This window comes from Punica granatum, chromosome 4, assembly GCF_007655135.1.
Source record: "Punica granatum isolate Tunisia-2019 chromosome 4, ASM765513v2, whole genome shotgun sequence".
In the NCBI taxonomy this organism is placed as follows: Eukaryota; Viridiplantae; Streptophyta; class Magnoliopsida; order Myrtales; family Lythraceae; genus Punica; species Punica granatum.
In genome coordinates, this window is record NC_045130.1 from 35,245,565 (window position 1) to 35,308,602 (window position 63,038).

A 63,038-nucleotide genomic window follows, 5' to 3' on the forward strand; every position below is an offset into this window, starting at 1 on the left:
CGCACGTTTCTAATCAGGAAAGCATACATTTTTTTTTCTTCCGCCCTTCCCATGCTAATTTTGCATGGTCGTTGACTTGACACTGACAGAATTTAATTTTAAAATGTTCACGTCCAATCTAGCTAACATGGAATTTAAAGAGTTAGGCACACAAATGACTGAATCCCTACTAATGAGATGAAGTGAGTATATTCAATTATATAGGCACTGTACATGACTATTAAAGGAAGGTATATAAATGTGTATTGATACATGCCTAAAGTATAACAAGTATAGATGAAAACTTATGATTTAGTATCATCCTCTAGTAGAATTGAACCCCATGTCTCGTGTTTTTCGGAGCATATTAGTTAGGCTTTGGCTGTTTTTCCTCCGATCACGTCCCATTTTCTCATCGTTAATACTAGGCAACCAGTTTAATTATCAGCTCAAATCTTCCGGATCTTAATACATATATATATAATTGGTTATCTAAAAACTCTTATTATAGCGAGTCAATGCTTATTTACCTTAAATAAGGTCTCGAGTTTGAGCAATGTAAATGGAGAAAATTTCTACTAAAAGAGTTTTACTCCTTAGTAGACTGATCCAGTTCGAACTAAATTAGTCGGAATCCATTACGCACAGTTCAGCATACGAGGGTTCACACCAAAAAAAAAAATCTCTCCATTCGAGACCAGTATGTTCACAAATGGACTGCTTACACTTAGAATTGTGCACTTATGTTATGTGTATATGTATAAGTTTATATTGTATGCACCGTGGAAGATAAAGGTACAGGCACATGTCGCAGTTGGCAACATCAGCAGCACATGTTGTCGGCCATCTGGATCTTCAAACCAGTTTGAGGGAGAAGATCCAGCTTAATTATCGAACCTTAATTAATTGCGTCATGTGCCAATTTATTTAATCAAGCTTTAAATGGTCACAGAAGCTACTTAATATATTCTTGCGATCAATGCTTAATCGCTCATCCAACCCCAATACTATGGGCTTGGCTGAGATTAATTAAAGAATATACCACAAAAGGTTGTACTTTTGATAGATCATTTGACATGCTAAATGGGAGAAAAAGAATAAAGGAAGGAATTCCGTAACATCGACATGATCAAGTAGCTAGTACTTCAGTCGTATATACTGTTTTTGGTTCGTAATTAAGTATATATGCTTACTTGAAAAGCTTAGTGACCATACGCCTAGTGTCGATCTCAATGCGGCATGGGACTATATATTGGAGGACAAACAATGTAGTTACAGTACATTGTCTAGTTCGGAGCACGCACATCGCACCAAACTAGATGCAACACGTGATATGATGTATGAATATATGTACCCCGATTGATTGGGAAACTACGAGATATATTTTCAATTAAATGTGCTCTTGTAGTATACTCAGGGCACATATGAGTTTATCATTATGTCACAGCTCATTAGGATGGTACTAGGACTTTAATGCTGAACCCCACCCCTAAACTAATGGCTGATAATAGCTAGACAATCGAATGTGTGCTTGAGGCCGGGAGGTTCTCGTATTATAAGATGACCTTCTTGGATCGATCTTAGATTTTAATGAAATCAGCTGATTTGATTTGAAGCGTGTAGAAGTAAGATGACCTGCTCGGATCGGTTCGAGAATGGATTAGATCTGAATCATGCACAGAGCAGAACAGGAAAAGGGTCCAACATAACGATGTCTTTTGTGAAAATCTGAACTCATGATATCAATTGAAATGAGGATAAGTTTAATGGTGGGCACATATCAATCTAGAAGATCCAATTTAGGAGATTTTAATAATTAAATTTCAGATGAGAATAGATCGATTGGACAGGAAGAATTGAGGTAAGGGGAGACCTATAGTGTGTGACAACCTGTTTAAATGTTGGCCGACCCTACAAAAGAAGTGGGAAGCTGCGTTGCAAGGGGGGCCATGTCGAGCTGCGCTAGCTGATCGATTGACAAATCTGTTTTCAATAAATTTCAGCAATCAAACAAAGAGAACGGGTCGGCCCGGCATTAATGCCGGGGTCCTCCGATTAAAAAGAAAGATTGTCAACACCTGTATGTCCTTTATAAACTTCTCAACTTGCACGTAACCCCTCAGATTATATATCATTAGAGCTCCTATTGTCAGTTGTTTCTGATCATTTGATCTCCGAGAGGAGATCTCCTAGTTAGGTTTGTGTACATGTCTAGCTATCGATTGACCGTTATATCCTGATCGATATAAATCGCTCTGAGCTTATGACGAGTCCGTCCACTTTGAGTCACCTGCGTACCATACATGTACATGGACTTAGAGGCACGTCCGTGTCCTTTTGTTAGAGATGCATGGTAGAGTAAAAACATGCCGCTAGCGATACCTGCGATATCAAAACTTTATGTATGGCTTATCAGTAAAATCGAGAAAGTACTGAGTAGGTAACCAAGAATGGAATGTTTGCCTTTTTCCTTGACTTCATCCGACGAAAAGAAATTCTTATTATACCAATATCAGTTGATTTAGATTATTTAACATAATTTTTCTTTTTAATTAATAGTTTCAATTCGAGTCTTGTAAATGGAGAAAATATACTATTAGAAAGTTTTATCCCTCGGTGGGCCAATCTGGTTCGATTTTGGGTTAATCGGGGACATTATGCTTCAGTATATTAGCTGGTGCGCACCGAAGGAGGAAAAGGAAAAGGAAATCTTATCAATATTGAATAGAACATTTCTAGATGACGACTTAGTAGTTCAAGCATTTGGGCATTCGCCAGTCTGTGATTGATTATTAGGTGACCGTCATGGCCAGAGGACGTGTCTATTCCAGAGGACGTGTCTATTGGTCTATCAGAAATGAAGGAATTGCTTCACGATCAAATTCAATCATAATTTTTTTCCAGTTATCAGCATATCAATATTATTGTGAGGAAATATCTTATACGTGTTTTTCTTATTTAATGAAAGAAAGCGTAATATAAGACGTATGCCTGCATCGGCAAATGGAATAATGCCATGAATGTGATTAATTGCCATAAGATGAGGGAGTTCAACTCAGTTCCTTGTCAATGGGATCACGACATGACACAGACATGAGCAATTTCGAGCCAACTGGCCATTAATGATTGATTCATAAATGAGTTTCCTCGAGTTAACATTTTCATTAGGACTGTCAGCATCAAATGGGAAGATTCAATTTAGAATTTTGGTTACATGTATGGCTAATTTGACAAGAGATGAGATATGATATGGACTTCCAAATTAAAACCATCTAGTGCTTTTGAATTAGGGTTGGTACGTAATCTATTATCAACGTGCTCAACTTTGCCAGCTCAGCTCCTCAATTATTACGTACAAACATATTCAACAAAGGTGAATCGCTATCACACCAAGGGAGATGTGCGCATATTTTGATAGCAACAATTATAATATATCTTTTTTTTAACGAAAATATGGGTTTTAGGGTTTTAAATGTGAAAGGTACAGTTATAATTTACATTTTTTTTATTACAAGGGAGGTTTACGAGTTTAGTACGATGAAATATAAATCCTAATAGGTAATAAAGAGGTACAGATAGTTCCACCAAGTATCTAACCTGAAATTTCTCGATCAATGACGTGCGCTACTACGCTACACTCTCTTCTGATAATAACTTTACTCATCCTTAATTCGACGATTTTCTAATGGAATTCTGACAGAATCCTCCGTCAGAAACAACGCTTGTTCTTGTAGTATTTCTTTGTAAAATCATTTTCCTGTGGTAAATGTATGTAATATATGAGCTATCTGTTACTAGGGAGAGAGCTTAGCAAATCCATTTGCAAATACAGCACTTCCTCCTTTCAACATTTATATAGAAATATTATGAATTTTATTTTGGTTTAGTATAAGTCCAACAAATTCAAAGCATAAGCAATTAAACTCTCAACTTACTTTTTTAATTCCTTCAATAAATTTTGGAAAAAAAACAAAAAAAATCATTGTGGTTTGGGATTGGGACAAATGCATGTTCTTTTATTTGAGATAATTAGCCTCCCTGTGGTTTACTCCGTTAGACGTAGGGGCTTACAATGTTAATTTTTTTTCATTTTCAGTCCTCAATCTTTAACCTTTTAATCATTTTGGTTCTAAATCTTTTTCTTTTATCATTCATATTCTCAACTTTTCATTTTGTTTCATTTTAGTCCTATAAAGAAAATCGAAAGAGAAGGGGGGTCGGGGTTGCCAATTGGCGACCCCGACCCCTCCACCGAGATCTCCGATACCTGCAGAGGACATCAGCCACCTCAGTGGAGGCGTCAGTTCCACCGATTGGCGACCCCAACCCCGAATCAACCAAGGACTCCGAGTCGGAGGTCTCCAGTCGATTCGGGATTGGGGCGGCCAATCGATGACCCCGACCCCTCCATCGAGATCGCCGGTACCCACGGAGGACGCCGTCGACCTCAGTGGAGGGGTTGGGGCAGCCCAGCTACCTCTATGGAAGGGTCGGGGTTGCCGATTGGTGGCCCCGACCCCTCCTTCCCTTTCGATTTTCTTTATAGGATTAAAATGAAATAAAATGAAAAGTTAAGGATAAAAATGATAAAAGAAAAAGATTTAGAACCAAAATGATTAAAATATTAAAGATTGAGGACTGAAAATGAAAAAAAAAATTAACGCCGTAACCCCTATGTCTAACGGAGCAAACCACATAGGGGCTAATTGTCCTAAACAAAACAACATGGTGTAATTTATTCCGACCCTAAACTGCAAGGTTGTCTTTTCCCATAAATTTTTTGTTTTATACCCAACTCCTTTAAAGACATGTAAGTTTGGCTAGGATTACTAAACCGGTGTCATAGGACGCGTAATTCAGGCCAATGATTTCCCTCATCAAAGATAAATAATTTCAGAATTGGAGTCTTTTCAAAGGTTTCATCCTGATTAATAGAGAAAGCCACCAATGTTTTCCGCAAAAGCCATCAATGTTTTCCGCAAGACATAGATAAATATAATGAACCACATATACATTAAGAAATGTATTAATGTTGCCCCTTCGGTGCGCACCCCGGTATTCAAAAGCCTAATGAACTCTGACTAATTCAGATCGGGAGATCAAATATTAAATGTTAATTTTCCTCCCAACAAATGCACGTCTCAAAGTAAAACTTGTGTTCTTTTCTTTACGGGAGTTTAAATTGCTTACCATTCAACTAATATTTTATTGATATTAATGTTATCTTTTACTTTACATTAACAAATGTTCTTTTTAATAATACAAAGGCAAAAGATTTGATTTGCTTTTGGTATAAGCCATCACATAAGTCATCCAATAAGCCGTAAAGCATATATTTGTATAATAGACAAGTTGTAGCATATGTATGACCATTATTTTCTTTTTTAAGTAACATCTGATAGGTAGAAAGTTGAATAAACCCTTATTAATTTATGTTCGACCCACATTAACACCCTAAAAAATAAGACTATTTTAATCATGATTTTTCTTCATTTATAGAATTCGAATATGAGAATTTAGTTAAGAGAATAAATACAGAATCACTTAAACCAATCTATTTATATTGGTATATGGCCATCATTTTTAACGTTCTGTTAAAGGGAAAATATCATCGATTAGTGTGATCAATTAAGCACACCGGTTTTTGCCTAATTAGCTGTTGTCCTCCCTTTTCTTTTCTAAGCAAAATAATTGAGAAAAGAACAAAAAAAATGATGGCTTGCGTGACATTATCAAAAGGATCACTAATCATGATCTGTGACTGATATAAGCAAAAGTATAACAAAGAAAAATATAAATTTAACTTGAAATAATGTGGACAGACAAATCATGCCGGAAATGATGCTAATGTTGAGAACATTGATGGCGTTCTAATTGGGGCAAAAGAAGAGATGCCAGACAATTTCGCCATATTTTTTTTTATTATCCTATCTCAACACGTGATGAGAATGCATCAATAAGGTGGTAGTAGTAAACAGTTAAACGTGCTTATTAGCAAGAGTAGCGATCATAAGTATAAATAATGATGTATTATCACATTGATTCTTTTAATCATGTCATTGTACGAATAAAAGGATCATTTAAATCACTAGAAGTGTAGTAGTTGGTAAACAACATTTCGTATGCACTGGAAGCACTTTCGGGACGAAAATAAGAAAACAATTATTCAAGTATTAGTATCGGTAGATCAATAAATTAGGAACACCTTGTAGTCTCACCCAAAATTAAATTAACTATAATTTCAAATTTTTTCAAATTCGATTGTTTTGTTCTGTCAAATGGCATTAGTATGATTTTGATAACTTACCAATTCAAGTCATCATGTAATTTGGGCAAGAAAGGCCCAAAAAGAGAAGGATTTAAAACTAATAAAAAAAATATTAGTTCTTTCTATCAAAAATTCAATTTTTTTTGTGAATAAGGATCATTTAAAACTACAATATGATATGCGGTAGGTAAATTGTACTATTACTAGTTGTCTTAATACACATTGGAAGCAATTTAAGAGGTTAACTCGGCACCTATGCAAGAATTAAGAGCTTGTAAACTAGAGATATCTTGTGATTTTATCATTAAAAAAAGTAAAGATAAATTAAAATTTTCTCCTATTTGCTTATTATGATTTGTCAAATGGCATTATTATGGATTTCGACAATTTGACAAATCAAGTCACAGCATATGAAAAAGGGCAAGAAAGGCCCACAAAGAGAAAATGTATATATTACACACACATATATATATATATGGATGTGTGTATATATATATGTAATGACGAATTTTTGAGGGTCCTTTATATCTTCTGAAAAGTTCCTGAAAAACAAGAGAAAGATGATAAAATTTTAAACTGGAACAGATCTCATAATGGTTTTCTTCCATTTGGGAGGGAAATATGTCTGCATTATTTTAGAATCAAACCCACCATCATGATTCTTGATTTTCAAAGCAAAAGGAAAAAAGGGGAATCCCAAAAAAAAAAAAGAGAAAGAAAGGGAATCAATATATGGAAAATTCTCCTCCCTCCGAAAATGATTCCTCCAATTCTACCGAACTATGAGTTGCCAAAAAACTGCCCATAAAGTTGTTTCAAATTACTTTTCAGGCCATTGTCTCTATTCGGAGGTTGCTTTCGCAGAATTTTCGCATGAAATAGCATTGCTCTTAATATATAATTTCATCCTTGAGAGGAAAAAATTAAAAAGAAAAAAGAAAAAAACCAATAAGTCAGTACTCTGACACATTAATTCCATGTGCTTATCAGATGTGCCTAATTATAAAATCTAATAAGAACTAATTGTACTGGGTTTATACGGACAAAAGAGATCACAAGGGCAAGTTTTAACTACTTAACTTAGGTTCTCCGACTTTCCGACCTGTTATGGTATGACAAGAGAAGGTTCGCTCTCGAGATAATGTGCAATGTTTGATGCAGCTAACACATTGATCTATTTACCACTCGATGAAACGTGAGCTTGACGTGCATTAGACGGTTATGTTTTTGTTATTGGCATTGAAGTGTATGGACCATTTGCTCAAGATCACCAAGCAACTTGCGCATGTAGAAATAGTCAAGACATAGTTACCCATCAAACAATGCACCAATGATTGACATTTCCATAGTCATGTATCGACATAGTAGCTGATGTCTTTTTTTTAAATTTTTTTTTTAATAATCGAGAAAGACTCCCTACACCTAAATTGATTTTTAGGAATATGAAACAGCTAAAAACATATACAACACCGCGTCACTACACGTTACTCACGTGAAGGCACATTGTATCAACTGAAGGCGTACTAAATGAAATTAAGACATGTTCCATCAGTTTGCCTGTCTCTTTAATGGCTCACATTTATTGCAGAACAACAACAAAGTAACTGATAAATCAATTTAGACCCAGTATGGTATAATCCTATATAGAACATACATACATATATACAGTGGTGGAGCCAGCATAATAGCGGGGGCAATTGCCCCCCAACTTTAAATTTTTTAAAATTTTATTTCAAAAGCATGTTTATTGTAACATTTTTACCCCCTTACCCTCCCTGAACTTTGAATTTTTAAAAGTTTACCCCAAAATTATATTTATTATAATATTTTTGCCCTCTAGACAGAAATCTTGGCTTCCGTCTAGTGTATATATATATATATATATTTATTTATTTTTTCCTTGAGGAAGGCAATATATAAAGCAGAGCTGTGAGGCAACTTTTTCAACATAGAGCCTCCCCTGCTTTTGTTCTTCCTTTAATTGAAACGAACTGTCCTGAAGAGGAAAGGACCCGACTCAACTCGAGATGGGCTTCCTCTTCAAGATCCTGCTCCTCGCTCTGCTCCTCGTCCACTCGAAAGCAGACCCCGACATCCTCAACTTCTCGAACTTCAGCAGCGGCATTACCACGCCTGGCAGCAGCATCGACAACTCGACCGATCCGGGGCAGGCTCGGCAGCTCGCCGGGCGCTGCAACTACTTCCGTGGGAAGTGGGTGTACGATCCCTCGTACCCTCTGTACAACTTTAGGAGCTGTCCCTTCATCGATCCCCAGTTCAACTGCAAGAAGTACGGCCGTCCCGACTCCGCGTACCTCAAGTACCGGTGGCAGCCCTTCGCCTGCAGCCTTCCCAGGTAAGACAAATAAGCCTTTTAAGAATAAAATTCCTAGTCACTCTTTCCCATTTTTATCGGGTTAAAATTTCTGACTCCGTCCCTGGTCCGCTGAACCCGAATGTTGCAGGTTCAATGGGGTGAGCTTCCTCGAGAGATGGCGCGGGAAGAAGATAATGTTCGTCGGGGACTCGCTAAGCCAGAACATGTGGGAGTCCTTGTCCTGCATGATCCACGCCTGGGTGCCCAATGCCAGGGCTTCCCTGATCCGGAGAGACGGCCTCTCTTCCCTCACTTTCCAGGTAAGCTCTGCTGGTTCTCGAATTCCTTTTATTTCCCAATTCTCCTATGCTTCGTGTTTGTTTCCGGAAAACATTCGTGGTAGTAAAGGAAGTTCGGCATTGAAATGCCTTGGTCCCGAGTCCAGCATAGACACCAACTGGCAACTCCATTTACGGAAAAGGAAATTAAAGTCCCTCAGGTTTAGTGCAGCTAGTACAGTCGTGCGCGACGTAGAATACGACAATAAGTTCCTTCAGACTATAGGTGATTTCTACGCGTAACGTAGTCGCAGTTGCTCGAACTGAGTCGGAGTCGGACCTCGACCGAGCCGAATTTCGATTCCGGACTTCTTGATTTTGAAATGGCAAAAGGGACTCTTTCCATTTTGCTGCCGGGGCAATGATTTATGTTTGCGGGGGCAGGCGAGGTCTTGCCGTGTTAGGATCCCCTGCTTTTGGGGAAGGCAGAGCTGTCAAATCTGAGACCCAAATCCTCATTTCCATTTTCCAATCTCTTTCAAATTGAATCCCGACAGAAACAAATATAAAGAACAGACTCGGTTGCATTTAATTTTAGAATTGAGTAGAGTTAAGTTTTAATTTTAATTAATTTGTAATGATTGTATTGTTGAACTATGAGAAAAAAGTATGAAAAAGTAATGAATAGTTAAGAGAAAGTAACGATTGTGTTATTGAACGTGAAAAAAGTAATAAATAATTTAAAAAATTTAATATTAAAAATTAAAAAATTTAAAAAAATAAAAATTAATAATTATATTATTAAATTAAAAATAAGTGAAATAGAGTTAAAATTTTTTTAAAAAATTAAACAGGCTCGCATTTCCATTTTTCAAATCTCTTTCAAAATGGATCCTGCAGTGTAGGTAGAATCGATCACATAGAGAGCTTCTTACCATCTGTATTGCATCGCACTTCGAGATTTTTTAAGATTTATCATTTTAAGAAAAGGAAATGGTCGGATCCATGTTCACATGGATCCCGCAACAGGTGAAGCTGTTTCAAATTTTTTTTTAAAAAATTTTTGAGGGATATATATGGCGTGAGTAATCACACTGTGTGTTTACCAAAATGAAACAAAGGGCGCATTAAAAGAGGAGCGTGATTGGTGCTCTTCCCCCGCCTTTCTACTCTACTGGATTCTTTTGTCAGTTGTCAGCCATTTTCCCTTTTTTCTTTCGCTTTTCAAATTAATTTGCCAACCAAATTACGAGATACGGTACAGTAGGAAAATTACACTGTCAGTAGACAAACTCGCCTCAAATATATGAATTTATAATTCACTGAAAGTATTTTATGGATAGCTAATATTGGAAGGCTTTTTATTTTTTTTATATTCCTTTTTTCCAATAGTTTTTTTTATTTGAAGTGAATATTTTGAATTTTGATAACGGTTTTTATCCTAAATGGTTTATGATTTATGTGTTTTGTCAAATTTATCCCACACTTTTTTTTGTCAGTTATATTCCATAACTTACATTTTGTTTCAAATTTATCCTGTCGTTATATCTCTGTCAATGTTTAACGATTTTGCTACAGTAACCCTTTTCATCCGGGATATATTTGAGAAAAAATTAAAATCATATGATAAATTTGGGATAAAATTGAAATTATGAGATAGATTTTGAGCTTACTAACGTTTCATTAACTGACAATAAAAACGGTGGAATAGATTTCGAGCAAAATGTAAACTATGGAATATATCTGACAAAAAAAATATGATAAATTTGACAAAACGTGTAAATTAAGGATTATTTGACTTAAAAACCTCTTTTGATAAAATTTCCCCAAGTAGAGCGGGGGAAAATTCCATCACCGTATATTTACACAACTCGACGGCTCTATGTCTCGACTTTTTTTCCTAAGTTTTTCTTTTACCTTAGCTCAATTCGTCTGACGTGTTTTCTTTCTTGAGGATAGTCCATTTCACGCTTTTATTGCACGTGCCAAGATATATTTGAAATTACTTAGACTTGCTTCGGCCGGACCTAGGTAGGTTCTAATCTAATGTAGGCTGGTCGGTTCCGGGATCAAACTGATCTAGGTAGAGGGACACTGAGGTGGTTCCAACCTCGCTCGGTGATGTAGGACAATGACTAAACCGTCGTTGAGGTCGGCACTTGGCGCAGTGGCAGTCTCAATAGCCACAATTGTTTTTATCTCAACTACTTGAAACTAAAACCAATTTGTTCTATGAAAATGTGATTATGTTCAATCGATCAAATTGTTAGCGGACACTTATAAAAGCTCGTATTTTTCTTTAGAAAATTTAGTTAAAGAACCAAACCTTATATTTTATTACATGTTTTAATTTTGGAAGTGGCTCTTCAGTCACAAGCTTAATTCAATTTGATTCACCGACATTGACGGGCAGATATTTATCTGCACGTACGGTCTACATTGCTCCATTGAAAAGTACCAGGTCCATGCCCCCAAAAAAGGGGAAAAAGGAGGGAAAAAAGGAGGGAAAAAGAAATGGACCACAAATTTTATTGAAGTAAAAAATAAATATATATTTTCTTATAACTATTTTTATATTTTTTTAATAAACATTATACTTGCTTTTTTTTTAAATAATACTTTATAACTTGCATTTAAACGTCTAGGAGGGCGTCTTCGAATGTGTTTTATGGGAACCTCACTGTTCGTCGCTTTGATAGATACTACGCTTGTGTTTAGGAAAAGTTACGGTCCTTTAATTTTACAATTTAATTTTAAGATTTTAATTATATTCACTATATAATAAAAATTAATAACATAATTATTTTTTTTAAAATTTTTTTAACCATTCAATTCAATTTTTAATAATAAATTTTTTCAACTATTCATTACTTTTTTCGCAATTCAATAATACGATCATTACTTTTTTTTAATTATTTATTATTTTTTCGTACTTTTTCTCATAATTCAACATCATAATCATTACAAACTAATTAAAATCAAAACTAAACTCAACTCTACTCTAAAATCAAATACACTATTATCATAGACTCGATTTAAACCGGCAGGATTCGCTACTTTTGATTGAGTGCGTATTTGCGAAAAGCTCCCGATATACTACGGAATATATACGCGCGAAATGATATCTCTAGGAATTCATTGGTTTCTCCCTACTCTTTTGTTCCGGCAGGATTACGGTGTGATGATAATGCTGTACCGGACCCCATTCCTGGTGGATGTCGTGAACGAAAGAGCAGGTCGTGTCCTGAAGCTCGACTCCATCAACAATGGTAAAGCCTGGAAGGGAATGGACATGCTGATCTTCAACACGTGGCACTGGTGGACCCACAGCGGCCGAACCCAACCGTACGATCTCATCTTACCCCGATAGCATCATTAATTTGATCCCAAATGGTTTGTCCGATTACAGATGGGTGGTCGAACAAGGATGGGATTGAACTGTTAAATTCCGAATGTTGGGCAGGTGGGACTATATGCAGGAAGGGAACAGATACTACAAGGACATAAACCGGCTTGTTGCATACTATAAGGGCCTGACCACTTGGGCGCGGTGGGTGAACCTCAATGTCGACCCGACCAAGACCAAGGTCTTCTTCCAGGGGATCTCTCCCACCCATTATGAGTAAGCCTTCGATGTCCTTCTCGTATCCTTTCCTACACATCAAACATTCCGGTTGAGTAGAATCAACTAGTGGTTGTTAAGCTTACAAGTAGTTCCCGAATCCAAAAATATGGTCGAGAGTTCGACCTGCTATAAAGTTAGGTCCTCCCGGGGCCAAATCTCGAACAGAATGTCACTTCCGATCAGTAGTAGCAGAGGTGCATGCAGCCCGGGATCACCTAACCATGCTGTCGTTCCGGATTCTCATGTAGATTATGAAGAAAGGTCATCTAACTTGGCTTGCATTTGCTTGGAACAGGGGCAAGGATTGGAGGATGCCATCCAAATCTTGCCAAGGCGAGAGCCAGCCCTACTTCGGTTTCAGGTATCCTGCAGGGACCCCGATACCGTGGGTGGTCGTGAACAAAGTCCTGAGTCGGATCAAAAAGCCGGTCTACTGGCTGGACATCACGGCCCTATCCCAGTACCGGAAGGACGCACACCCTTCAGCTTACAGTGGAGAGCACAGAGGAAACGATTGCAGCCACTGGTGCCTCCCCGGATTGCCCGATACTTGGAACGAGCTCCTCTACGCGGCGATTTTCAGCTGATGAAAGGCCAGACATAGGATTTGATTTGTCTGTGTAGTTAGGTTCTTAATCTTATGTTCTCATTTCATTTTTCTTTCTCCATAGGATCAATTAGTTCCCATTTCAATTGGTGATTTTTAAATGGGCAAATAAGAGGGTTAATGGCTCCAATTTGTATATTCTTCCATTGGTTTGAGGCTGTAAAATTGCCTTGAGATGTATTTGTAGGCGCTCATGCCCTTGAATTGAAATGCCTACACAATGCATATTAGGAGATGATTTTTCGGTTGGTTAGGTAATACTCACACAAAAGCTATGATCCCTTGTGCTCGATATCCCACACGATGTTTCACGACTTACGTCCTAAATGCTATAGTTCCCGTCAAATATATAGAATGAGGACTCCATAATTTCGGGAGAAGTCATGATACGTAACATATCGAAAAGGTGGAGGGAGCTGAGTGGGCAGAACGACTGGGCATCCCTCTTGCAACCGCTCGATCTCGACCTCCGGAGGTACATAATCCATTACGGCGAGTTGGCCCAAGCGACCTATGATACGTTCAACAGCCAGAGGGCCTCAAAGTACGAGGGCAACAGCCGGTACAGGGAGAAGGATCTCTTCTCTAAAGTCGGGTTGTACACGGCCAACCCTTTTAGGTACAACATCACGAAATTCTTGTATGCCATGTCGGGAATCGAAGTCCCGGAGGCATTCATAGTGAAGCCGCTGTCGGCGGAGGCATGGGACAAGGAGTCCAATTGGATGGGGTTCGTGGCGGTGGCAACCGATGGAGGGAGGGATGTGCTTGGGAGGAGGGACATTGTGATATCTTGGAGAGGGACTATTCAGGTCTCGGAGTGGGAAAGCGATTTCAATTTCCCATTGGTACCTGCAACTAAGATTCTCGGAGACCTGGGCGACCCTATGGTTCATGCCGGGTGGCTCTCCATCTATACCTCCGCCGATCCTGAATCGGTCTATAATAAGATGAGCGCCCGACAACAGGTACGTCTGCGAGTATTCTCAACTGGGGAAGTACATTTGCCTCTGAGTTACTTTCTTTCGCTGTGTAAAGGTTCTGGATGAGGTGCAGAGGTTGCTGGAAGAATTCAAGGACGAGGAAATCAGCATCACCATAACTGGCCACAGCCTGGGTGCAGCACTCGGGACTCTAAACGCGGTCGACATTGTCACAAACGGTTTAAACAAGAATAAGGCCCAACCAGGCGCTCAGCCCTGTCCAGTGACGGCCTTCCTATTCGCGAGCCCTCATGTCGGGGACACAGGATTCCGCACGGTCTTCCAGTCCCAAGAGAATCTGCACCTTCTGCGGGTCAGGAATGTCCCAGACGTCATCCCCACGTATCCCATGGTCAGGTACACGGATGTTGGGGAGGAACTCCAGCTTGACAACCGCAGGTCACCTTATCTGAAGAGCCCGGGGAATGTAGAGACCTGGCACAATCTGGAGGGCTACCTGCACGGAGTAGCCGGGACACATGGTGCCAAAGGAAAGTTCTGCCTTGAAGTTAAGCGGGATATCTCACTCGTGAACAAGAGCTCAGACATGCTCAAGGACAAGTTCATGGTCCCAAATTCATGGTGGTGCATGAGGAACAAGGGCATGGTCCAACAGAAGGACAGGTCATGGAAGCTCGATGATCATGATGTCTGACAATAGCTTAAGAGTAAGAAATACAAGTGCGAGACCAATTTCACCAAGCACAACTTTTTGTTATCAAGGGACTTGCTACTTCATGAAATTTTGGATTACAAATCTTCTGTATACAGCAAAAGAATGCTGAATCTAAGAGCAGCAGCAGAAGCATTATCGACTAAATCGGAACAGGCAGCGCAGTTAGCACCAAATCTACACGTGCTACACAAAGAAAACACTCTAATCTAATGTTTTCAACGTCAACTACCCCAAATATTATACAAATTTCCCCCCAACAGAAGAGGACAGACTTTAACTACAACGGCCAGAAACAGGCACCAGTGATGAGCCACAGAGATATCGTTAACAAAGATATCCTTAGTATGCCAACCACAACGAGCCTGCCACAATCCTTTGGCCATTTGTTGCCTACTCTAAATTGCTGATATCTGCCACACTGAAAGGAAAGAACACAAATTAGCACAAGTAAAAGGGACTAGTTGTGATAATCTCGTAAACCACACCACTATACAGCATACGAATTTGAAGGTTTCATAAGCTATCACTATTATGGACATAGCAATCAGCGTGAAAACCTAATTGCGGAGCCCTTTGGGACTACTTCAGAATCAGTAATATAAACTTACTATCATGGGGGGCATAATGCTATACACTGTGCAGTCAAGTGAACAATCTTTTCTAAAATAAGCAATCACAAACCAGAAATCTATACACAGACAACCAAAATGAATACATGAAAATCAACTAACAATTTCGCTGACAATGAACGGTTTGTCAAGCGCCAAAGCTATCATATACCTCTCAAACCCGGATTCACACGGCACATCGAAGAACAACCAAGCGACTGAGGCAACATCATCAGAAGGAATTCTATACTTTCATTCTCACAGAAGTGGCAGTCATATATGCTGATGAAGAGTTTCAAATGGCAATTTTGGGTATGTCTGCCACATGATTACTTTAACACAAAGTAATAACAACTGCACTCTCACTTGTGCAATTTAGTATCGAAAGGGTAGACACAGAGGTGCCAACCCATGCTTAGAGAGAGCACATGCAAGTGCCTCTGTCTGCAACCACACCCCCCAACCAAAAGTAGAAATCCAAACCTGTACCTCTCTTTACTTTCCAAGATGAATAGCTTGAACCATTAAAATCAACCAAATAAAAAACAAGAGAAGCCTAAACCCCCAGTTTTATACAAAATCAGTCCGTGACACAACATAACGAGGGGCACTGCATCTGGTCCGATAACCTGATTCAGATCATCATAGGAAGCTCAGTGTGTGAATTCTGAATCAGGACTTAATTGCCAACTCAATCTAACAGAATTGCTCTTCCATGGAGAGCCTGATTTTTTCTCCTTCCCTCCCAATATCAGTCACATAAATTTCATGTACATTACATCTAACATTGACTTCATTATCCTATCCGGGATCCAAATAAGACCAGCCTATTTCATTATCACTGTCAAATTCTCATCCCATCAGAGCAACCATCAAATTGAGCATGCAAGCACCAGTAAGAATCTCATGTCCAAAAACACATTGTTGAATAAAACACAGTAGAATGCAGAATTGCAAGAAATAAGCAACCAATGGAAATTACACAAGCAATTTCATCTTAATATTGGAACATCAGAAGACATGCTACCTGAACTAAGCAAAGCTCAAGTCCTTGGTGAATGCTCAGCATCGGAATCTGAACCTGAAGAGCTGTCGCTGTCAGAATCTGCGATATTACAGAGAAAATGGATTTAGGCAATTCAATCATGATGTTATAAATGATCCAACATAAATGACAAACTGCTGACTTAGGAGCTTCTATTAGTAAATCATGATAAAGTAAGTCAAGTTACCACTAGTAGAAGAGCCTGAATCACTGCTAGAGCTGTTTGAACTGCTTGACCTACTTGAGTTAGCCCCTTGTTTATCCACTTGGACAGGGGATGAAGAAGAAACGATCTTTTGACCTGCTTCCAACAACAAAAGTTTCCATATAATCACATTCTGAAAATCCAATACTGAATGCATCAAATGTAATAATTCAAGAACTGTACCTGCATCGGTTTCTTTTGGCACCTCCGTGGCAGGTGGGGCCATATCCTGGGGAACAACATAGTGCATCAACAACCCATTTTAATACAGAACAAACTTGAAGGGAAAGATTGTTCAAATTTTAAATTTTACCTTATCAGGAGCATTCTGCTGCGCTTGTAATCTGGCTTGCATGGCTAGCTCAGCTTTCCGTTTGTTCTTGCTCAAACTCTTCTTGTAATTGGTGACAAACCGATCAAGCTCCCACAGAGTCTCGGTATCAACGCTATCAATGTCCACCTCAATTTCATCGTCTTGCTGGCACAGTGCAGAATTTCTCTTCCGTATAATCTGCACTATATTATCCAGCTTATCAGACGGCAAATTCTGGAGATTCGTGCTCAGCTTCTGCTTCTCATCAAAAGTCATCTCTCTCTTATACGGATCCTTTGCCTTGGGCTTTTTAGGTGCCGGAGTCCGTCCAGAAGGTGTAATGCTAATAGGTTTTGGCCTGAGATCAGAAGGATACGTCATAGATTCGGACCTATCCAATACCCTCCTCACATCAAGAGGAGGTTGGAGGTACGGAGGGGCCCTTCTCGGTATTGGTGTAGGAATACCCATGTCATAATCGAACCCAATCCTCAGTTCTCGGAGATAGTCAGATTCTATTCTCACCCATCTTTCGTCAAATATTTTCAACAGAGTTGTAGCCATAAAATGAACATCTTGCCCTTTGGGATTGTAAGTCATTGCATTGTGAAATGTAAGCCTCACATCCTCTGCGAATTCCTTCGGGGTCCGGTAAATGTTCGCATTTAGTCTCGCCTTTACAGTGCCCAAGTCCATAGGATGTTTGATTATACTGTAATAATCATGCAAACCAAGACCCTCCACATCAACAGGGGTATTGAACACCCATCCATATTGATGCTTCATCAATTTCTCAAGCAGAGAGCTACAGCTCTTGAAAAACTTTGCTCCCATCCCAGGCCCACCTCTAGGATCTCCTCCTTTCTTCTTCCCATTTGCTTTTGACTTCTTATTACTCTCTGCTGGTGGAAACTTATCCTTGGCAAGCAAAAACTCAGAATTTCTATAGAACTGGTTCGCCTTCGGAGTTCTCTTCTCTTTCTCTACGCTTTCAGTTAGGCCTTGACTGTTCTCTAGGACAGACACACTCAACTGATTCAGAGGCCTGGTCTCACGAGGAGGAGGAGGAAGAGGAGGAGGAGGAACACTGACTGGAGCCACCTCCGAATGAGCCCTCGAAGCACCGTTATCAACTGCATCATGTTCAATAACATGCGAATGACTGAACCCAACAATCTGCCCCTCTTTCTCCTCAATCCTTTTCACCCAAGTCCTTACTGTGTTGAGCTCACCCTGAAGCCTCTTCCGCAGCTCTCGCATCTCTTGCTTCGACTGAGAAGATAAATTTATCCTAAATTTGCCATCCAATCCCGTCTTTTCCACCAAGCCATTGCCCAATGGAGGCTCTCGGATGGTTGGGGCTGCAGGCTGTTGCTGGTTGAGGCTGCAGCCATCAGGGGCAGGCTCAGGCTGGGGAACCGGCGGTTGCAGAGTTGAATTGGCAACCGCAATTTGGGAAACTGGTGGTTGTGGAGTGAAATTGGCATCATCCGCTTGAGAAACCAACGGTGGTGGCGGCGTTGAGATGGCACCCTCAGGCTGAGAAACTGGTGGTTGCTGCGTCAAATTAGCATCTTCATGTTCAGAAACCGGCAGTGGCTCCGACGAATTAGCAACCTCAGGCTGGGAATTTGGCGGTTGCAGTGCCAAATTAGCATCCTCGGATGGGGGAATCGGCCGCGGTTGCAGTGCCAAATTAGCATCCGCGGTCAGGGGGATCGGCAGTTCCGGAGTCAAATTAGTATCCTGTGGCGGGGGAACTGTCGGTTCCGGTGCCGGATTAGCCCCCTCAGAAGTTACAGTTTGCGAAGGAACTTCCTTAGAGCCGCCGCTGTTGTTCTCGTTGTCGACGTTATTTTCATTTGCCTTGCTAGGGTTTGAAGCAGGAGTGTCCTCTGCAGCGACGGTAGCGGTGGCGGTGGCGGTGGCGGTGGGGGTTGTGCTGGTCAGAGCAGCCTTTCTTGGACCCTTGAAAGCTTTCCTCGCGTAAACCTTGTTCTCCGAGTATCTCTGTATCTCTCTAGCTCCATCCTCACCCCCTACTGGAGGCCCCGAAGCCATACATGAAACTCGCAGAACCCTAACAGCCCCCTCTCCCAGACCCAATCCGGGCTCCCAATCAGTCCGACCTAGGGTTTCCCCGTCGAGAACACGACAAGGTAAAACCCTAAAAACCTCCGACGACGAGGAGAGCCAAAATCACAAGGGTTTTACAACTCAGGCCAGCCACGAACATGAAAGAGCTAATTAGGGTTTCGGAAATCGATTACCTCTCTCCTCCTCGGCTCGGCCTCGATCGATCGATCGGATCTTCGTCCTCTCTCGCTCTCTCTCCCCCTCTCTCCCTTCCACTCGCGACGGATCTTTCTCTCTCTTCTGCGCGAACTTTCTCTCTCTAGAACGCGCTCTCTTTCTCTTTCTCTCCCTACCCCTATCCTTATCTGACACGTGGACGGCTAAGGATCGGCCGTGCGCCTCAGTGGAGTCAAACAAGCGTTTCGGGTGCACCAAAGAGCCGTGCACTCGAAGGCTTTATTATGTCAGTCCGCAGCTAACCCTCGCCTTTGGAACGTTGGGCTCGTCGCGCGTTCCGGTCACGTGCCAATGGCGGGCCGGTCACCGGCGCGTGTAGGGTCGGCGAGCGTGGTGGAGGGAAATGGGCGCGGAGGCCCTTAAATTGGAAAGTCCTTCTCCCTCAGCGGGAAAAGGTGGCGCGTGATCAGTGCGCCATTGAAACAGAGGAAAATGACTGTGGCGCGTGGGTGAAGTAGCACGGCACGCGCGAACATCGGTTGGGATTTGGACCGATTCTTTTGAGGGCCCATTAAGCCCATGAATAAGCCCATAAGAAACGATTCGTGGGCGGCCCATTAGAAAGTGAAAAGAAATTTGTCCATCGTATCATATCCCCAATCTAAAAATTCTTCCAACGATCATGGAATTGGAGATTATCAATCTACTCTCCAATTTATCCTTAAAATGTATATTGGAATTTTCGGGAAGCATCAGTGAAAGAACTGGTTAGATTGGTATGGTAATATAGTGGGGAAGATCGGTCGGTTTTGGGGTCGAGCCACACAATAATTGACAATTTTCATCTTGTCTTTTTTTGGTACAATGGAGGCCAAAAGCCTAGAGAGGATGGGAGGGATAGGAAGCTACGGATAGAATTGAACTCAAAATCTCATTTGTATACCAAAATAAGAGCATTCCGTCTGCATTTGCATCAGATAATGTATTGATCGTTTTAGCAGGTAAAGCTGAACTAATCACTTTCCAATTCGTTTTAGCAGGTAAAGCCGAACTAATCACTTTCTAATTCGTTTTAGCAAGCAAAGAGGAACTAGTCACTTTCTAATATATTGTTTCGCGGTTGAGTTGAGTTGCGTGAATCATGTTGTTACCTGCCAGCTAGATGGACATAATTAATTGAATGTTGTTAATACTTGGCTCTAAGCATGGTCGTTAAATTACATCAGCATTCAAATACTTGCCTTTTATTTTGGGTAGAAATTCAAGTGTTTGCCATTTACAATTTTTTTTTTCCTTTCTTCATTTTTGGTGTGCACCTTATTATCCGGAAACTCAACGGGTCTCGACTAATTTAGTAAAGAAGTAGAACTATTCCAATAATCATGAATTTTTCCATTCATAAGAGTCGACTCCGAGACTTTATTTAAGGAGAACAAGTGCCCAATCAGTTTAACCGAATTCATGTTGGTTGACAAGCCTATTATTTGGGAGAATTTGGTTAATTTCACATGCTATTAGAGTTGCAAACAACACGCGAACTAATACTATAGTTTCATTCTCTCTGTGTATATATAGGCGTATTCAATTTCTATGGTTGGATTTGGATATAACATATAAAAACATGAGATATATGTGTGTGTGTAAGGGAAGATACTCCCAAAATACAAAACCAATATGCAAATGCACAACCTTCAGGATAAAAAAAAGATGAACATGCTACAACTAATAACTGGAATTATGCAATAGCATCCGTTTACATCTCAAGCATCACTCTCATAGACATAATGACCGGACGAGTATGTATATTAATCATAAAACACAAACATGGCGAAAAAGGCCTCTCCAATTTATTCATGTGAGCTAGGAAAAGAAAAGAGGATTATTGTCAAGGAGATGAAACCGTATATATAGCTAGCAGTCAACGGAAATGTAGAATGCTAGAGTCTTTTATTGCTTATTTGGATTGTGGGTTATGACGGGTTATGAAACGGTGGGTTATGGAGGGATATCTCTGTATAACCATCTCTAATCCATCCCTCCATATCCCGCTATAATTTATATAGAAACTCTTCATAACTTTTCATGACTCATCCATTTATAATTTGCCTTAACCCACAATCCAAACAATTACTTAGAAATGATGATGAGGATCCGGGCCTCCCGGTGCAACTCGACCAAGACTGGTTGCCCTGTTGCGATAACTCCCAAAGTGGCTGACAATCTGACTCATCTTCTGCCTAGCATTCCTATCTGCATGACGTCTCATCACATTAACCGCGTTCCCTGCCACGCCGGTAGGAAACTGGCCCTGAAGGATGCGTCCTTGGGCAGTTGCTATGAGAACGAGGAACGCGGCTATAATTAGTAGCAGTCGCCCCGTGAATAAACGAGGAGGAAAGGACAACCGATATTGGGCCATAGGAATTGTGAACTATGCAAGGATTACAAGAGAATAACTGATCAAATCGAGCAATGTAATCGAGAAGTGAATAGATTTTTGGGGTTTAATTATAGTCACGAGGGTACATGATGGAAATACGATCAATTTATAAGGGCTGGGGGGGTGATTGAAAATTGGAAGAGCATTGGATGATCACTAGGAGACAAATTACAATGGGGAAGGCTTTAATTCATGGGAGAAAGGACAAAAGACTTTCCTCTGACGCGCATAGATTTCCCGTCTAATCCATTCGATGCCTTTTCTCCTAATTTTGTATTGTAGTTGTCTTCCATTTTCTTGATTTCTTTCATTGGCTTCCAATCGATGTGTGGTTCCATCGTCATCCCAATTCCAGGTCACCATGCCCGTCGTTTTCGATCTATTCCGTCCATATCAGAAAAAGTAATTAAACCAGTGACATCGCAGCTAAGTTCGTGGAAATTTTAATTTAAACAAATGAAACTACGAGGTGGTTTGAGGATTTCAAGTCAATCTATTGTGAAAAGTTACCGTTAAAAAGACGCACATATGAATTCTTAACAAAACAAACACAACTTCTCTTACATATAACCGGTTAGTTACTCTTTCAAAATGGTACTTTCACTATTAATTAACAAATTCATCATCCGAATCAATGACAAAAGGTTAGCTGCAATTTGGCTCATTCATAAATGTAAGGACTTTTCTATCCCATATATGCCTTAGACAAACCAATCTCCACTTAGACAATCCATTTAACATCTACTGATTAGTGGACTTACCATTATAGAGTATTGCAAAAGATTCTATTGTCAAAATTAGGGGTAAAAATATGTGTCGTGTCGTGTTTAAACAGGTCGTGCCTATACGGGTTCGTATCAAAAAGCTCTAAACCCGAACATGACACGTTTAATAAACGTGTCAAAATTTTCAAACACGAACATGACACGTTTAATAAACGTGTCAAAATTTTCAAACACGAACATGACACGTTTAATTATGGGTTGACACAGATACGATACATCTAACCCGTTTAACTAAGCGTGTCTAAATGTGTATGTATATTTACCTACACGATATGACACTATTACCTTTAGGTACATATTATACCTACAAGATATAACAATATTAACTTTAATTACACGTCACTATACAATTGACATGATGTTTAACACTATAAATATGTGATTTATATAAACAAATTTAGATGATTTTAGTGTACTTTCTTCTATATATTGATACAATATGTGAAACAAATTTATTAATACGATAACACATAATATAAACTAATATAATCGTGTGTCTAAATGGATTACAAGGGTTAAAACCCAATTAAACAAGTTTATTTATCATGTCTAAATGGGTTTGACCAGTTTAGACACGAAACACATTTAGCCTGAACCTAAATCCGCCTAACTCCGTGCCGTATCAATGTCGAGTTATCGTATCGTATCAAATATTACCCACCCTAGTCAAAATCATATGGGTCTCTGTGCCCCATTGCCGTATGACGTAATTTTCTTTTTATGTATTTGGGCTTCTATCCCATTCACCCAAAAAGTCATCACTCTTCTGTCAACGTTGGTTGTTTCAAGTGATTTTGTATTTATTTTCTTTAAATAATCTCTTAGATTGATTTTTGTGAATGTGAAAAACCCATAATTGGGAGAATTTTACCTTTTAATCCACAAACCCAGCTCGAATTGGATTAGTCGAGATCCATTGGACCTCCATATATATGATACACACCAAAAAATCTTATATCGATGGAACCAACAATTTACAAGCCTCTAGTTAATTATCCATATTTATAATCTATAACTAATATAAAATTACGTAGCTCAACAAATTTTTCTCAACATTTTCATAATTTCACTTTTATCCTTTTATTAATTCTTAATAAATTGATGCTTAAGGTTCATTTTGAACGACTATCATTGATTACGGTTATCCCAAATTGAAACATTGAAATTTGTTTTGGTAATCATTTTTAATGAATTAGTGATGCTAAAAGTTCATCTCAATCCACCGTCATCTTTTAGAGTTATCCAAAACCAAAATACCCAAATTTTCTTAGGTAATCATTCTAAATACATTAGTCGATATTTCATTTAAATACGTTATATAACGATTATTAAATAAGAAATTACAAATACCTTTGTAATGTATCATTAAATTTTTTTCAGTCTTTTTTCTTTCCATTTCTTATTTTAAGGATCCAATTTTAATTAAAGAAGAGAAATAACTCTCACAATTTACTAATAGATGAGTTTGTCAACCATTGAATATGCCAAAATTTCCTACCACTAACTACTTTTAAGAGTACTTTCTGTCATATTATACTTATTTATGCATATCAATAATTTAATATATTTTCATTATTAGTGGATCTACATGTGCGTTGCATGTGAAATTTTTTTTGATCAAGTTGTAATACATGCTCCTAAAATGTTACAATAAGAAAATTAATTTAAAATTCATAAGAAAAATAAAAAAATATAACATTTCAAATTATCTCATTAGTTTATTTCAGTTTACAAAATTATAAACATAAAATTCCTTAATAATAAATCTATATTTTATTTAAACAAACAATAATTGCGTCACCAAACACTAAAAACTGTTTGACAAGCATGAAGATTATCTTTTCTACAAAAAGTTATGACATTAATAATAAATTAAACCTTTATAACCGTAAGTAGTAATAAGTTATGTTGCATAAAAACAAGTTATAAATAATAAGTAAATCAAAACAAATTTATAGACGTTGGACTTATATAATTTTTAATCGTTCCTCTTTATGTAAAGTTAAATGGTTAACATAATAGGTAAGTATTTAATCTACGTTGTGTATACATTATTGTTGCACTTTTAAACAAATAGTCAATCAAAATGAAGAAATTTTTTTTATTCTAATATTCAGATAGAAAGAAAAATCGCATTCAGATTTTTATGGGACAAAAAATGTTTTGACAGACTTGATATTGGGATTCTTTTTCCTTCTTTTTTTTGAGAACTACTTGATATTGAAATTGAACGTAATGGATGCTATAAATTCAAAATAACTTAAAAATAAGTAGGAAAAAAGGACTAATCCTAAGATTAATTAACAATTACAGGTAACCTATTTTGTGTTAATACATGAAATTTTAAATTATTTTTTATTTTGTTAATTTGATGTCTTTGTGAAAAAGATAAATAGATGAATGAGAATATATAAAAGTTTAAAAAATATACATAGATAACAAATACATACGAAATACCAGTTTGAAATTGTATAACTTCAAAATGCCATAAAATTTCAAAGTATGAAATAAATTAACTAATATGATAGAGTCGCTGAAAAAGCAAAAAAAAAAATCAAGATAATCAAGAGTAAAAGGATTGAAAAATTGTCAAGCCAAATGGGAGAAAAGAGATTTAAAAAATAAATTTTAAGACAATTAAATTAACATAAAAATTTATGCTAATTTAAATTAATACTTTATGCTCATTTATATTAACACTATTTTGCATTGAAATTATATGCAATTTTTAGTTTTTTTTCCTCTATTTTTCATTTTGACATTACAGAGGAACAGGTTTGGTCATTTTTTTTTTTTACTTTTTTCTTAAAAAAAAAGGCCGATGCTTTAGCCCAACGTTTTTCAAAAGATAGGGAAAAGTAGGCATATGGCGACGCTTTAGCTTGACATTTTTGAAAATGTTGGGAAAAGTTGGCATGTGGCTATTCTTTAGATAGACGTTTTTCAAAATGTTACCTAAAACGGATCTATGCCGACGTTTTCTAAAGAGTTGGGAAAAACCCCTTCCAGTTGATTTATCTCGACGCTTTGCAAAGCGTCAGGACAAAAACGTCAACTAAAGTTGACTTTGCTGTAGGGTGATATCAATGTCAAAAAAGTATAGATGAATACAAATATAAAAAGTGTCACTATACGTAGATAACAATACAATGTACAAATATGATTTTAAAAAAGGAATTTCATTTATATCTAATCTATTTTTGGCTCGGCTAAGTGGGATAGCTAAGTCAGATTACATGACTTACTAAAATAAATGGGAGAACATATACAAAAGTATATATAAAATTGACACAAAAGTTGATTTTAAAATGTTGTGATAAAATTGACACAAAAGTAAAATGCTGTACTATGACATACATTTTTCCCTATATAATTAGTGTGGGAGAAAAAGAAAACTAAGAAGGGCAAAAGAGAAATCGCACTAAAGCTGAGAATGTATGGATAGTAATAATGTGTTTGGTTTTAGAGTTGAGTTGGGTTGAGTTTTGATTTTAATTGAGTTGTAATGATTGTATTGTTGAATTATGAGAAAAAGTGTGAAAAAGTAACGAATAATTAAGAGAATTTAGTATTAAAAATTGAATTGAGTATAATGGAATTGTATGTAAGTTTATGTATGGGACCCACTTTTTAACTTTGAAGAATTGATTTTTGTTGTGTAGCGAGTAGAGTTAAAATTAGAGTTAAAATTTTAAAATCTAATTACGAAACCAAACGGAGTATGTCTTCCATTTACAGGAGTTTCCCAAAGATATTTTTTTCGGCAATAGCAAAATATATTTAGATTTGTTTTTTGATGATATTAATAAAGAAAAAGTCATTTATTTGATCCAAATCTTTAACTTTCTTTCAATTTGTGTCCTAAATTATCATTTTTGTTCTATCATCTTCAAGGTTACAAGTTTATGCACTTTAGACGGTGACCCATGTATACTGCCGTCTAACATGAAAATAAACTTATATAAAATCTGTTTGTTTGCTAGCTTTCGGCATTAATTTCGTCATTACAAAACCTGTTTGTTTTCTATTCTTTTAATCTCAAATACATCATGCGATCCTTCATGAAAATAATAATATAATAAAATAATCAAGGCCACGGTTTATTTGTTATGTATTGACAGAGAAGAGGGAGGGAGAGAAAAAGGTGGGAGAGTAGGTAGTTTTTGTGTAAGTTCACAATTATACTCTTAATCTAACAGTAGTTGTAACATAAAATATAAGAGTAAAAATGGAAACTGAAAATAGACGAAGGAATTCTTTCTATAGGTTGAAGACAAAAAATTATTTTTCATAACAAAAGATAAATAAATAAATATATAGATGGGTGAAAACAACTTAATTAAAAAAGGAGAGGGGTTGGTGCCAGTTGGAAGTGGTGACCACTCAAGAGGAACTCTGGTTTTTCCATTTGAACTTCTTGTTGATCTTTGATCGATAATATTGTAGCATCTTCCTAACATACTTTGCTTCTAAAATTGCATAGAATTGTATACTTTTATGAGATCCCTTTCATGGGCATATTGCCGAGAATTCATTTAGCTTCTTTTCATGACTATGTTTCACTTGAGAGGTTTCAAAGCTTGAAACAAAGATTCATAAATTATATTTCATCTTCCTCTCTCTATTTTCAAAACGGAGTACTCTCAGACATGTATGTATTTTGACAGTTGTTCGTTGATTAATCAATATGGGAAACCTGATCAAATGGGACAAAGGCTCGACACTCACTGAGAAATGGGAAACTGGGGAAGAGATGGAAAAACATGTTGATGGTACTCTATGTGTCGTACTTCGTCATTCCTCTGCTCCTTCCAAATGCCCACTCGGGAAAAATATTGAGGGGTAATAAACAATCAAGCAAGCCATGTAGCCAAAAAAAAGGAGAAGGTAAAGAAGAGGACACACCTTTTCGAGTGGAGAATTATCATCAAAGGCGTGAAGAGTACTTTCTTTCCCTTAATGTCCCCCAAATACCAAAAAGTTGTCGAGAAATCAACTAATACAATATTACATATGGGATATGACATCACTTCTCAGTTTTACAACCGCAAAGTATAAGAATCTCTCTTAAGACTTTTTTCAAAAAAACTACTTTGGGGAAGAATTTGAGATAAGAAGGGGAATCGACTGCTTTTCTTCTTTTATTTTCATGTCTCTTGAAAAATTACAAGATATAAAAATAAAAACAAACAAAACTCTTCGAGTAGCTATGCCCATTAGGGCAAGAAGACATCCTTTCATGGAACAATAATGTTCTATAAAAACAAAATAACAAAATTATTCATATTTAATCCATCTATAATTATTAAATTGAATATTTATATATGGGGGCGATTAACGATTATTTCAGATTTTCTTTCGAAAAGCAACTTTAACAGTTTAATTCTCCATTTATAATGAACAATTATATATTAGTTCGTTTGTTATAAACTCTTTGAAACCTTTCGTGTTTTCAATGTGGTACAGGGACTCTCTTTCATAAGTCACAATTTACTCGTAATTCTCATAACTCATACCCAAGTATATGTGATAGAAATTATACCAGGACAGAGTGAGGTAAAGGTACATAGAATCGAGGATTGTAATTCTATAAATAAGAGTGAATTGGTGCTTGAGCGTGAACCAAGGGACACCAAAATATAAAATTGTAAGAGAGAGTGTACGACCAAAAGTCACGAGTCGAAAAAGTATAAGAAAAAGTCACGAGAGTAGATGGGTATTTTTGAAATAATGAAAATTGGAGAAATTTCTCGTACTTTTATATATATTATAGATTAATTGTAAGTTTTAAATTGAATAAAATTATTAGGTAAAATACTTCAAAATAAGAAAAAATCAAAAGGTGCTTATATGATTCTTGTATTTATATAACTGATATTTATTTAAAATTATGAATAAAATAGTATGAAAAATTACGTAAACATGTTAGTAATTCTTGTCAAATATACTAAGAAAAAAATTTGTTTATTCGTTTTCCTTTCATTTTCCGGAGGATTTTATTAGGGAATATCGATAGGAAAACTTTTGCAATTTTTCTTCTCGCTTTTTGCAAAGAGAAAACTAAATACAAATCAGACCACTAATTAGCAATTAGACTTAAAAGACGGTAAATTTCATATATGGAGAATGAAAATTTCATATTCATACTTTTGTTTTCTTATACTTTTACGCTATAGATACTTTCGATAATGTGCACCGGACCCAGGGCGAGCTGATGAGGGCGGTCCAATTGGAAAAGGCCGCCTTTAGATTGCTCGCGGCTAACATTACTCCAGATTAGTCTTTCTTTGGATGAGTCGTGAGGCACTGCCGAATGCTGATTAACAATACTTCCTCTACTGATGTTGGCTTCAGTCCACCTTTAAAGGATCCAAGCATTAGATTTGAATAGAAGAAAAAATGATCCGATCGACATTGAAACATATGAAAGGTGTCCTAATAGGAAAAAGAAAGGGACGTCCGTCGGTTTACACACAATGAAACATTATATGGATGTTTAAGCTTAGCTATTGATCAGAAAACGAATATGATGCTAATCCCCAGATCGAGAGAGCTGGGAAGAGGAAGCCACCTGCATCAGATCCACCTCTCTTTTTCCGGTACATGTAGGAGCTTGACTGTCATTCAGATGCATTAACCCTTTGTCCTCAAATCCATAGTACTGAATGGCAGGCGCTGACGGGGCCTCATTTGCTGGCAAATACGGCACAAAAAGGTTGGGATGTAGAAAGGAAGGTTCATGGTTCGAGTTTGAGACACTGATGTTACTGCTTTGGGGTGTATTGCAAGAATCAAGGGCCGGAAGCAGGAGCTGAGTCGGTCCGAGAAGTGGCTGATGGAAATTGCCAGTGAAAAACTTCTGCATGAACAACAGCTCCTCATCATAATCAGCGATTCCAGATAATTCCGGGAGCATATTAAGGGTAGGTTCTTCATTGGACCAGGGCTCGTCCGAGAGGGTGGAACCCGAGCCGCTAGCGGTAACAGCAGCATTTGCAGTGCTGCCTTGGATGGGGGCGGACTTAAGAGCCGCATTGGTGGTGGAGGGTTTGGCGGACAGGTTCTTCCGTCGGATATAGTCCTCAAGAACAGAAGGATGAGGATCGGGTTTGTTTAGGGTGGCCTTGTTCTTCCGCCGGGAGTTCTGCCTTCTTTTTGCGGCATTCCAATGGTTCTTGATAGTGTTTTCAGTTCTTCCGGGAATGTCTTTAGCAATCTCTGCCCATCGATTGCCTATTTTTTCATGAGCTTCCACTAGCAACCTCTCCTCTTCTTCGCTCCAGCTATCTTTCTGCATCGCATTGTGCGAGATGAGTATGCACTTTTATATATGAAGCCATAACAGTTAATTTAACCATCTGCTATATGGAAGTACATTAAAAATATCCCCCCAAAACATTGAACAACAGAAACCTTGTCGTATCAAATATTACTGCTTTAAGGCCATTACATGCATTGTTAATACTGTTGATACGTGAGTGGGTCGTAGTAGCGTATTGTATCTTGAAGGTGCGTGCACAAAATTGGAGATCACAGCCGATATATATTTTTCACATGTGCACATATCAAGTTATGTATCTTATACTATTATTTAAGGGAATTCTTTATTTTGTAACTACTACCGTATATTTTCTAAAGTCGAACTTTATTATAAACATAATTCATTTATCATTTTCCCACATTTTAGGGAAAGTTGTAAAATTTAAACAAAAAAGAAAAACATGCGCCCGTCCAATTCGAATAAACTTCTCATCCATGTTTTTCTTTCTTTCATAAAAACTGTACATTCTATTAGTTGAATAGAAATAATCATATAAATTGAAAAGTTATCGTAAACGCACCTATATATTTCCAACATTTTGTATGCATACAAATATGTTTCACACGTGTCATACTATGCAAAAATGATTTTTCAGTATATATAGACACTAGCAGGATGCAAATTAAACTTAATTAGTTCAACATTAAGAGCCTCTCAGCTGAAAATCTAGGAAGCAAATATTCATGGAGGCAACGAATATCTATAGTAGATTTAATTAAATAAAAAGAAAGATAGAGTAAGAGTGAAAATTGGCCATAAATTAAGAGAGATAATAGATTTAGATGTGTGTGTGCATGTATATATTTGTGCACCGGGTTAATGAAAAAATAAAAATAAAAAGAGACCAATTATATATATATATATATATATATATATATATATATATATATTACCTTGATGTCAGGGCGCAAATGATTATGCCATCTCTCGCGGCACTGCTTGCCTGCTCTTCCCGCCATTTTCTTTGCAATTTGTGCCCACTGCCTTTCTCCATATTCTTTCACCAAGCTCACTAGCTTTCTGCAACGTACCAAGCAGAAGTGATTTTGCCCAACAAGTCAATATATAGATAGATGCTCATAGAAATTACTTCTGTTCATTGCGTTTTGCAAGCATTGATCAGAATTTATTAGTATTTTTCAAATATTTTGACTTTTTCTGAAATCAGTAATTATATTTCAACAACTTTTTGATCAATAACATTTCTAAACCAAGCTAAGTAAAATTAGCATATACATATATGTGTGTGTGTATATTCAATCCAAGGATCTATCAAGCAATATTGATATATCATTTATCAAAAAATGTCGATTGATCAGACCTTATGATCGATGATTGATGTTAATCATGTTTCAATGGCACAAGTATATAAATATATATACACACACACACGTATACATGAATGAGAATGTTTTGTTGCATCAATCTGGCATCTGCTGCCCGGCCATGTAGGATATGATAGATCGATTGCAGACTGGAAATTTGTACTTCATCCTAAGAAGAAAATAGGGAAACCCTAAATTTTTCTTACATAGATGGACATTCGATCAAACAGAACTCTTTAGTATGATTAGTTTTCTCCCTATATTCGAGCCTCCTAATACAGTACCCGAGCAAAAGCGTGATAGGTTGAGTAATCCTTCGTTGTTGGGCATCTAGGAGATAATCATATTTGAAATCAGTATCGGTTCTAGGAGCTGGGGCTGGCTTGAAAAAATTAAAAAGATTATATATAGGAGCTAAAGTTCAAGAGATATATCGTTCTCTTCTTTTACGTTTGGGAGGTTAATTATCAAGCTATTACTTCATCATTAGGTTGATTCATTCTTAACAATAAAAAGAACTCATCAAATTATATCGGGATATATTTCGGGATTTACCTGTCTTCTTCGTCGGTCCACTGACCCTTTATCAGAGCTTTTGAGCAGCCTCTCTTCACTCTCTTCCCTGTAGCCCCGATGGAATTCTTTGCTAACTCTTTCCCAAGATTATTGTCGCTGGCCGGCCACTCAATCAAGTTCTCATCGTTTTCTCCAGCCACTCCATGTTCCAGAAAGAACAATCCGTTAATAAAGCTCGACTCTTCGAACCCTAGCAACGGAAACTGATGATCATCAAAGTGATGGCCTTCTTCTTGATGATAAAGTGGAGCCGAAAAATTGCACTCTCGTCCGCCATTGCCATGAGGCTGACGATTCTTCTCCGGACTCCCGGCCACGTTTTGTTGATGAGTAAAATGGTTCTCATGACTACCACATAAGAACCTGTCTATGGCAGTCAACGGCTGGTTTCGAGGCTTTCTCGTTAATTTTCCATTAACGGAGACTCCTCCTTCTCCCAAAACTCGATGATGATCTCCTTCTTCCATGAAAGGAACTTTGGAGAGAAAAATATGTCGAAAAGAGAAAGAATTCCCCTTAATTTTGGGAAGGCAGTGTGTGTGTTTTTGTCAGCTGTTGAGCTTCCCACAATTAATTATCGCATTAATTCAATTCAATTCAATTCAACTTTAATTTTTATTTTTCACCCAATTAGTTTCAGCTGAGAGCTATTGATTTTGACCATTTACAATTGAAATTTAAGAAATATAAATTAGAGCAAATAATGGGGGTTGCTCAATTTAAATAATTCGTCTCTAAAGAATGAGGATAATTACTAAAGGAACCAAAATTTGAGGAGGATTTTCAGCTATCGCGATAAATGCTAGTGGGGACGTGGGATGTGTACGGCCATATACTGTCCCTTCCAAATTTCATTAGGAGTTCGCTTGATCTATTTGTCCCTCTTCATTTTTTTTTTCTATTTTCTACATAAATAATAAAATAAAATCGGGCGGGGTTGCATAATGTTCTATCATTGATCACACTTATAATTTTTCTCTAAATCTCGAGATATATATACTTGTTTTTCAACATATTAATCAAGATGATTATATTTTATGATATATATATTTCCATCTCTCAACTTATTTTATTTGATGTTACCGAGGTAGAATAGGGTTGAGATATGAGCAATGAGCATTACACATATCCCACGGGTTGATTTTGACATCGAAGTGCATAAAACTTGAGTAGTACAATTATTAAGAGGAATAGGAATTGTCATAAAAGAAAAAACAACTAGAAGGAATTTATGGGGCATCAAATTAAATTCGTCAATTTATGACAATAATTACAGGAAGGAGCAAATATAGGAAGAATTTTCAAGTTGCCGTGTTAAATGCCTAATAAATATTAGTATAACAAGTAGACTTGACTAGTATTATTAGCACGCGCACGTAGGACGTGTACTTCCCAGGGCTATCCCTTCCAAATTTCAGGAGGGTTTACCACAAATAGATTTATTTTTGAAACTTATTCCCAAACTAGATCACTTTTGAAAATAATTCTCAATCTAGACTCGTATGAGTCAAATTATTTTCAATGCAATCCTTATCTTTTTTAACTTTTTAAAAATACCCTCAAAGATACTCTTATATCTTATTTGTCAAATATAACCGTTTTCCCGATTCAATTAACCGGGTACCCTATTTTTTTTTAATATTGAAACATTGCTAAAAAGTCAGTTCGGTTATATTGTATGCAATTCTTAAGAGTCAAACGTAAATTGAAGTTGATTTTCGTCTTTTTAAAGATAACCGCACATCTTATTTACCAAATATAATTGTTTTCCGATTCGATTATTCAGTTAAACGAATTTTTAAAAAAACATTAACATCTAGATAACATTTAATTGGGTTCGACTATATTGGATGAAAATTTTAAGAATGAAACATAAATTAAAGAAGTTTTTTTTTTCAATTTTCATACTTTTTTTTTACTTTTTAATTTTTTTAATTACTTTATGAACTCGATTTTAGTTATTTTGGGAATTCTTAATGCTGCGTTTGGTTTCAAACTAGGATTTTAAAATCAGATTTTGATTTTAAAAAAGAGTGGTATAAATGGGGGTCCACCTTTTAACTTTGTATGAGTTATTTTGTTTTGTTGTGGAAAAAAAGTGGTATAAATTGGGCCCACCCTTTGACTTTGTATAAATTATTTTGTTTTATTGTTGGTAGAATTAAGTTAAAGTAGGATTTTAAAATCCTACTATCAAACCAAACAAGCCTTAAAATTTTATGGCCTAATACTTTCTTTTGTTCATAAGTCAAACATATTATGAATTCTTTAAGTTTACCTCCAACATAGTCGAACCCGATTAAATTTTATAATTTTACTGTTTTGTATAACATCTAGTTAATCGCTTTACCTAATCGGAAAAATAATTACATTTGGTAAATAAGATGTATGAGTGTCTTTAAAAGTACGAATATCAACTTTAATTTAAATTTGACTCTTAAGAATTTCGTATTACGTAGCCGAACCGATTAATTCTTATCTAGGTTTCAATACTTTTAAAAACTAGGTTAATCAATTAATTTAATCGAAAAAACAGTTGGCAAATAAGACATAAGAGTATTTTTGAGGGTATGTTTAAAAGAGTTAAAAAAATAAGGATTGATTTGAAAAGAATTGCACATATACAAGTCTAGATTGGAAATTATTTTCAAAAAAGTTCTAATTTGGGAATAAGTTTAAAAAATAAGGTGGCATTTGGTAATGGAGTAAGGTATGATTTCACTGAACTCTACGGGATGAAGACAAAAATAGTTAGGGAAATTTATTATTAAAAAATTGATTGTAATAATGGTTAAAAAAATATGTTAGAAAATTTATTATTAAATTGAAAAAGACGATAGAAAGTAATGATTATATTATTGAATTGAGAGAAAAGTAATGAATAATTTGGAGAATTTAGTGTTAAAAAATTAATTGTAATAATGGTTAAGAAAAAGTGTATGAGAGAATTTATTATTAAATTGAAGAAAAAGATAAAAAAAATAATGATTGTATTGTTAAATTGTGGGAAAGGTAAAATAGAGTTAAATAGAGTAAAGTCCATAAAAAACAAAGCAATTCTATTTGGGGCAAAAACTCCAAATTTCAGTAGGAAATTACATATTAATATCATTATCATAATGAGGAGTGTTTGAATTTTGCCATAGTAATTCCCATGGCTCAGGTAAATACATCAGAAATTCACGGGACATGTCAAGCCGGCTACATAGAATGATCCAACAGAGAATATTTTCATACATAATTTTAGGGTGACTCAAACTTGAATTTTAGCCAAGGTAGTCAATCCATTCAATCACTAGGTCAGCCACATGGATTATTTAAGTAGGAATTATTCATTTATCTGCTTCTTGCTTTTGTCTATTTTATATATTTTTTTACTAAATAAAATAGAATTACCATTTCATAATATTTCATCATACAAATAGTTTTAATTTGCTCTCAATATCGAGCCTATAAAATTTACAGACCACTATCATCAACTGTTGGGCCATCCCTTTCTGGGCTCAACGCTTTAGACTTCTCTTCCAACTTTGAATCTCCCCACTCCATCCTCGAATTTTTGGTGATAGGTTTTTGCTTATTTCTTAGCATGAAAAACACACACTTTTAGTCCTTAACCGTTCTGCTTTTACTAAACTTTCATTTTTATTTTTTTATTATTTCCGTCCTCAACCTTTTGCTTTTTTGCCACTTTAATAAGGCCATCCATATTTTCTGTTAAAAAATATATTCTCAGTCCAAAAGATTTTTTTCCAATAAAAATAATTTTAGAAAATTTAAAATAATAACAAAAAATTTGAAATAATTTGAAATCAAAAACAAATTTTAAAGGATGACCTTCTTTGGGGAGCTCTCTAGCACCCCAAGCGGAGGTTGCCAGTGACCTTCCTTGGGGAGGTAATGGATGATCCTACCTTAAAATAATGTGGTGGGAAATAATTAATAAGTTTAAGGTGTTGGCTTTATCAAAGAGCTACAAATGGAAGTCCCTCAAAGGTGTTGGCTTTATCAAAGAGGGTGAATCTCAGTAATGCATACTCTCGCCTAATAATTAAGAGTTTACAGGTCGATACTTGTAGTGGAACTACTCGTGTCCCTTTATAAGTTAGTAAGATTTTTATTTCATTGTATTAAATGTCTTCCTTATAACCAAAAAAAAAAAGCTTTAATGTGTGACTTTCTTTTTTCCATTTTTGAATCTAGTTCACAGTATATTCCAAAAAATTGAGGATATCTATCACATAAGCGTTCACTTATTGTACAGAGAAAATTATATCTTGCTAGGTAGATGATCAATTAATCACATCATAGAATTGAATTAAAAAAAAAGAAGAAAATATGCTAGAAATTCGCACATATGTCGCCCCCACGTAACATGTATGCATAGAGAGGGATACAAATACATACATCTAGCAGTATATTGCACAATTCTTCTTTATACATACTAAGGGAACTGTGCTACGCGAATTCAATCGAATTTTTATTTGAAAATTGTACTCACCTTAAATTATTTTAGGAAAATATATTTTTAAAGCTTTTTGAAGTCCTTTACATTACATCTTGTGTTCTTTTATACTATAAGTAGCTTTTAATACATTTTTTCGCCTTTTTTTAATGGAGAAATGCCTTCGATTAAAAATAAAAGCAATAAAATTAACAAAGAAAATCTTGAAGTGATGGCGTGCAATGAGAGAAGTGGAGAGAGGGGAGAGGAAATAATAATGTGTGGTAGTTATTTGATTGTTGAAAACAACGTGCGAATCTACCCCAAAAAAAAAAGATTGTGCGAATTTACTGATTTATCTCTATAGATAATGGGTAAGGAAAGTTACATCAAGTAATTTTCCTCTCCCATTTGTACTATAGATATAGATATTGGATTCAGAAATTTCCTTCCCGGTTTTTGTAATTTAGATATAGATATTGAAGTAACTGGAGCGCTCTCAGATTTTTGAAGATGGACTACATCGACAGATTATCGGCTAAATTGCAAAGTAAGTTAAGCACACAAATATAGCTCAACATCAAATTGAGTTTCAGTGAGTGAACTTTATTTGTACTGTAAAAGTTCGAAATCCATTAAGAATACCTTGTGACTAAAGTTTAATTGACATTGTGATTAGAGTCAAATTGGTAGCTGAACCATACTTCTTGTTTTTTCTTGGGGGAGGGGGAAGCAAGGCAAGTTTTTTCAGGATTAATTTATTCGTGGAAATGCGTGGATCCGCGTAAGGAGTACATGTGAAAGTAGAATTTAGGAATATATAAGTAAGTAAACCCCTCGGTTGCAAGATTTGCTCCTGATTGTTCCTTTCGAGCCAGAAAGTCTCTCCAAGTATATTTGGTAAGGATCAAGCCATATAGGAGAAATCAATCAGTCGAAATGAACAAAATGCCCAACTAGCCTGATACTAGATTCATCAATCAGAATTTGATCCACACCGCAAAATGCGAATCAATAGAATTAGGTGATTTCATCCATGATTGCTTATATATATTATTAACTACTAGTATTTCTCGGTGCGCGTTGTAGAACCAGCATTGCTTCTTTGATGTCGACCCACTTGAAACTACTCGTATTTCGCTCCCGACTTGAAACTAAGATGCCGTAGGTTTGAGTTTTATCAGTAACTTTTCATGCGCTTTTAGTTTTACCTTTCCGAAATTTCTGCTACACTCATATGAGCGTCCATTCTAATGGAAAAACAAAAAAAATAGGTCTACTAAATGTGGCAGATAATAGGCCCTTATGTCTAGCTGATGTGACATGGCGAAACAATATATACATGTGTGAGTCCCATTTATCAAATGAATCATGGAAGAAACTTATTAGAAGGTAGGCGTATAGAATAAAATTAACGTTAAATATTATATGCTATACTAATCAGCTTGTAACTTTTTACTAACACTAATTTTAGCTAACCTTAGAATATTCGCTAATATATGCAGGGATGGATTCAGGATTCTCACTAAAAGGGGATGAGATTTTCGAGGGGACAAATCGGTGAAATTGGGAAAGGATAAGAGAATTTTTGCATTAACATTAAGAGAATATATGCAAAATTATATTAGAGTTCGGTCATTTAGAGCGACTTATAGCTCCATCTTTCTTTCGGGCTATACCACATGATATCTAAGTCCTACGAGTCTTGATTAATCTCAGATTTGAGCCGGGTCCCATTAATTAAGGGTAAAGCCATCCTATTTGTAATTTTTTTTTCCATTCACAATATTCAAACTCGAAACCTTATTTAAATGAAATATATATCGAATTGCTTGAATCAACCATCTTGAGTCCCTCGTAGCCCCAAATCTTCGTCCCTCTCTATATGCTTAATTTTTTTAAAAAAAAATTCATGTTCGAACAAAAAGTATTTGCAATTTTTGTTTTAATCTAACACTACCATGTGTTATAATTCTTGGGCATCTTTTATTTCATGTTCGCGACAACCAAGTATTTGTAAATGTAGCTTCAAAAGCCAACACGACCATGTGCTATAATTCTTCTGTCACGTCGGAGTACAGATGCAGATGAATGTTTTGTCAATTTCCAAGTCTTTTGTATATATATAGATTTTTTTTTGTATATATCATGATATTCACAAGTCTAACTGGTCTTGGTTAATTCAGTTCTAGCCCAAATCGACCCATTATAAGGTAAAACTATTTTGATCAATGATTTTTTTTCATTTACTATACTTGAATCCGAAATTTTATTTAAGATAAATAAGTATCGAAATGTTTGAATCCATTCTGGTTCGTAATATCAACTTTAATAAGTGGTGATGAAAGAACAACCCGACATGGAATCTTTGCTTGAGAAGATCAATTGTTTTTCGATCTACTTCCCTTTTGTCTCTCTTTGTTTGTCTAAAAAAGGAAAAAAAAAACTTTTGCAGCTTTCCCTTCAAGAGTAGCTGCGTAAAACATCCCACGTTGACACGATCTTGGAAATGTTACCGTCCATTGAATGGTCGATTTGTCGCCCACCAAATACATTTGTTCAATTGACACCTGAGGTGGCTCCCACATTAATCATATAGTTGTGGAAGTCTAGAATTTCCACAATCATCCAAGTTGTTTTTTTTTTCGGGTGAAAATGTTTCACTTTCAGGATGATGCTAAGTTATACCTATCGGTAGATGTGATTTAGTATGAGTTTATATAGACCTATAATTAAGTACTAAAATTTTAATTATTTAATGAATTAAGTGAAAATTGTTTGGTAGAACAAATATTAGAAAACTTTATATAATTTAGGGTTAATTGCACCGGTGGTCTAAAAAGTTTCATAAATGTTTTAAGTTGGTTCAAAATATTTTTTTGGTTACTTGTTAGTACAAAAAGTTTCAAACCGTTTCAATGTAGTACATTTTGTCAATTGTCCTTGACGCCGCTAACATTTTGCTGATGTGACGTGTCTTATGTGTCACTTTTGTTACGCGGAACCAATCATAGTGCGTCACGTCATTTAAGAAGAAATAAAATTTGAAAAAGTCCAATAAAAATACATAAAATAAAATAAAAAAACAAAAAAGTAAAAATTTAGAAAAATAATAAAAATAATTTTTAAAACTTTTTTTAAAAAATTATTTTTTTCTAAATTTTTATTTTTTTTGTATTTTTATTGGAATTTTTAAAATTTTATTTTCTTTTAAATAACGTGGCGCACTATGATTAATTTTACGTAACAAAAGTGACACATAGAACGCAACACGTCAGCAAAATGTTAACGGCATCAGAGGCAATTGACGGAATGTATTATATTGAAACGGTTTTGAATCTTTTTGTACCAACAAGTAACCAAAAAAATATTTTGAACCAACTTGAAACATTATACAACCTTTCGGACCACCGAGGCAATTTACCCTATAATTTAATACCCTAGTTACAGAGTACCACCAAACTTTTGTTTTTGCAACTTGTGCCCCAATATTTTGTATTTTTTTTTTAACTTTAGAAAAAAAAGAGGGTCAATCTTGATTTTAGGATTTGGGGTAGAGGGGCGGTGGTGGCCCTGATCCCGGCCACGACCGCCCTAATCAAGGAAGTAAGCGACATCCATCTCGGGAATCGCCCTTCGCCCCGTCCCTCGCCCCATCTGTCTCTATCTAACATTCTGGACAAAAATAAAATGGACCAAATTACAATTACGAAACAATTGAGGAGTACCGCTGAAAATTGTGGGAAAATTGTCCCTTGCCCGAGCGTTGAAAAATAAGTATTTTTTTTGCTTCATCATTAAGTGCCTTTTTTATACTTAAATCTATAAGTCAAGTCATTTTTTTTTGTGTTTATCAAATAAGTTAAATTATATTTAGTGCTGAAAAATTAATTACACTTAATTTTGGTTATTAAACAAGCCCTTACATATTGAAGGCTAGATTAAAATTTTCATTAGGGCAAATTATACAAAAAAAACTTAAGTTTTGTAAAAGATATCAGTTTTGTCTTAAATTTTGTTTTGTAACAAAAAAATTACGTGTTTTGATAATCGTCTCAGATTTGACATTCCATTACCATTCTGTTAAGTTTGTCGTCTATTTGCCTACGTGAACTTCACAGGACCCACAAAATTTACATATCATTTTCTCTTTTCTTTATAAAAATAACCTAAATTTTCATAGAAGTCTCAGTTTTGATCCAAATTTTGATTTGTAATTTAAAAAAATACATATTTTAAAAATTTCTCAGAAATAGTACATGAGAAGAGATGCTAGCCGGGGCCGACTTTAGGAGCAAAAACATACGGTTTTTCACTACAAACCAAATTTTAGAATTTGAATTTTTTTATTTAACCTATTTTATTTGTTTATTGATTCATGTTTGAAGTTAACAGTACACGTATGCAAAATTGACGGAATTTATAACAGAGGTCATTTTTTAGACAATTTAGAAAACTTATGATTTGTTTTGTTACAAAACAAAATTTAGGTCAAACTGAGACGTTTTACAAAATTTAGATTTTTTTGTGTAATGTACCCTTTTCATTATAACCTACTATATTTTTTCCATTCAAAAATGGTACATAAAACATCTCGGAAATGCTACTTTTTTTTTTTTAGTTATAAATGAAGTTCATGGACCTATTGTAAAGATGCAAAATAAATAAAACTAAATAAAATGATATATAAATTTCATTGCTGATAACTAAATTCAAAACTTTTTAGTTCCGCCTCATGACCCCTTCCTCAATGCTACTGTTGACTGCAAGGACGATTTATGGTCTGCAAACAATGACGCCCGTAAAATTTAAGCCTGCAATTGGGTCCCATATTCATTCAAATGCTTACATGTGTCAAGAAATTCTACTAATTTCTCCCAATAAAAAATGTATGAGTTTCTCACCGAAAAAAAGAACTATGAATTCCTCCTAGATTTTTTTGTTCGTTCCATCTTACAATATTAATGTTCCCCACATGCATGGTGCGTGCATATTTTCAGAAAGTATAGATATATCAAGATCCCATCCTCAAGATCAATGTCTTCAATTCTTTCATATCTGAGTATATATATAGTCTATATAGTGATAACGATATTTCAAAATAACAAATGATTTTTTTTTCCACACTAGTTGTAATACCTTGCACATGGGGGGCCTCGTCAAATATACTTTATCAAATGTTTTCCGTATATCTCTTTAGCTTCATATTTCTTGAATGTCTTCATATTTCTTGAATGTCTTGTATAACTTTCAGATTTCGTGTAAATTTGGGAGTGTTGTTACTCATATAAAAGTGTGGAAATATCGTACCAAAAAATAAAAATACGAAATATAATTGTTGGAAATAAGCTCTGAAAGCTTAATTCTATTGTGTTGCATAAATACTGGACCTGTTATGTTTATCAAATATGACGAGAAAGGAATGCTCGTGTTTTTAAACAGAAATGCAGCATTGTTTCCTTCCTTTTGTAGCAAATTATAAGTCTTGTACAACTTAAAGTTCAATCTATTTCAAATCTAGAGTCTAAGTTTACATTCTCTTTAGTTGCTAGGAGTTTCAAATTTTAATCTTGATGTAAATAGTCTTCTTTCATGGTTCTGTTTAGGTAAGTGTAGCATGTATATTCTCTCCTTTGGTCAAGAGAATTCACCACTTATTCAAATAAATAATAAGTGTTGATTTCAGAATAAATAAATTAAAGTATTTGAGAGGTAATTATTTGAAAATTCTAAAAGTAAATTTAATATTTAAAATAGAGAAAAAGTATAAACAATTTTTATAAGTACATATTAATCTGTCAAAAAATTAAAATTATTCAAATCATAGTATTAAAATAATTCAATAAATGCTATTCATGTTTAAAAATTAATGAAAAGGAAAAAAAAGCACTTGTTCAATCGCCACCTCGCTTCCAAATGAAGCATGAGAGGCTTTCACTTAATTATAATTCAACATAAAAACCATTTAAAATGTTAGAATTTTTAACATAGCTGTTGTATATTAAGCTGAATCCTAAAGCGGTTCTTTGTTTTTTTGGTGAAAAATAAAAGCGTTTTTATCATATTAATAAAGCGGTTGATCAGTCAATCAAGATGGATAATTCGGTTTCTTTTTGTCATTTACTCCTCCTAGCTAGTACGGTTGCTTATATTATATTTGAAATGAGCCAAATCAATTTTCTACTAATTCGATTAGGGTTAATGCCACCACACTGAACCATGCCCATCAATTGGGACATCTAAAACGGTTCTAAATTTGAACTGCAATTTTTTTTATGCCAATTCATTGTAATAAACGGATCGTAAGTACGTAGAAAGAAAAGTACAAGAGTCAAAATTACTGATTAAGGGGAAAAGCACCACATCTCAATTTTCATCCACTGTCCAATCTTTGACCAGACCATATATATAAGTATCTCAAGAACTAAACTGAGAGTCTGATCGAGATGTTAAAGCTCAGCTCAGGATGACAACACAGATAGAAGAAAGGTGATTAACATCGCGTAGTTCATATATATATATATATATATATATATATATATAAGTGAGAAAACGAAAATAATCAGACGTGGTGCTGAGGATCCGGCCCGCCTGGAGCAACCCTTTCCTCAGAAGCAAGAGCTCTTCGAGGATCATCGAGATCTCCAATGTTGAACCCGAGATCTTGCATGAGTTGATGGCTGCTCCGTGCCGCTGCCCGCATTGGAGTACTCATGAGTGCTGGTGATAGTAGTATTCGTCCCTGTGAAGTCGAGAAGAGCAGCAAAAGAGCAAACAACAGCACCGATAAAAACCTGAACCCACGAATGCTGTTACTAGTATGCGTCATTTTGATTGTCGGCCGAGAAATCGAAGCACTTGAACCTTGTGTTTCTTTTTTTGACTCTGAGAGAGATTGATTGAGTTCAATTTTAGGTGATCGGAGGTATCCTATTTATAAATAAGAGTCGGGAGATAACTAAAGGAATAATCAATTTTTGTAGGTTTCTGTTGGTGGGAAGGACGGCATAGATTTTATTATATAATTTCGTTTCCTCCTTTATCAACACATATAATCCAAATGTTCCTGAATATGTTTCTTGTACACTTCTCTTTTATTTGAGCTATATTCAATTTAATAATTTTTTGGGCAGTTATTCAATTTTATAATTTGATATATCCGCTTTTCTTTTTTCAATTATAAGAGACCCTACAAGAAAATAAAAGCACTGACAATTAATAAAGGGGGTAGAAATGGTACTACCACGAGAATCGAATTTACAACCTTTTGATTGATATGCGAGAGTGAACACCAATGCGGTGCACCCTCTTTCTCAGAGTTATCTTTCTTTTTCTAAGCTTTCACTAGTAAGTAATCAAGATCGTTGAACTTTTTCCGTATTAAATGTGGTCCATAGAAATTTCTTTTTTCATTGATTATACTTGTATGACTTTTTTTTTTCTTTTTAAAATCCGTAGTACCCTCAATTCATTAGCTAAAACTAATTACTATTTGGACATTAGCTTGCCCCCCTTGCTAAATCATATGGTACTTTTTCTATGGTTTGAACTTTTTTACAAAAAAAAATAAAATGGAAGATATTGCTCCCAGATTCTATATAATTTGATCTTTTATCAGACGGCAAGAGTTAAAAGATCTCGTTGTTGATTTATTGCGGTTAATTGGTTGATCTTTATTTTTTTTTCTCACATCACTTCCTTTGTTAATATAATCACATAAATCTCAACTTTTGAATTTTTTATTAATGGAAAAAATAAGTCAAATTTCGTGAAAATAAAAAATGATGTGTATTTTGTTTTATTCTCTGTTGAAATTGTCGTTAATTAATACAAATAAATATCTTAAACTTTTACTGGACCTATAAGTCGCATTTTTGCCCTCACCCGCAGTATGGATGCGAAGCCATATGCGAGTGAAATCTACATGCTAATCTTGGCATAGCGGCGCGTAGGATGTTTCTTACCGTGAGCCCAAAACGGGACATTTACGCAGCACGCTGGACCGAACTTGCATGCACGCAAAGCCACATTAGAATCATAAACACGCTAACGTGGGATTTGGGCCAAATTTTGAAACCATCTTAAAGTTCCATTGGGCGTATAATTAGTGATTGGATGCATGTCCAATCTGAAAGTTTTTTTTTTAATCTAAAGTTCATTTTATTTCATTAGCACATAGTAAAGGATTTACATATGACACGCCAAGTATATATAGAACCCCACCGAAATAAAACACTGAAAATACCTACTAAAGTATATACATAAGAATCCATTCGGACATACAACAATAGATCTATCGACACATACACAGTTATAAATTGTGGGCCACAGACCTTGAGACATAGTAACCCGACGAAAGGAAAACTTTTAATGCGGCCTATACACCACGCTTGTTGTTGCTGGAACCTCGGTCCAAACTTACATCCAGTGTCGTATGGGTCCTATTACCATACAAGCCTAAAACGGTTTATTCAAGCCACGAGCTGAGGAACTCCCTTGCCAAACAGCCCCAGAGACCTAAATCCAACCACAGCCTCTTGCACTAGCCAAGCCCGAGATCCCACCGACCAACACCTAGTATGAAGACCTGCATAGAAGGACATGATTCCGCTCCAACCCCGTGCTCTTCTTCGTTCTAGGTGGTGATGATGAGGAAACCATTCAAATTTGACCTGATATGCGAAGAAGACATCGGAAAAATGGCCACCTCGAGCCCACACCATTCAGATATGGATCGTAAACACAAGCTCGAGGTTGGAAACGAGCAGATCAACATCGGATCTCCATTGGACTGCTCAGTGAGGGCGACCCATGATGGGAGGAAGGAGACACTACAGTTGGGGAGAAAGGAGAGTAGAGTGGTGCCGAACACGCCCGGTCAAAGCTGGACGCACCCAAATGCGCCTCTCATTGATCGGAGCTGGTGAGGAAGCTTATGGAAATGAGGTTTCGAGAGAGGGAGAGAGAGAGGGGTTTCTTTTTAATTTGAAAGTTTAAACTACCAGACGGTAGTTCGTAATCACTCATATAAATTTATGATTTTCATTGTATATTTTCGGTTTAGGATCGCATGATCCTTGACAAAATAAACACATACTTAAGTACAATTTACAAAGTTATTGCATAATATATTTTTTCAGTGATAAAAAATTGTGGAAATATTATTATTGCAATTTCAAAAAATGAAGCATTTAATGTTGCTTTTTCTCCCAATAAGCGCTCTTCTCGGACTCAAATTTGTATCTTCTCGAGAGTTAATATTATTAATTTCTCACTCAATCGACATTCATCGGTATTGCATAATACTTTTTCAGAAGACTTCTCATATAACATTTTGTGCCGTCCATTTTGTCTATATATCCCCAATTGCATATGTTAAAGAACTATATATATATATATATATATATATATATATATATATATATATATTTATATATAGAAAAGCAGACACATAGCATATCCACCAACTTTCAAATGCCAGATTTGCCCTTTGAATTCCTTCTTATGATGACCACAAAAGAGTTAAGTCTTTTGGCCGCACATAACAGAGATTAAGAAAAATATATTACCAGTCAATGATTAAGAATTAATTTATTTCTTTTTAGGCTGTAAAAGAAATGATGAAAGGAAAATATTTTAAATAACGATTATGAACACTTTCGTTTCCTGTGCTGCCTTGATAGCTATCATGTTCACTTATAAATAATGACATTAACTAATGAAAATATGGCCACAGATCTTATCCTTCTTTGGACCACATTCCACTTAACCCACCAAATTGTCTGGAGACACCGAAAAAGTTCATAATTTATTCTTATATTCAAAAGCACCGATATGCTACATATTAGCTGTGATTTTAATGGTCGAGAAGTTTTATAATGTTCAAATTCCTTGAATAATAAAAATGTTTCTCTGCAAGTTGCTTCAACTTGCTTAACTTGTGAAAGCTAGGCCGAACACGGGGTAATATATATAAAAGGAGAAATAAAAAATCTTCGTATGATGGCATTGGATTTCATCATTTGCCAAGTTTGTGCAATCATATATAAAGTTGAATCTCTCAGAAATGGCAGAAGATATTTCGTTTGCTTTCCCGATGTGTGAAATCCTAACCTATAAAGATGAATGCGTAAGCAATGTTGGACGGCCTAGAAAGAAAATAGACTTTATATATATAGCAATTTGCACAATCATAGGCAAGTTGGCTAACTAATTACATGCCCCAAAGTTTTCTGCGCTCGCCCACCTAGTAGGAGCACAATAATGAAAAACAAAGGGGTTTGTAAAAACCCATAAATAAAACCGAAAATAAGAATATCTTGATTTCAGGTTGAGGATGTGTCTCACTATTATATACATATTAAAGTTCTTCATCTATTAAACTTGTATTTTATTCTAATATCGTCGATTGGGAAATTCTCCTCTATTAAATTTTCTCTTGCAAAATAATTATAATTTAATAGATAAATATTTTTCTAGCTTAAGAAGAAAAACAAGATGGAGTGGACATATAAAATGGACATATAATGTTATCATATATATATCCCGAACACAACATGCACGGTTCAAATGAAGAGATCATAGAGATATCGAAATTGAGTAGTATCACACATTTTGAAATTATCATTACAAAGCAATTTCGAATCTAATTTCATTTTCGAGCTGAACAGATATATATCATTATGTGTCTGGCAATGCGTCAAGTGCAATCAATGTTGAATTTGCTGATCGGAAAGGCGGGCAATCAATTACGGGCCTATGGAAAAGCGGGGTTAATTTCGAATTGGGAAATATCCATCACGTGGGGCTGCAAACACACTCAGTGGAAGTCCAGTTCAAAAAGTAATGCCCTCTTGGAGACATTTTCAGTTGGTCAATTTGGCCGTTAGTTAACGGTCACCTTTTGTCCCTTAGCGAGACAAGTAGCTTTTGTCGCATTCCTCCTGTTGAAAAGGCAACCGCACCAAAATGCAAAAATCGAGAGATTAATATAAGTAGCAATATAATACTAAAAATTAAATAATTATCTTAATCTTAATTATCTAATATAATATTTTGTCTTTAATGTAAAATTCAGAGTCCCTAATTAATCCCATCCCTTTTTCTTTTCCGTAATTAGCAATATAATACAAAAAATTAAATAATTAGCCCCCCGTTTTAGAAACTGTTAATATTTGACCCCCCGAAAAGTTAATATTAGTACTAATGGAGCACCACTAAATATATGAGTCAGCTCAGAGTAACAATGAACATGAACTTTAAGTAATGCAGTTGGCGGCGCCAGATTTTATAATTTTTTTGCTGCTTATACTTATTCTTAATAATTTTTACTAACTTTTTTTATTAAATAACAGACTTTTTATTGAATAAAAGTTATAGTCCGCACAATACTTGACACATATATATGTAATGTTGATTGTTCAATGTTAGAATCACTTTGTGAGGCTCATGTGCAGAGATCTGCAGTCATCTTGTAATTATTAGAAAGGCATTGTCGGCGATAAACAATGAGCAAATTAAATAAAGGTCCACGACCGGAGATCCGAGGATCCTAATTTATATTATCCGATAATTTTTTTTTTGGGAGAAATATGCTAAAAAGAACATAAGATTGTTGCATTTTGCAGGCTCGCACGATCGACTATGTCATGTAAATTTAGCAAGTTTCTTGCATTGAAGACGAAATCCCATAATTCTCTAGATCGTTTTATATAATTCCTAGTGCTGATGGCGCCTTAATAGGGTTGCTGCGCCTGTTACAGGATAAACCAGGGGCTCAATACTTAGCTCAATAGTCCGAAGAACCTTCCGCTGAACGTTACTCGATGCACCAAACAATATCCCCTGTAATACTTCTGCCAGTGACCAGGAATATTAATTATAAGTTGAGGTCAAGTGCGAACGAGAGGGAATGAAATGTTAATGTAGCTATAGAGAATACACTTTTATTTGTGGATGTTATACGATGGGCTTATCATATATTATTTAGGACATATATATTATATATGGAATTAAACATAATCACCGATGAACGGTCGACAGTTTGGAGATTTTCTCTGGTATTAAATTTCCATTCCTTTGAGTTACATGAAGGTCAATTGCAGCTGGTACAACACGGCACGATAATGTAAATAGGCTGCTTGGGAGGGCCCAAACGTACACTACTAAAAACTGCGCATTTTCCGACAGGCATATCCATTGGAATTCTGTAGGAAAATCCGTTGGAAACCTAATTTCGGAAGGAAGAAGGCCGTTCAGGAAAACGGGAGTAGGAAATGCCTCCGACCGCCTTTCTGACATGCTTGCGTCGGAAAACTTTTCTGATGAAAAAACCCGTCTCAAGTTCCCGACGAAATGGGACGTCGGAGATCCCATTAGACTTTCTAACGGTTTCCCAATGGGCGTTCCAACGCCAGGAAACCGTCGGAATCGCCCGGAATTTTTTTTTTCCACGACCAGGACCAGTTGCTCTTTATTTATTTCAATTTATTCATATTGCTTCCGAGTCTTGAACCCGAGACCTCTCACCCGACCTGTCCCAATCCACGTCCATCGAGTTATCGCCGTCTCGGCCTGTCATCTATTCACATTTAATTGTATATATTGTCCATTTACTGATCCGATTTATTAAATAGAATATCATCTTTTAGATATTTAATTAATTTTTTTTACCCTAACATAATTATCTAATAAAATTAATACTGTATTCATACTAATAATTTTATAACAACCTATATGGCAACAAAAATAGTACAACAATTAAATATGTCGTGGGGTTTAGAAAAGAAAATTTCGGCAGAGTAATATTAAGATACATTTTCACATTTAAACATGTTCACACATTATCTAACATTCAGAAATATCTAAAATCACAAAGCATATATAGGTTCGACAGGTTCAGCATGCATAAGTTTAACACGATAGGCAGCAATGTTGAGAAAAACATAATTTTGACGTCACAAATATCTTAAAACAAACATAAACATCACAAACTAATTATCGGACGAGCATGGGTCGTCAGATTCCTCAGGATTCTCCTCCTCATCCTCATCCTCATCGTCATCATCGTCGGACTCTTCAACCACATGTCTCCCCTTCTTGGACCTAGATTTACCTATTTTCTTTGGTTGATCTTCTTGCGCCCTTTCTTGGATTTTTTGCTCTGTTTATCGATCTTCTTAAATCGCTTGAGATCATACCTTTCATTATCCCAATCTCATCGTGCACATGGGCTAAGGGGTTTAATCTGACATGTGCTATCCTAGAGGGCCCTGCTTCATGGCAATTAGGGTGAAGCCGAAATGAGCCCCTAAGTCCATCCCTTCTTGTTCATCCCCACGACCTTCCGCCAAGTCTTCGCTTGGGTAGGATCCGCTGGTGATGAGGTACTTGATGGTTGAGAAGCAACCTCTCCGACCTTTTCCTATAGAAAGAATCAATACCAAACCATTACGCATGATAGTAAGTGCAATTTTTCACAAGCGGTATAAATTAATCATTTTTTATGTATTAACTTACAGTTGTCTCCTTCGCAAAAGGACTAATCTATTCCTTAGTTTTTTGCTATTATGTAATTTTTCAAACATGTGGGGGCACTGTAGGTTCTTCACTAGGGGCCTTCTTCTGCAAAGGATGGATGGACGACTTAGCACGATTATTTCTAGGGTAAATTGCACTGGTGATCCAAAAAGTTTTATAAATGTTTTAATATGATACAAAAAGTTTTTTTTGCTACTTGATGGTACAAAATATTTCAAAGTTGTTTCAGTATAGTACAAATCGTCATCTCGCCATTGATACCGTCAAGCCGACGCTGATGGTACAAAACCGGTGTTTGTGGGACGTTATATGACGGTACAAAATGTTTTGAAATTGTAACTTAATAGTACAAAATGTTTTACGCAAGTTACATGATGGTGCAAAATTTACAGATTTTGTAAAGGACGGCTTGACGGCGTCAATGGCGAGATGACGGTTTGTACTATACTGAAACAACTTTAAAACATTTTGTACCATCAAATAGCAAAAAAAACTTTTTGTACCATATTGAAAAATTTGTAAAATCCTTTGAACCACCAGTGCAATTTACCCTTATTTCTATCATAATAAAAAAAAACCAAATTGAGTATTTTACAAGACGCACCTCTCGATAAACGTGCGTACGGTATGATACATCCCTCCGTAGTGTACTGAAGCTCTGACATTTGATACTCGATTAGCCTTGTTTTGTTGACCTTCTCCAGCGAATGTGTCTTTCGCCCATTCTCTCTCCAACTCGGCCAAATGAGCTTCTCCAATGAAGTCGGCCTTGTTTTTGCCAGTTCAGTGCTCATAGTACATCCCTTGTAGTAGGGATGTGCACTTGCTCATGAACGCTTCCCTCATGGAAACCTCATATCATGAGTCCTAGTAAACCAAATTCTGCATATAAACAATCGATTAGTTACAAAATGAATAACGAAATAACTATGATTTAGTATTTGAAATAATCATACCTTCTACTCTTTGAACAAGAACTCCTTCCCCTCATATGGGACATCCTTATGAAACTTTACTATCAGCTCCCCTCAGTTATAAAAGTTGTTGATATACTGCCTTGGAATGGCTGAAACCAAGTGGGCGCCCTGAACAGAGTCAATCCATCTGCAGTCATCAAAGTTTATGTTACTCGTTTTATGGAAGATAATTGTCAGGTATTTGTACAGTAAATCTTTCTACAAAGCAAACATAAGATGTACCATCCTCTAAAGTCTGGTATAAGAAAGGGGAGGCCATTGATCATCATTGGCTCGGTAGGGTAAATGATTGTACCATTTGGGTCAACAAAGAACGAGAAATGGGCTTGTTGAAAAGGGGGAACCTGAGAATGATAAGGTCCCGCTCGATGGTGCCCTAATCCCTCCGATGAAAATGGATCAGCATGAGTTTGTGGAACTTACAAACACATTTTTTATTTTTCAAATAATATACTTATAAAACTCACTTATAATGTACACAATGAAATTTGATTTACCTCTAGATGACCATATAAACCCATTGGAAATCTATGAGCAGGTGACGGGTGGTTCGGTGATTCATTGTAGGACATTGGGGACGGTTGGTTTGGTGATGTCCTCGGGAATGGATGGTTCTAACCAGTCGTCTCTCCATCAACGTTCTGCGATTCAATACCCCTATGGTTAGTGCTTTTCTTCTTGTTGCATTTGTCGCTTATTTGCATTAGTAGAAACATTAAAGTTATTCAATTTGTGCATAATAAAGTGAAAAGCAATCATATTTATGAGTCTTATGAATTGAGTGATTATATAATGAAATTACCTAATGTACAAAACATCAAGTTAGAAATAATATACAAAAAATCAAGCATTCTCATGAATCATTCATTTTGAATCCTAATACCGATACTCGTTAGGTTCATCTTCATCATCATTTGAATCCACATTATCATCCTCATTCTCTTGAACTTCATTGCAGCAATCGTCTACCATATCTTCTTGTTGAACATACTCCATTGAATTATTCACATCGACTAAGAAGTAAATATAGTCATTGTCGGTTATTGATCCAACATGCGATGGCTCTTCATTTTGATAAGTAAGTTCCAACGACTCATGAACTTTTACTTCCCCCACGGCTTTGTTTTTATAACTACTCGCCATTAAGACCTACTTCTCTCTCGGCTCAGGTATGACACATAACAAACCTGCATTGCATGTTGTGCAATAACGAAGGGGTCGTAATCCTGAATCATGCACTTGTGCTTAACCTTAGTAATCCTCGTTTGAGGATTCATTCTCGTCCCAGTCTCAGGAGTAGGATTGAACCATTCACAAAACAATAGGACCACCATTTCATAGGTAATACAGGATATTCCAACTGTATCACCTCTTTCAATATGTCATAATAAGAATGTCCTCCATCCATTTTAACCGATACTCTAGAATTCGTGGTCGTTCTTTGATGGTCGAGTTGAGCAGTTTGAAAATTGTAACCATTGACAAAATACATCAGGTATGTCTTCACATGTCTGCTTGGATCCCATGCAAGAGCACGTAGTGTTTCATGGCTAATTTCATTAGCCGAGTTAAGTATCTACAAAAGGATTACATTTCAATTCTTAGGTTTACATAGGCTTCGAAATATACATCAACTCGAAGACGGTGGTGAATACTTAATGACCATGTACTTGCCACTTACTCGAACCACTTGACGAAGTCATCCTTAGCCTTCTGCTATACTTTATGTTGAGGAATGTTCAAACTAACTGTGAATATACCACATTATTAAATGGGGTCAAATTGGTTAAATTAAACACGTACTTCATAAGATTCTGTTCACATATAAGGTCATTGTTTAAGGGGTCCTTACTTAAGGTATGACTTAACATCAGGGCAATTGAGTAACACCATCGAGCGTACGGCTTGAAACTCCACATCATTCAAATATCTCTTATCACTAATTCCTGAATGACATCCCAGTTGATTAAAAACCCCATACATTCCAGGCGAAGCAGTGGATGCCCCACCATCATTATTACAAGGGACTCGCGTTCTCAAAGTATAAACGTTAGCTGAGAAACAATATAATTACAAACTAACTGTTACCATACTCAAATATACGTTGCATATTGACCATTCAGCACGAGCTTTCTACTTAATAGTCCGCTTCAATTTGCTGAGATACTTCTCGAATGGATACATCCACCTAAGTTGAACATGCCCTCCGTTCCGTGCCCCATCTACCAAATGTACTGGCAAATGCTCCATACAATCGAAAAATGTGGGAGGAAATATTCTCTCCAACTTGCATAATATTATGGGAATGTTCCGCTCCATCATGTCCAAGTCTTCCTGCCTTAAGGTCGTGGAACACAAATCTTTAAAAAACTTGCTGAGCTCTGCCAGAGATTTCCATATATGATCGATCAGGTCCCTCAATGCGATTGGCAATAACTGTTCTATGAAGATGTGACAATGATGACTTCTCCACCCTTGGAAAGTACATTGATTGACATCAATAACATCCATCCGGCGTCTCGAGGTTGCTCACCTATTCACAAATATTTTGTTTCTGATCATATGAGAACATATACTTGGCCTTGGGTATTTGAAGGACTCTGCTTCTTCCCTCAACCAGATGCAATTCGGGACTGTTACATGTGATCTGCAAGTCCATTTGGGCATCGACGGTGTCTTTGGTCTTACCCTTGATGTCCATGATGGTATTAAAATGTTGTCGAAAACATTCTTCTCAATATTCATGACATCTAAGTTATGCTGGATGAGGTGATCCTTCTAGTATGGCAACTCCCAAAAAATGCTATACGTAATGAAATTGTGATTATTCCCATAACCATCCTCCTTGACATGCATTCCTTCTTCCGTCACTTTCTTCACATTACACGTAACCCAGTCGAATATCCGTTAATCATCTACTATGGGTGGCGGGTCTTCTCGCTCAATTCTCCCTGTCTTGAAGTTCCTTATATCCTTCATGTATTGATGGTCTTGTGGCAAGAACATTCTATGGCAATCGAACCAACTATTCATGTGGCCATATTTAAGTGTGAATGCTTTACTGTAACTCATAGAATGTGGACATGTTAATTTTCCCGCAGTCATCCAACCCGACAACATACCGTAAGTGAGGAAATCATTTATAGTCCACATCAAAGCAACCCTCATGTTGAAGTTCTGCCTCATCGAAGCATCATAAGTAGTAACCCCAATATGCCACAGCTCCTTCGGTTCATCAATAAGTGGCTGCAAGTACACATGTATCATTGTCTTTGGATTTTTAGGTCCAAGTATGATACACATTATAAACATATACCCCGACATCATGCATAATTCCCAAGGCAAGTTGTACGGAGCAATAACAACATGCTAGCACGAGTAAGCCTTCTTCTCTCTTTCAAAAGGCGCGAACCCATCTGAAGATAATCCGAGCCGAACATTATGAGAGTCAGATTTGAAATCTGAGTGTTCAAAGTGCTTCCAAGATCTCCCATCGAATGGATGACACATTACAGTTTCAGACCGTCGATCCTCGGAGTGCCATCTTATATTGCTTGCTGAGGTCGGACAAGCATAAAGAATTTTAAACCTCTAGATGAGAGGCAAGTAGTGAAATTTTTTCATCGCCATAACCTTCATTTTGCCTTTAACATTATAACGTTCTTTGTACCTCTCATTACCACGGAATTTGCACCTAACAGAAGCAGCGTTGTCCTTACAGTACAACATGCAACTTTTTGGACAACAATAAAAAATTATAGTACTAAATCCAAGACTTGATACTAACCTCTCTGCCTCGTAAAAGATTTTAGGAATGTCGTCATTCATTAGAAAGCAACTGTGTATCATGGCCAAAAGCTCATTTATTGTACCTTGGGCGACATTGTAATCACTTTTGACGCTAAGTAATCTAGTGGCAAAATTCAATGCGCAGTTATGTTCCTCCGAATTTTGCTCCTCATCAACAACAGACATCGGAGATTCTAAATGCATTTCATGCCCATAATCCATGTCCAATTACCTATCGAATGGATTCTCGTCAATCCCAATTGTATTTGAATCCTCTACTACTCTAGTAGAACTAGAAGCCGCATAAGGATCAATTTCCCCATGATTAGTCCAATACCAATAGTAGGCTTGAAACAATATCGATACAAATGTTCTTGAGCATTAAGAAGTGGTACATAACACCCTTTCTTCCAGCACTTTGAGCTTGGACATTGAATTTTCCCGCCTATGCAATTCGGTAAACTAGAAGCGTGCTCCAAGAATATATTCACCCATCAATAAACTCTTGCCTACTTCCTCCACGATTCAAATTATTCATATTGTACATCCATTCACGATGTAGAGAGATATTCATCTAACAAGTGCATATACAAACAGTGGCCAACAAATCAATTGATAATCAATCAATCACATAAGCACAAACGATAACTAATATTCACATCTCCTTATCACGCCGCAGCAAACAATACAAACATAACCAAATCCATAATGGGAAGACTCAACCACTTCCCCAAATCCCATCCTCCTCCTCCACAATTCTAAAATGGCGACTAACCTAGGGTCATATACAATCAACCTGAGTGCTGGAGAAAGAGAGAGAGAGAGATGCCGCTATGGCTTTAGGTGCAGAGGAGGAAAGGAAGAAGAAAAAGAAAGTTAGCTAGAGCTCGGTCCAAAATGTTCAATTTTTTCTTTTTTTGCGACGGAATTTCTGACGGGCTAACTGTCGGAAATTTATTCCAATGGATTTTCGACAGGTTCATTCCGTCAAAATATTCTGTCGGAAAACCCGATTATTCTAGTAGTGGTAAGGAAAACCAAACTTTTATATGATCGATCATATATATCGGCACAGCTTGGTTGCACCATAAGCAAACACACGCAGATACGCATAATCACGTACGGATTCACTCAACAAATTTGAATCCTCTAAAGAGGAATGCAACTTTTTTTTTTTGGTGAAATACGAGGCCGAAGCCCAAATGCAATGCAACTTATCATGTTAGTTAACAAGGCTTATCGTCCTGTGTATAAGTTTTTCTCATGAAGCCACAAGTATCTTCATTTTATTGACTGAATCTCATGCATAGGATTAGTTCATAAGATTATTCTCTGATCTAATAGTTATCATTTTGCAGTCGACTTATCATCCTGAGAGTTTTATACTAAGGTAAGCCAGTCTTAGAAATAAAAGTGTAATACATTATTATATTCCCTAGCCCGCAACTTAAGAGTTTCATATTCGGTTTTAACAAGTGAGACTTCTTATAGCATTTTATTTCATTTCTCAGTCTTTTACAAGTTCAATGAACATCCCTGTCAATCGACCAAAAAAAAAAAAGGACAAGTCCATCCAAATGGTCAATATGGAAATCATAGGACAAAAGTTCAATTTTATGCATCACAGGAGTAACATAGCTTTAGCATTAAGATAAAACAAATTACACTCAAGCAAAGGACAAATCCGAAACTCGTCAGAGAGTCACTATGATAGGATTTCTCTATTATAATCTACAAAAGTTTCATCCAATTGACAAGGAAAATTAGGAAAGTTAATTAAATCTCAGACCGACAAGGAAAAATTTAACTTCGAACCGATCTTCTTCATAGAAGGGTAACGCTCCGCTTACGAGCGTTGAGGAGCAGAATGATGCTCAGAATTGAGTTCCCGGGTGCCTCTCTTGATTCCTGTGAAGACACTCTCCGGTAAAAGTCCAATCTCATCCACCTCTCGATGAGGTTTGCACCATAATGCACTCAAAATCATCCCAGACACGACCAAATACGAAAGTTAAAGTCTCCATGCTATATCTAAACCTGCCACTGAATCGGTGATATGAACCAAAAGAACCAAAAAAAAAAGAAAAAGGAGTAGCTAGATAGCTAACTTGAGAATTTAGGCTTATTAAGATTTGAATTCCTTACAAAAGAATAAAATATAAAATTACAAATATATAACAAATTAGATATCACAACTTATCAAACTGATACGGTTACTGAAAATCAGCTTCTTTCTATATGCTGACAGCAAAGGAGTAAAGATGGAAGTGCTTGTGGAGACAACATTGATGAGTCAGTCCTAAGTTGTCTTGACTCTCTTTCGGTTGACATTTACTTGAACAAACAACAAAAAATTACACTATAAATAAAGGGAAACGAAGGGAAAGACATCTCTCCAAAAAGAAAGGCTGATTCTCTGCACATTCGTCACACTCCCATTATCATGAAAAAGAAAACAAAATTGAATAGTATAGTGATCCAGCGGTGCGTGATTCGCAGTAAAAGTTCAAGTTCGAATCATTGAGAAATCATGATTGGACCATATACATGGTGTGTGAGTCCAAATTAATTATCTATCTTCGTGGGAGAATTAGTCAAACAAACCTCAAATAGGCCTCCTTATATACTATATGATGTATAAAATCAACGTGGATTAATTAAAGTAGTTCGGTAATTGATCTTTTTAAATGAGGTCGCGAGTTTGAGTATTGTGAATGAAAAATTATATTATGAGAGTTTTGATTGCGTTTAGTTTTACAGTTGAGTAGATTTGAGTTTTTATTTTAATTGGTTTGTAATAATTGTGTTGTTGAATTATGAGAAAAAATGTGAAAAAGTAATGAATAATTTAGAGAAAATAATGATTGTATTGTTGAATTGTGAAAAAAGTAACGAATAGTTGAGAGAAAGTAATGATTGTGCTGTTGAATTGTGAAAAAAGTATTGAATAGTAGAGATAATTTAGTATTAAAAATTAAATTAAATGGTTAAAAAATTAAAGAAAAAGGAAAAAAAATAATAATTATTTGTTCAATTGAAGATAAGTGAAGTTAAGTAAAATATTTTCGATAACCCAACGGGCCTAACTCTTAATAGGTCGATTCAGTTCGAATTGAATTACTCATGACCATTGGATTTTCATACATAAAAAGGATGCATATGCAAATAAAATATATTTTATACATAGAAAAAGCGGTTCTCTTAGTCATCACATGCCGTTGGAGGACTGTGGGCCACAGTCAACGCTGCTGCAGTGCCTTTGATCTGTTGAGAAAAACATGCATTTTGGAATGTGCGGGATCACCGTCAGCATCACATGCTAATTGCAATAATCTGAAATGTCTTTTTTATTTTTATTTTTTCCCATTTCCGGTTCTCCACATACATGGTGCACTCTTCCCCTGCAAAAAGTTGCTTCGAAAGGCCACTTTGTCGAATTTCCGGCACGATTTCGTTCAAGTGGGGTCACTTTCGGAAAACCGAAAATTAAAGAAAGTAAACAAAAAGGAAGAAAAAGGAGCTGCACATGTCTATCTAATCCAGAATCTTTGAACCGCACTCAGACATGACTCATTACCACAACGGATAAGATCAGAGACTATATATGAACTTATATAACCAGTCAAGTCTGGAAAATCGACTCAGCAAGCTCAAAAGAGATCGAACTTTATAAGGTTAATACGGACAACGATCGAGCATCTCTGCATACTACTCTTTAATCAGGAGGGATTAAAGGGCAAGCAGAGAACCATTCATTCGGCCCTCTGAAGAGTAAAAAATAAGCAGATGTCATTAAACACTAATGTTTGAAGAAGATCATTGGTTGGGGTAGTTAGACGTGTTGTGGAATATCGGTCTCAATGTCTTTTGGAGCATCGAAAGAGCTTTGCTTTATTTTTTATGCAGAAAAATATCTTTTTTTAGCAATTTCTTTCTTCATCAACTTTTGCCATGTGATGGAGCATCTACTCATAATCCTGGCAGACAAGAGCCTACCACGTAGACAAGTGCAGGGACGCGGACAAGTAACCATAGGACGCCAAAATATCGAAAGAGGCACATTCTTAAAAATATACAGAATTTACATCGACCCTCTTCAAAAGGAATCATGTCGATATTAGTTAATAAAACTTTGACAGTGCAAGGAAGTCGTGGTCAATGGAGTATGGAATGATAAATCAGACCGAAAAACAACAGAGTTGTTGTTGCTGTTGTTGTTATCTTCACTTGCTGATAGGTGCCGCAATAGTTTCATTTTTCAGAAGCTAATTTAAGCTGCTACAGTATGGCGACACCAAGCTGAAAATTCGTACGAGGACATTTCTGTAGGTGAGTCTTATGAAACAACTTTTAGTGTTCAATTGAGGTGAAAACGGAGGAAATGAGCCCATTCGGGTAGGTTTGAAGTCCAGATGCTAGTGATCTTTAAGGTTTAGAAAGTACCAGAAATCGAATGCACCAGTGATATTGGAGAATCGTGATATAAGACAAACAGAAACCGATTCGGGATACAGAGTCATTCAAGAAATGACAACGGGTCCACTTGCATCATGGCTTCAAATGGCAATGATGAACTGAGTATGAAGATAAAGTTCATTTCAATGACTTTGTCAGCAGCAAGAATCGAGTAGATATATACATACATGGCCGGATATAGTATGCTGCAATCTTTGATCGATCGCCATCCTCGAGAAGATATCATTCAATTCGAATCTCAGGACCATGGTTGTTAGAATCGCGATTCGAATCGTAGAATCGTACGATTCTACGATTCAAGGGGGGTCACCGATTCAGATTCTACTGGCTGAGTCGGAATTGTAGAATCGGGCTGGAATCGCGCACTGAGTCGTAGAATTGCAGAATCGGGCCGATTCTGCGATTTTACGACCAGACCCAATTTGGCCCAAGCCCGGGTTGGGAAGCGGGCCGAAGCCCAGACCCGAAAGCCTCTCTTGCCCGCCCTTTCTTCCTTCTTCCCCGTCGGATGAACCCTAATTTCTCCCTCCTTCTAGTCCAATTGCTACGAAATCTTCCATCCACCTGCTTGCTTCGATTGACGGTCATCCACTTGCTTCTTCCGACAAGCTAGCTTGTCCACATTCGGAGCTTCGGAGCTTCCATCCACCTCCTCCGGTTGGTAGAGTTGCGGACCTGTGATTACTGATTCTGGAATCGCCAAAAAAAACATACCGCGAGCAGGTACAGTCTCCCCTTCCGTCGAATATTTTGATTTGAGCTCTTAGTTTTGGATGCTCCCAGTATGTTTTTTCTTGGGTCGCAGTTGGTGTGTTGCACTTGGCCTGTTCGATGAAATGCCTGAACCATTCTGATTTCTGACCATTCCAAGATTCGAGTTTGTCTTCTGAATGTTGTTGGATTTAATGCCTTGAAATTACACCCTTTAATTAAAGTCAACTAAAGTCTTGGAAACTCTCTAGATTTGTCACCAAACACGAATGCATTTACATTGCCGAGAGACCATTTGAGATTAATCATATACAAATTTCAAATTGCAATTTATGATGTACAACCAGAAGAATAAATTTAAGGAAAAACATTAAGTACACATTTGATATTCAAAGTTACCTGGGGAAGCGCTTGGCATGTACATGGACAAGCAAATATGATCCTGTGGACATACAAGTGCAGCATGCACAAGCACAGCTCCAAACTGAATAATATTTGCAACAAACTTTCAAAGAATGAAATTTTTTGTTTATATTTCTCATCGGGCTTTGCGCTGGAATAATCTAAAGTACATGATATGTGGTCTCTTAGGCTCCATTTGCTTTTGGAATATATATTAGCATCTAGATAATGTTTCCAATAAAAAGAAGTTTTTATGCAAATATCTGTCATGAAATGTACCCCAGTAGGTTTACTGCATTGCTGATTGTTGCTGAATTGCTGATTGCTGCTGAATTCGGCCCATAGTTGACTGAAAATACTTTTGTTCGTGTTCTGCTTGTCTCCACAGCCCAGATCTGTGACTGAAAATTGGTTGTTAATTGCTGAGCTTTTACTGAAAATGGTTGTTAATTGCTGAGCTTCCAGTATTCGACACAACACAAGCCTTGTTCCTGATCATCATTCTTGTATTTTGCTAGTGTCAGTTTGGTCTATGCCTATGTAGTAACTGTACTCTCTCATAGTTGAACGAAATGAACTATTTTGATGTTTTTAAAGACTGAATCTGAATGTATTGGATGAGATTTGATCTGTTTGTTCATTTTATGTTATGAGCTATTTTTTTACTCATAAAAGTATGTTACATATATATATATATTTTTTTTTAATTATAAGTAGAATCTTACGATTCACGATTCTACAACTCTCGACCGATTTTAGGTAGAATCGCGATTTTGACAACCTTGCTCAAGACAGTCTTAGATTCCTAAAGATTTTTCCTAAGCATAAAAAATGAAAAGTTTGCAGATCCCATTCCCATGAGCAACGTCTCAATGTCATCCGAACGTCTATCTGCTCAATATAGACTCTACAAAGAGATGCCTGTCGATCTGACACACACGGCGGGTTAAGTCGCTCTTCACCATTGCTATAGGTGATTAATGGTAGTAGCCCTGCAAGGCTCTAGTGCATTTCATTATACAAAAGTCATGTCCTAATTCTCCTCAAATCGGTATTCCAAGATAGTATAATTTAATAAGAAAAATAACGAATTGTTTCAATGGCATGCTATCTACAGAGTGTCTAATCCTTATCCATCCTAAAGAAAGACCATTTTCTGCGATAGGATGGCATGTTCAGATAGAAATCCATGCTCATCACCGAATAAAAGCTGCTGCTAACCCCTTCCCGACCTCCTGTAAATCTTCTCCTTCGTTGCAATCTACAGAAAAAGAAACAACCAATCGCTGAATGTTTCAGACAACACCTTCCTTAGCACTTTAAGCTCCATTTTTTTATCATCTCTATCGAACAGCTTCCGGGACGAGAACTGGAGCGACGGGGCAGTGACAGTGATGCCGGTTGGATCCTGGATTTGGTCATGCAGGAAGGAAGACGGCGCGCATTCGTAGAGTTTGGAATCACACTCTCCAATAGAGATACTTTTCATATGTTGTTGAATTAATACAAGGCATCATTGTTTTTTCGGTTACTAGAGATTTATGGATCTAGTACAATGAAATAAAACTCTTAATAGTTAATTAAGGGGCATAAATAGTTACACAACAAGTATCAAACCTGAAAACTCTTGGTTATTAGGCGAAAGCATACTTAAAGCTTATCCGGTCCTGCTATGTACCGTCTTGGGATCCAAATGAATACAGTCGGCTGCAAAAGTGCAATACAGACTGCACGCTAAAACCCTTGGCTCCAGCCAATTATGTTGCATTTTGCAGTCGACAAGGTAGAAGGAAGGACTGGATTAATTTCCTACATTAAATGCGTGGGATACAATTTTTTTCGATTACAAGGTACGTCTGTGGATTTAGTACAATGGATATTAATTCTAATAGACAATAAATGGTAGTTGACAAGGTACAAGGCGAGACTGGTTACTAGGGAAGGCATGCGCGCTACATTCTCTCTTTTTTTCGATTATAAAGTAGGCCCAAGACCTAGTACAATGAAATAAAAATCCCAAATAACTAATAAAGGGGCACGGGTAGTCCCACTTGATATTAAATCTGTAACCTCTAAATCAATATGTCATGACGTACATCACTGCACTACATCCTCTTTTTTGCGCTGCACTCTCTTTTCATAGGGTGGAATAGAGTTTGTTAGAACGTCAACCTACATCGAATGAGACAAGATAGGAATTATAAGAATTGTTTATATATGTAGAAGGCAAAATAGGCGAAAATGTACTGAGGGGGGCAGGTGGCGCCCTCAAATTTATCATGTTAATGAAATTTATGTATTGTTATTAAATTTTTTATGAAAGTTTTTATATTCGCTTCTCTTAATTCAAAAAAATTATTATCCTATTTATCCTATCACGGAGTTTGTCCCTCGGCCTTAATCGTAATTCTGATCTGTCCTTGAAATATAAAAATTATAAAATATATAAAAACACAAACGCGAGTCTGACACTTATATATGAATATATATGTAATAATGGATTTGGATATATTCATAGTTATATTGTTCTCCCGAGATGGATATTATATATTTTTTCGGTAAGAAACGGGGCAATGCCCAGTAAAAAGAGCAAAAAAAAATTACAAGGTAAGAAGACGGAGTAAAGAAATTCCAATTATATCGTAGATAAAAACTAGATGGATATTATATATTAGTTTGATAATGGAATTGAAATCCTGAAATTCGAGGGCATTTTCTTTATAAGCCCAAACACAAACCACATGCCAATCTTTTACCTCAATACACCACTAAAAACCACAAATACCCGTTCCAACAAAAACACGCCTAATTTCTCGTACACATACATTTGCAGGCAATATCGTACATTAATATCTCTCATGCCTCACGATCTCATTGAAAGAAAAAGGAAAACCAATACCTAATATATATCTAGCTGAAGGAATGGGACCAGTATTACTTATATAGAATCAGTGACTGGCATTGGCTCATCATTGACTTGGGGATCGATCCAAAGCAAGAATGTAAGCGAAGCCACGATCAATATTGGCCAAGGGAATGATGCTGTGGATCGGGCCCTCCGGGGCTTTGGCGTTTCGAGTCGAAGCTTCCAGGGCT

At 36.4% G+C, this 63,038-nt stretch overlaps 4 protein-coding genes across 4 annotated transcripts; 2 read left to right on the forward strand and 2 right to left on the reverse strand.

The window, feature by feature from the left end:
• The first annotated feature begins 8,188 nt into the window (after positions 1-8,188).
• On the forward strand, positions 8,189-13,309 carry LOC116202541 (protein trichome birefringence-like 39). Its single transcript, XM_031534123.1, has 5 exons — positions 8,189-8,603; positions 8,713-8,884; positions 12,012-12,187; positions 12,306-12,464; positions 12,763-13,309. The coding sequence occupies exons 1-5, from the start codon at positions 8,275-8,277 to the stop codon at positions 13,052-13,054; spliced, it is 1,128 nt and encodes a 375-aa protein (XP_031389983.1). The 5' UTR covers positions 8,189-8,274; the 3' UTR covers positions 13,055-13,309.
• A 128-nt stretch (positions 13,310-13,437) lies between these two features.
• On the forward strand, positions 13,438-14,744 carry LOC116202540 (phospholipase A1-IIgamma-like). Its single transcript, XM_031534121.1, has 2 exons — positions 13,438-14,042; positions 14,113-14,744. Exons 1-2 carry the CDS (start codon positions 13,458-13,460, stop codon positions 14,710-14,712), a joined length of 1,185 nt encoding a protein of 394 aa, XP_031389981.1. The 5' UTR covers positions 13,438-13,457; the 3' UTR covers positions 14,713-14,744.
• Positions 14,745-14,766: 22 nt separating this feature from the next.
• LOC116202539 (transcription factor GTE4) lies at positions 14,767-19,310 on the reverse strand. Its single transcript, XM_031534120.1, has 5 exons — positions 16,905-19,310; positions 16,775-16,820; positions 16,574-16,687; positions 16,369-16,446; positions 14,767-15,151 (listed from the first exon to the last, which is right to left on the reverse strand). The coding sequence occupies exons 1-4, from the start codon at positions 18,963-18,965 to the stop codon at positions 16,385-16,387; spliced, it is 2,283 nt and encodes a 760-aa protein (XP_031389980.1). The 5' UTR covers positions 18,966-19,310; the 3' UTR covers positions 14,767-15,151; positions 16,369-16,384.
• Positions 19,311-28,914: 9,604 nt separating this feature from the next.
• LOC116204360 (transcription factor MYB64-like) lies at positions 28,915-32,071 on the reverse strand. The gene is made up of 3 exons (XM_031536443.1): positions 31,584-32,071; positions 30,597-30,723; positions 28,915-29,673 (listed from the first exon to the last, which is right to left on the reverse strand). Exons 1-3 carry the CDS (start codon positions 32,069-32,071, stop codon positions 28,915-28,917), a joined length of 1,374 nt encoding a protein of 457 aa, XP_031392303.1.
• Between the last annotated feature and the right edge of the window lie 30,967 nt (positions 32,072-63,038).

Bases quoted from the DNA above. Each gene is read 5' to 3' on its own strand.
- LOC116202541 (XM_031534123.1), top strand. From the start codon at position 8,275: ATGGGCTTCCTCTTCAAGATCCTGCTCCTCGCTCTGCTCCTCGTCCAC. The intron at 8,604-8,712 runs GTAAGACAAATA...CGAATGTTGCAG, and splicing joins TTCGCCTGCAGCCTTCCCAG to GTTCAATGGGGTGAGCTTCC. The intron at 12,188-12,305 runs GTACGATCTCAT...AATGTTGGGCAG, and splicing joins CACAGCGGCCGAACCCAACC to GTGGGACTATATGCAGGAAG.
- LOC116202540 (XM_031534121.1), top strand. From the start codon at position 13,458: ATGATACGTAACATATCGAAAAGGTGGAGGGAGCTGAGTGGGCAGAAC. The intron at 14,043-14,112 runs GTACGTCTGCGA...CGCTGTGTAAAG, and splicing joins AGATGAGCGCCCGACAACAG to GTTCTGGATGAGGTGCAGAG.
- LOC116202539 (XM_031534120.1), bottom strand. From the start codon at position 18,965: ATGGCTTCGGGGCCTCCAGTAGGGGGTGAGGATGGAGCTAGAGAGATA. The intron at 16,688-16,774 runs GTACAGTTCTTG...TGTTGGAAGCAG, and splicing joins GCCAAAAGAAACCGATGCAG to GTCAAAAGATCGTTTCTTCT. The intron at 16,447-16,573 runs GTAACTTGACTT...GTAATATCGCAG, and splicing joins TTCAGGCTCTTCTACTAGTG to ATTCTGACAGCGACAGCTCT.
- LOC116204360 (XM_031536443.1), bottom strand. From the start codon at position 32,071: ATGGAAGAAGGAGATCATCATCGAGTTTTGGGAGAAGGAGGAGTCTCC. The intron at 30,724-31,583 runs GTAAATCCCGAA...GGTACGTTGCAG, and splicing joins TGGACCGACGAAGAAGACAG to AAAGCTAGTGAGCTTGGTGA. The intron at 29,674-30,596 runs GTAATATATATA...AATGCGATGCAG, and splicing joins ATTTGCGCCCTGACATCAAG to AAAGATAGCTGGAGCGAAGA.